This window comes from Hevea brasiliensis, chromosome 10, assembly GCF_030052815.1.
Source record: "Hevea brasiliensis isolate MT/VB/25A 57/8 chromosome 10, ASM3005281v1, whole genome shotgun sequence".
NCBI lineage: Eukaryota > Viridiplantae > Streptophyta > Magnoliopsida > Malpighiales > Euphorbiaceae > Hevea > Hevea brasiliensis.
The window spans coordinates 3,221,506-3,288,774 of NC_079502.1; the positions used below are offsets into that span (position 1 = coordinate 3,221,506).

The 67,269-nt window shown below is 33.9% G+C and overlaps 4 protein-coding genes across 5 annotated transcripts; 3 read left to right on the forward strand and 1 right to left on the reverse strand.

Annotated features, from left to right (window-relative positions):
- Positions 1-20,073: 20,073 nt before the first annotated feature.
- Positions 20,074-21,808, reverse strand: LOC110660131 (stemmadenine O-acetyltransferase-like). 2 transcript variants are annotated; one of them, XM_058128693.1, is made up of 3 exons: positions 21,347-21,808; positions 20,906-21,268; positions 20,074-20,785 (listed from the first exon to the last, which is right to left on the reverse strand). In XM_058128693.1, exons 1-3 carry the CDS (start codon positions 21,763-21,765, stop codon positions 20,320-20,322), a joined length of 1,248 nt encoding a protein of 415 aa, XP_057984676.1. In that variant the 5' UTR covers positions 21,766-21,808; the 3' UTR covers positions 20,074-20,319. The 2 variants fall into 2 exon arrangements, with proteins under 2 accessions (XP_057984676.1, XP_057984675.1); XM_058128692.1 differs by having other exon boundaries at positions 20,906-21,808.
- Positions 21,809-23,203: 1,395 nt separating this feature from the next.
- Positions 23,204-25,816, forward strand: LOC110660190 (probable carboxylesterase 16). The gene is made up of 2 exons (XM_021818396.2): positions 23,204-24,019; positions 25,003-25,816. The coding sequence occupies exons 1-2, from the start codon at positions 23,385-23,387 to the stop codon at positions 25,538-25,540; spliced, it is 1,173 nt and encodes a 390-aa protein (XP_021674088.2). The 5' UTR covers positions 23,204-23,384; the 3' UTR covers positions 25,541-25,816.
- A 1,010-nt stretch (positions 25,817-26,826) lies between these two features.
- Positions 26,827-28,383, forward strand: LOC110660130 (GRAS family protein RAD1-like). Its single transcript, XM_021818318.2, has one exon. The coding sequence runs from the start codon at positions 26,827-26,829 to the stop codon at positions 28,381-28,383; it is 1,557 nt and encodes a 518-aa protein (XP_021674010.2).
- Positions 28,384-43,371: 14,988 nt separating this feature from the next.
- Positions 43,372-44,494, forward strand: LOC110646037 (myb-related protein 315-like). Its single transcript, XM_021799337.2, has 3 exons — positions 43,372-43,560; positions 43,661-43,790; positions 43,869-44,494. Exons 1-3 carry the CDS (start codon positions 43,428-43,430, stop codon positions 44,374-44,376), a joined length of 771 nt encoding a protein of 256 aa, XP_021655029.2. The 5' UTR covers positions 43,372-43,427; the 3' UTR covers positions 44,377-44,494.
- Positions 44,495-67,269: the final 22,775 nt, after the last annotated feature.

Consider the following 67,269-nt stretch of genomic DNA (forward strand, 5'->3'; position numbering starts at 1 on the left):
AGCCCATATTGAGCTCAATTTCAAGAAATCAATCAGACATAATCTGGCTATAAAAGGGACTATCTAATGGGGAGTTTTATATATATATATAAGTGATGCATGAACATGCCAGAAGCATAATAATATTGAAATTGTACATAAAATAAATATCTACTCACATAGAGGATGACTCGACTGCAGCTAGTCCGACTGGATAGAAGAAAATTGGCCAGCATTGTTCACCTATACATATACACTGACATCTATCAATTAACTGACAGAATTAACTAATTAATTTAATCTATAAAAGCAAGAATAAATCCTAATTTCCCTTGTAACTAGACCTAACCCCCTGCATGAAAATTCAACAAAACGCAACACAAAGGACCTCAGGCCCACAATAGCAACAACATCATATGACCCCTCCTAGGCCCACCAAACCAGATAATACTTAAGTGACTACACAAAATAATTATTTAAAAATTTAAGGTATTATATTCTTCCCCCTTACAGAAAATTCGTCCTTGAATTTTATACAAGGCAATAGAACTTTAACTATGGGAATCTACTTTGACCGAAACTGCCTCAGCTGATAGTCCACTATAGCTATTCGCTGCTCCTTAAAAGTCAAATTCTCATCTAACTCCACTGTGTCTAATTGCAACACATGAGAAGGGTCGGAAATATACTTCCTAAGCATGGAAATGTGGAATACTGAGTGGACATGAGAAAGGCTTAATGGCAACTCTAACCGATAAGCAACTGCTCCCACTCTATCTGTGATCTCAAAAGGTCCTATGTAACGGGATGCGAACTTGCCTTTCTTTTCAAATCTTATAATCCCTTTCATAGGAGAGACCGTTAAGTGACTACACAAAATAATTATTTAAAATTTTAAGGTATTATATTCTTCCCCTTACAGAAAATTCGTCCTCGAATTTTATACAAGGCAATAGAACTTTAACTATGGGAATCTACTTTGACCGAAACTGCCTCAGCTGATAGTCCACTATAGCTATTCGCTGCTCCTTAAAAGTCAAATTCTCATCTAACTCCACTGTGTCTAATTGCAACACATGAGAAGGGTCGAAAATATATTTCCTAAGCATGGAAATGTGGAATACTGAGTGGACATGAGAAAGGCTTAATGGCAACTCTAACCGATAAGCAACTGCTCCCACTCTATCTGTGATCTCAAAAGGTCCTATGTAACGGGGTGCGAACTTGTCTTTCTTTTCAAATCTTATAATCCCTTTCATAGGAGAGACCTTTAAGAACACATAATCACCCACTACAAATTCTACATCTTTTTCTCCTTGGATCTGCATAACTCTTTTGTCTGCTGAAAGCTATCTTTAAATGTTCCCTGATCAAAAGAACCATCTCTGAAGTGTACTACATCAGATCTAAGTCATGTACTCTCACCTCTCCAACTTCTGTCTAACACAGAGGGGACCTACACTTTCTGCCATATAGTGCCTCATAAGGTGCCATTCCAATACTGGAATGATAACTGTTATTGTACGCAAACTCCACTAATGGCAGTTGATCATCCCACTAACCTCCAAATTCTAGGACACATATGCAAAGTATGTCTTCTAATGTCTAAATAGTTCTTTCAGACTGCCGGTCTGTCTAAGGGCGAAAGTTTATACTAAATGTCAACACCATATTTTGGCCGATCTCCGAAGTCAAGGGACTTTAAAATCGACTTTATCATCCGCTCTCAACCGATGTCCTCCAATCACAAATGACTTTTTCGAACTCACCGATTGCTCGACCATGGAATAAATCGATCCCATACTTAGTTAATTGTTTTCCGATCTCTTATCAGATGGGTTCGAATCAATGTTGGGTCTCTGGACCATCCTGTCTTACCTCCGATCTCTCTTTACAAATATTGTGGAACTTTATTTCACTAATGTTATGATTAGGCTTCTCACTTGAAAGCCCCAGATATTCCCTAAAATGAAGTTAAGGTTTCTATCTGGTCTAATGATGATCCCGATCTTAAGAATCCAAATCAATGTCAAGTCTTTCCAATTCTAAGGTTCTAAAGTTTTACCCGGTGTTTGGTCATGACTTAGCCCGATCTCATGCTTACGTGTAATGTTTTTTCGATCTCTTATAATTGGGTTAATGGTTGCTTTCAAGTTTAATGTTCCAATACGTTCAAACAACTAAGTAACTCATACAATTTGGACGCTTGCCGATCTCATCAAGAAATTAAACAAAAAGATTTCCATTCATTTCAAAGAAAAATAATATACAAGTCACTCAGCAGGTGGGTCACCCCCAGCCCACTCCCCAGGTACATCCTCCACTCTCTGATTCTCTCCCTCTCTCTCTCTCTCTCTGGCTCCTCGTCGCTCTCCTCTTCGGCCTCTGGGGCGAGCTCATTCATCCAAGAGAAGTCTTCTTCAGGATACCGCTTCCTCAGCTCGCCCAGAAGGTCATTATGGGCGTTCACATAAGCCCCGGCCTCTTTTGTGGTGCTCTCCTCTTCCTTAGCTTGGAGCTCCTTATCCTTGGCTCGGAGCTCCTCCTCCTTGGCTAGGAGCTCCTCCTCCTTCGCTCGAAGGTCTTCAGCAAAACGAGTGAGATCTATAGATCGACCAGCCCGGGAGTCTTCAAGTTCCCACTCTACCTCCACTATCCTCTCCTCATAATGCTTCATCCGATCTTCCATTCAGGCGATGTAGTCATTAGCAGAGGAGAGTTTAGCTTGTGTAGCTGAGGTGTCCTGGACCGCCTTAAGGATCTCCCTCCTTAAGGCGTGGGCCTTCTCTCTGATTACGTGTTGATTTGCGATGGCCTCCAAGCCCAAGCTCATTGTCTGAGTTAAGATATCATCAATGCTCTCCTCTGCCAACCTGTTCTGATCTTCTTGGAAGCAGATGGAAGCTCCCATGACTTTGGCCAGGCCAGGATTCCCTCTTGTAGAGCGATTCCTTTCCAGCGATTAGATCAGGAGTTGAGCGCCCTGGGAAAGCGTCCTAACAGTAGGACCCGAGGACTCCCCTTCCACATTGGAAGAGATCAGAGGAGGCGGGGGAGGCGAAAGTTTGATTTGCTAAGGAGCAGGAGCGACGACCTCTACCTCTGGGATCGGTTGCTCCTGAGGTCGGAGAGGAGAGCTCAGCACCTCTACCAATTCGCGACGAGGGGTCTGAGCATCAGCAATGGTGGCCCCCTTCATCGCCCGCACTTTTAGGGAGACCTCCCTCTTTCGCTTGCGGCTGTCCTTGGAAGTGTCACCGCCCGCCATACCTACACAGAAAAGAAGTCAGTGAGTTCGCTAAGATTCAGAGGCCAGAGATATGGATAGTACCAGGGCCAAGGTCAGAGAGCTAAAGCTCGTAGTCTTCGTCAGTGATCAACCGCATCATCTAATACTTCAGTTCGGCCATCACCATGTCTAAGCAAGAGAATTTCTGGGTGGACGCCTGAGACTTTAACTCTTTCACCATGGCATTTTCGTCCTTATTTAAGGTGATCTTCTTCGGGATCGGAGCGACCAGGTGTTGCCAACTCCGTGGGATACCCTCAAAGCCGTTCGAAATCTTGATCCTCAATATAAAAAAGCGATCCATCCCATTCTTCAATGAAGAAGGGAGATCGGTAAAGAGTGAGCAGTTCGACTTAGCCTGAAAGAACCAAAACTCGTCATCCTTCCTTCGGGCAAGCCTATGTAGCTCGGCAAAGACTTTAGCCATAGGTTCCAGTCCCTTAGCTCGGCAGAGGCCCCGGAAAGCTAGTAAAGTCCGCCAAGAGTTTGGATGCACTTGAGCTACTGAGACGTGGTGGAACTTTAGGACGGCCTTGTAAAACTCGTTCAAGGGAAAATGGAGTCCGGCCTTCAGCTATTCTTCGTATACTATGAGGAGATCACCTTCATTAAAGAAGTGATTGGCTAGATGGTCGCCATGGCACTTGATCAGTTTGAAGGAGTCGATCTGCAGGTTGTACTCCTGACTTATGGACTGGAGATCGGTTTCCCTCAGAACGAACGGCAGCTCATCAACTGGTAGGTTTTCCCTCCTCAAAGTGGTTCCTCGCTTCGGTTTGGTAGCCAGACCAGTAACCAGAATGATGGTCGTGCTGGTTTGACCGCCTAATCTAATCACATTGCCCTCTTTTGAGGTCCACGAAACATGGACGAAAGGCGAGCTCGCAGCTCTCTGACCCTCGGCGCCTCTCATTTTCAGGAAAACAAAAGAAATTAACCGAGAAAAGAATCAAAATCCTTACCGAAATGTGATCGGTGCTGGAAAAACTTGAGAAAACGAGAGAAAATGCTGGGATTGCTAGAGAGGTTCTGAAAATGACATAAGGAAATGACTGACTCACCTCGCCTCTATTTATACCCGTCTGAGCATTAAATGCTCGCGAAGTCCCAAGCGACGCATCGGTTAGGGGAACCGGCCACTTTCTCGTCACGTCGCAAGAAGGTTCTAGAAACATAATGAAAATCGAATAAATGAGATCGGTTAGCCGAGGTCTTCGGATCGAACAAACTTCCGAAATCATGGATCGGTTAATGATCAGATCGGACATGCATATCAAAGATCAAAAAAATAACTAATGCAATAATAAAATAAAAACCTTCAAATAAAATTTCATTTCATTTCCAAAAGATTGGATTACATCATCTGGGCGATCTCAAGAGATCGGATTACATCATTGGGGAAATCTTTAAAGATCGGATTACATCATCTGGGCGATCTCAAGAGATCGGATTACATCATTGGGCAAATATTTAAATATCAGATTACATCATTTGGGGGATATCTAAAGATTAGCACTACATCTTACCTAATAATGGCCTATGTCAAAACCTAGTCTTGTGGCTGAATCAAAAGATGTGTTTGATCAGAAAGCTAGCCACAAGTATTGGATAGATGTGCAGCTCATATAGGGTGACTATGACTCTCATGATATTGAGCGGAGTCATCGCCAATGTCATCGACTAGAACCGAGCTGCATTCGGGACTCCCGATGTGGTGAGGGGCCAAATGAACTTCAAAAGGCGGTCACTGACATTAAGATTGAAATTAGCAGTCCTCTTGCCTAAGATCGGTCCACCGATTATACCAGTAGACCGATTCGAGATTGGCACGTTCATCACTTTCGATCTTGATCGGTAAATTAGTCCAGTTTCATCACTGACATCAGATAACGTCCTGATGGTTCTCCGATCGCCGGAGTCATAAACTTTCAGGCGAAGAGCGAAGAAAACAGTAGGGAAAAGATCCAAGGCAGCTATAAATCAGAATCTTTACCAGAGAAGTTTGAATTGGAGAAAAAGAGCATTGAAAAAAAACTGAAGGAGAAAAGTGAAGTGTGAAGGGGATTTCCCCGTTAGTGCATATATAGGGCCTGGGCATTTATTGCATACAGAAACCGAAGCGGATGCATCGGTAATTGAAGAATTAATTGCGATTGACCAAAGCAAGTTGGATAAAGAAGAAAAATCTAGAAGGGGTGAGATCGGGAAATGAGAGAAGACCCAATACGAGAGGGATCAGAGAAGAAAAGGGTCATAATAGGGAGATCGGAAGAAATAGAGATCGGAGAGATTAAATGACTTTCAATCAACTCTCTTCATAATCAGAGCTGAGTTAGTTAAAGCATTGCAAGCGTGATCAAATCTTCACCACACGCCTCATGTGCAGAAACGCCTACCTAGCTGACAGACGCCAAAACAGTTATGGCAGTCCTGTATATTTCGATCTCCACTGATGATCACAATTGTAAAGATGGACCCGGAGCCCTTGGATCAAAAAGCAGACGATAAGTTCGGCACTTTTTATTCCCAGCCTTCGGATTCATCTTGTAAGGCAATACCCTGAGCCGTTGGATTAAAAGAAGAAAGGATGAATATTCTGGATAGATTCTCAACCCTCCATTTTGATTCTCTTTAATTTTCAGACATCGGATGATGTCCTTTTAAATCTAAACCCTCCGTCTCCCCTGATGAGATCCTGACCCTCCATGATGAGCACCCATTCCCTATAAATACCTGCATGCAATACTATAGAGATGACGGACAAACAAGGTGGTGGTGATTATAGTGGAAAGACTCTGAAATTTGATTCAGTCTTGCTGCTTGGCCATTCTGAGCTTTTGAGAAACTTTAGAAATCAGTTTTCTTAAGTACCTGCATTGAAGGAGTTCTGAACCCTGAAATTTTCATTTTCAGTGCCTGTTCATTGCTCTGTAAGGCCATTTTCTTTGTTCAGTTTCATTCTCACCGCCCTAAGATCGGTACATTACTCTCCAAAGCTCAACTTCATTCCGACCTGGTTCACGCTATTTCGAGTGAGCACTAGTCTTTTGGCCGTCGGCTCTTACCTCTACAAGATTTGTGGACACCGGAATTAGCTCATTAGTCTCCTCAACTTCTCACAGGTAAGTGTCTAGACTGTCATTTTGTCGAATACTCATGCTTTATTTTCTCTGTTTTTATTCTTAAAATTTCTTTTATATTCAGTCGCGCTAAAATCTCAAAATAGATTGTCCAAGCCAATAGTTATTTCCTATGTCTTCTATCTCATTTGCAAATTTCATTTATTGTCATTTAGTTTTCATTTCCTTTAAGAGTCAACTCACAGGTAACTTATAAATACTCAAAAGACGTAGGCAGTGGTATTTTGATATGAGAGTTTACAATAAAAAAAAATGACAAAAGGATAGGTGTAACAAAGGGTTGAATAGTAGGTCAAACAAATAAGTTATGAGGTCGGGCTACGAAACGAGCCCAGGTGATAACATAATAAAGCGGGAATCGAGATAGGATTGAATCCCTGACTAAGTGATTAAAAGAGATCGGATATCGCCAATCAAAGAATTCTGATAAGGCGATCACATAGAAGATCGGTGAGAAGCTCGGTATTGCATCCACTCTCTAGTTATAAGGCTCAGTGGGTCAGGAAAAGTTTGGCAGGTTTTTTTTTGTGCCATCGGTCACCAGAATCTTTAGTTCATAGTTCTTATAAAATGCGATTCCGACAAACAGCTTAAGAGTTCAGGGAAGAGTTCTTGCCCGAACTCAATCTAAATTTTTAACAGGATACTTTAAGAGATCGGGGGAGAGTTCTTACCTGATTCTCAACCATAATCTTAATAAAACGTGTGGAGATCGGAGGAGAGTTCTTATCCGAGATCCTTACTTAAATTTCAAACCAAACACTTTAAGAGATCGGGGGAGAGTTCTTACCTGATTCTCAACCTTAATCTTAATAAAACGTGTGGAGATCAGAGAAGAGTTCTTATCCGAGATCCTTCACTAAAATTTCAAACCGAACACTTTAAGAGATCGGGGGAGAGTTCTTACCTGATTCTCAACCATAATCTTAATAAAATGTGTGGAGATCGGAGGAGAGTTCTTACCCGATTCTCAACCAAAATCTTAATAAAATATGTGGAGATCGGAGGAGAGTTCTTATCCAAGATCCTTCACTTAAAACTTCAAACGGAATACTTTAAGAGATCGGGGGAGAGTTCTTACCCGATTCTCAGCCAAAATTTAAAATACGTGGAGATCGGAGGAGAGTTCTTATCCGAGATCCTTCACTTACAGCTTTAAACCGAATACTTTAAGAGATTAGGGGAGAGTTCTTACCCGATTCTCAGCCAAAATTTAAAATACGTGGAGATCGGAGGAGAGTTCTTATCCGAGATCCTTCACTTACAACTTTAAACCGAATACTTTAAGAGATCGGGGGAGAGTTCTTACCCGATTCTCAGCCAAAATCTTAATAAAATATGTAGAGATCGGAGGAGAGTTCTTATCCGAAATCTCCCACTCAAACTCTTAACAAAATACATCAAGAAATCGGGAGAAATTTCTTACCCAAATTCTCTTAACTAAAATCAACATAAAACTATCACAACTTCAATACACAAAGTAACCCCTAAACAAAAATCCGCTACACGACATCTACTCGCTAAGGGTCATCTCATGCACTCATGTTCTTGGGCAGCCCTGAACAGTGAAATATCAAATATTCCTTTTATTCATACGAAGGATTAACATCGTCACTCCAACCCCCCTAATTACCAGTTTCAAGTTATGAAGAGCACAATGTTAAATCTGCTTACCCTCGTGGAGGGACGAGATGGGGTGCCTAACACCTTCCCCACCAGTACACGAACCCCGAACCTAGAATCTCTGTTTTTAAAGTGGTTTCTTTTTAATTTACCTTTTACAAATAGTTTTCTTTAATTTTCCTCAAAATTAAAGTGGCGACTCCTCACTTTTCCCACTTCGGTGAGAGCTCGTCCTGGCGACCGCAAAAACCTTTGTGACACTAAAGTTTAACTGTGTGCCAAGTGCCTCCTGTAACTTTCTCCAGAACTGAGAAGTAAACTGGGGCCCCCTGTCAGATATTATGGATGCAGAAACTCTATATAATCTGACAATTTCACGAATATAGAACCTGGTGTATTGGGCAATGGAATAGGTGGTTCGCTTAGGTAAGAAGTGAGTCGACTTAGACGATCCACAATTACCCATATAGAATCATGTCCTTGTGTGTTACAAGGCAACCCAATTATGAAATCCATAGTAATCATTTCTCACTTTCACTTCAGAATGGGAATCTCCTGCAACTTCTCTTACGACCTCTGATGTTCAAATTTCGCTTTCTGACAAGTCAAGCACTTGGACATAAAATCTACTATGTCTCTCTTCATGCCATTCCACTAGTACCATTTTTTTCACATCATGATACATCTTGGCGGATCCTGAATGAACACTATAGGGTATATAGTGTGCCTCTTGTATGATCTCATTCCTAAGGTTGTCCACATCTGGCACACATATCCTGGAGCCTTGTATAAGGGCATCATCTACATCAAATCCAAATTCATAATTTTTCCCTACTATACTCTTTTTATAATCCACATCAATTATGGGTCTCTGTGCCGAGAAACCCTAATCCTGTCCCATAGATCTGACCTTACTCTAAAATGTGCTAAAAGTGCACCCGAATCTGTTATGGCAAAGATCAAACCTGATCCATCAACTCATGCAACTCTCAAATCAATGGTCTCCTTTCCGCTGATATATGTGCCAAGCTGCCAGAAGATTTCCTGCTCAAGACATTTGCCACTACATTCACCTTATCGAGGTGGTACTGGATGGTACAGTCATAATCTTTTAGAAGCTCCATCCATCTCCTTTACCTTAAATTTAAGTCTCTCTGTTGGAAAATGTTCTTTAAGCTTTTATGATCGGTGTATATCTCGCACACCTCACCATACAAATAGTATCTCTAAATCTTTAATGCCAAAACTACAGCTGCTATCTCCAAATCATGAGTAAGTTAGTTTTGCTCGTGCCTCTTTAATTGCCTTGAAGCAGCCACTACTTTACTGTGCTACATTAAACACACCCTAACCCACAATACACTGTATACGCTTTTCCACTCACCACAAGGTTAACACTAAAGCTGTAGTCAAACATTCCTTAAACTTTTGAAAGTTCTCCTCACACTCGTCTGACCAGAAAAACGAGACATTCTTTCGAGTCAATCAGGTCAGAGGAGCTGCTATTCTGAAAAAATTCTGCACAAAACACCTGTAGTAGCCTACTATGCTTAGAAAACTTCGTACCTCAGTAACTGTGGTAGACCTAAGCCAATCAGTTATTGCTTTCATTTCCTTGAGATCCACCTGAATACCTTCACTAGAGGCCACATATCCCAATAATGAAATACTCTCCAACTAAAGCTCACACTTTAAAAATTTAGCATATAGCTGATGCTCCCTCAAGTCTACATAGATGATTGATAGCACTTTACTTATATCTGCCCTTGCTGCAGCATACTAAATACAATCCAATTATCAAATATTCTTTACACCATCTATAGACATCAAAAAGTAAACTAGGTTTCTCTCTTGACTTGATAAAAGTTTAAGTATTTTCAAGCCACCTAGTCAACACCACTTATCATATCTTACTCCTTTCCTAAAAAAGGAATTTCTTGACTTCTGCTTAAAACTTCTTACTATCTAACTTACTTTCTAACACACTGGCACTTGAATCAAAGCTCCACCACTTCGTCAACCTGCCAATTTACCATAACTCATTCTAAACATCCCTTAGTGTTCCTCTCATACCATTTCTTTTGTCTTTCATCACCTTATGCATTTTCCTTTGAAGATATACATCCCATCAATGTTAACTTTAACCTTTTTATTGATTCATAATTCTAGCTTGATTTGCTAATTCCATTACTTCTAAAATTCTAACCTTACAATTGACTTTTACCAGCACATCCTTCACATTATGTATCACTCATAATTGACCACAGAAAATTCTCCTTCTATTTCCTTTTCCAACTTGACCATCAGAATATTATCATTCCCTATTATCCTTCATAGGAAATTGCTTATCAAAGTTAGATAAAAGCCCTAGAAATTATAAGTTCCATATGAACTAACATGGCTGTGGAAAATATGTGCTATGCCTTAACTCTAGACTAGATACTTTATGTGTTCATTCTCCTTAATATAAACACATATATTGCCCATAGTTTTTCAAATTTCAGCCTCAAATTTACCCATCAGCAGCAATTTTATTCACTAAAACTTATCCACAAATAATACTTCCTCTAGCTTATAGTTCAAAAGGGTTGCAAGCCCTGGTAACTAACTCGATTTAACTCCTGTTGCTACTCTGATCATCCTTTCATACTTAACTTTAGGTATACACTTAATGTCATCTTCTTTTAAGGAGATTGTGCATGAACTAGTGCTTACAACTTCTTAAACGCTAGCTAGGTCACCTTAACACAATTTCCCTTGCGTATGTAGTTTTCTAGAGTTAAAAGCATGAGCTAAACTTGAAATCTCTTCCTACCACCATTAGCACATTGTTGTCTGTAGAAAAATGTTCAACCCATGTCCCTTGGGCTTCTTCTTGAAGTTTCATCATCTCTTCCTATAAGATATCAACTGCAATAATCATTATATTGTACTACTGATTTACCTGACATATCATCTTTCTCTCTCTCTCCATGGTCAATGAAGCTTTCAACCAACATCCATGGCTGAAAGACGATGGCCGAAAATGTTGGAGCAACTGTGGGACATCTCCGCATTGCTTGTTGGTAGGAGAAGAAAAAAAAGGGAGAGGGTGGTTGGGTGATGAGGAAGAACGAAGGGGGCTGTTATGCATTTTTTTTTTAAATTAATTTTTTTATACTTTTAATTTCAGTTTAAGCCCCTCATCTTTTATAGGTTATGCAATTTAGTCCCTTTTCATTCTTCAAATAGGTCCAATTTATTTTAACTCCTTTGAATAAAGATTTAATTAAAACAAATAATAATAATAATAATAATAATAATAATAATAATAATAATAATAATAATAATAATAATAATTACATCAACAATATTTTAGCAATAAAATTCTTTTCTAAATTAATAACAACAAATAAAATGGTATTGTAATAAATTTATATATTAAATACGTTTAAAAAGTAAATTAAATTAGAATTAAAATAATATTAAAGTAATGTTAATATTTATAGAATTTATATTTTGGAAAAAAAAAATCAAGGTGTTACAATCCTTCACCCTTAATAAAATTTGTCCTTAAATTTTGAACAAACAAGGGATATCAAAAACTATATGATTAGAACAAGGGTGAACACTTGTCCTTCAAAACCATACCTTGGCACCACTTTGGTATCTACTTTACTTTTATTGCATACTAATGTGTGTACTTGTGACTCTTGCCCTCATTCTTCATGCATTCATATTATATAGGCATTTAAGAACAACATTTGTTGCATTTTCATTCATATTTAACTAGTTAATAGTACAGTTTTAAGCATTTTTAATTATATTTTAGAAAACCCATTAATCCAATCCAATCCTTTGATTTTTTATATTATATTAGGCACGTTGATGAATCCTAGAAAAACGGATGGTCTAGAAGAGAACCTGAGGCTGAAAGTCAAGTTTTGAAGACAAAAGAAATTGCATTGGGCATGTAATCACCCTACACGACCCATGTAGCATGATACAATAGGCCATTGAAGTGCATGGCCCATGAAAAGTTACTCATGCAACTTTATGTAACCCGTGTAACATTCTGTGCAAAGAAAATCAAAGGACCAAGAGGAACAGACCATTACATGGCCTAGACCCATGCAAAAGAGAGATATTACATGGGATGTGTAGTGACTCTAGACAGGAATTTTAATTCGACTTTTCTTCCTTCTTACTCATTCTGGGAGGAATTATAAGGCTTTTATTTCTACTTATACTCCATTTTTACCTTATATGCCTACCCTCGCTCTTTTGCATATCTACATCTGATTGTACTCTAGAAGGTATCTCACATTAACAAACTCTTCTAGAATTTATTCCAATCATACTTACTGCCATAACTCTTATCCTTGTATTTCTCAGTGACTTGTGACTACCACTCATATGTATCTCTTCCTGCTCTTATCTCCTACCATTGTTTTGTAACTTATTTTCATTCATGTTTCCTTACAAAGTGATCCTAATGGTTATACTGAAAATGCTTACCTAACCCTTGATCACAGATCCCATGATTGCTATTCTGCCATCTCTACTCATGACCTAAGCCTATGTGCCATTTTCCGCTATCCCTTTTGCTCATCATGCTTATTTGAACCATTAGGTTTAATTTTTATTTAACTTACCACTTATTAATTCACTCCTTTGCCTGATAGGACAGTTCAAGAAACTATTGCACATTCTATTACTTTTTCCTACTCTGGTTGCATCCCTCAACTAACTTTCCTCACACTGTTAGAAGTTTAAATGGATCTTATTCCAATACTACCTGCTTCATCTTGGTAACAGGAATAGATAGAGTTTGATCCATATCTTGCAACTCTGAACTCCATGCTTTGGCTCCTGACACTGCCGAACTATGACCTACTTTAAGTCCTACACTTCTGGATCCTATATCTTGACAACTATCCTCACTCATGTAATCTCGTTGTGGGCTTTCTAATATTACTTTTCAGTTCATCCTATTTACCTTGCCTAAGATGACACTTTATGTACTTTATATTTTACTTTGATCTTCCTAATCTTGTCCTATTCTTGGCTATTCGATTTGCTCTTTAATTCATTTCTTTTATCTTACCCAAAATAGAATCTTGATTACTTTATTCCCTAGTTCGATTCTTCTTCTTAACCTAACAACTATGCTAGATAATTGCACTTTTCAGTGTGTCTGCTAGGTCGTCTTCACCTTTATACTACTCAGATTTGGTCTTTTAACCACTCTGATTAGCACTTCCACTAGCATTCGTGTTATTTCTCTACTACATCCAAATCAACTATTTAATTTTTTTTTCATTTCTATAATTTCTTTTATCTATTGACATTCAATGACTTATTCTTGTTGACTTGCAATCATTGTCCTTTCCTCTGTTTAGCTACAAACTACCCTCTAATACATCAAGGAGGGAATCTACAGGATCCCCTTTTTCCCTTACTACTCCAATGCTTTGCATCTATCATGATCTGATCCCTTATGATCCTTGCAATGAAAATCGTACTCTCCCTAAGAGGGGTACCTGAGCCAACTATTCTCTATCACACTATAGTCCCATTTAGGACATCATTCCATAGATTATTATATTAATGGTACTCTTTTATCTCTCCTGAGAAGACATTTCCATACTTTGTAACATAACAAACTGCAAGAGAGGTACTACATCTACCACATTACCACAACTATATATAAGGTTGTCAGCTCTCTTTTTATATTATAAACTTTTCTAGAATGCCATTTCGTAGGCTACGAATATTATTCATAACCTTTAGTCTCCTTTAGGGAGTAGAGCCGTACTTATGCTCCACTGTCACACAAAGGAGGTGCTATCTTTATTAACTTTAGGCAATACGTCCACTGTAACACCAATACTGCCAAAGATCTCATATCGGAAACCAGATGATCTCACTAAGTAGGTGTCATCATTATACTACAACCATACTAAAAACCTCTAGCCTCGTGTCACTTATGCTATAATTCTGCTCTCAAGTTAGGATAACTGAGTCATCAACTATAGTTACCGCCCAACTGTGACCTTCGATATTCTAGCTCAAGGGTTTTAAACTACTAACTAAGAGTTCCAAACTCTTCTGCAAAAATAGAACTCTGTTCTAGCATAGCTATACCAAAACAGAGACAGTCTGCAAACACCCTCACCCTGGTGCACCACGGGAAAGCACGCAGCTCTATACAATAATCCCATGTCAATACTGTAATCTATAGCTTATAACATAAAAATTGAGAATATTGCATAGTTATTACGGTACGTCCCAAAAGACCAGTTTCCCAATCTTTTATCTCTCTCTGATTTACTGATACTATAACTTTCTCTGCTTGGGCTATCCACTGATGACTGCCAACAGTAATACCCTCACTCTCATCTAGGGCAGTTATACTGCCAAAAGTCACCTTTATGTTCTCATGCCTTGCACTAGATGGGCACGCCACTTAAACCCATACCGACTGAAACATAGCATTTCTTGGAGTACGCATTCCCATTACAGATCTTAATACATCTGCTAGCCCTAATTCACATCACCATGTACTCCATGAAAACTGAAATACTAAACTAGAGTATTCTTACACTACCCAAGGAAAAAGGCAGAATCTAGAAATAAGGAATTACATAAAAAGACGAAATAGGATCCTATACTTCGCATATGACCTCCTAACAAGACTCCCTTTACACTCTCAATTATACTCTTTCCCATAGATCTAAAGCCTAAGCTCTGATATCAATCTTGTCACAACCCAAATTATGGGCTAGACTGGCACTAGAACCTGGGTCAACATAATGCCCCTAAAGCCCGTAGTAAGCCCAACTAAACCCTAACCCATCAGTAAGCCCATATTGAGCCTAATTTCAAGAAATCAACCGGACAGAGTCTGACTATAAAAGGGACTATCCAACGATGAGTTATTAACTCACCCGACCTATAATCTCAATAAAAATACATTTGGGGAGCTCAGCTCACCCATTAATCCTCCATAATCCAAAATAAAATCAATGGGAGCTCAACTCCTTCATCCATCTTAAGTCTCCAACCACATAATTATACATACCTAAAGTTTATATATTACAATCTCAAATTGATAAATGTTACAGTCCCAAACTAAATGATATGTTTCTACACATGCAGAGAACTAGAATTTATATTAAACAGTACAAAACATAAAATTAATAGCAAGTAGACCTGCGAAGAATGAAAGCAGATTAAACTCAAAGAAGAGCTCTCCTTTAACCTAAAAAAATAGTGAACAGGAGTGAGAGTTTGACTCAAAGAGTAAATATTTATTCACATACAATTTCTATAACTATCTAATTTTAATGCATCCTTAGAGATGAAATGCATCGTCTTCATACAAGTCATATTAATCACATAAAATCACATCAAAGATAATCTGGAGCACTCACGCACCCTTGTCAACCCATACTCACACATACATATATGGGGAGCTGATCCCTCCTACCTAGCTCTCTTAATCCAAAGCCTGTGAGCGATATCAAATCGAGCTAGACTTTCGCTTAATAATCCATATGCGGGAGTCAACGAGATCAACTCAAAGTCGTACTCACCCCGACTTCCTCAAAAATAAAAAAGGATCGAGCCCTATGCGAGACTAGCTCAAGTTGATTTGCCCGTCCTACCCATATCCATCACACCACACCACACCACACGCACACCGACACACTCACACAGCTCCAGATTATCAAAACACAATAATTAAAACAGTATTCATCAAATACAAATGCATTACGGGGGGATGCCTAATATTTAACTATATATATATATATATATATATATAAATAGATAAGTGGTGCATGACCATGTCAGAAGCATAATAATATTGAAATTGTACATAAAATAAATATTTAATCACATAGAGGATGACCCGACTGCAACTAGTTCGACTGGATAGAAGAAAATTGGCTGACATTATTCACCTATACATATACATTGACCTCTATTAATTAACTGACAGAATTAGCCAATTAATTTAATCTATAAAAGCAAGAATAAATCATAAGGTATTGCCGAAATTTTGACAAAATTTTCTTTGTAACTAGACCTAACCCTTGCATGAAAATTCAACAAAACGCAATACAGAAGGCCTCAGGCCCACAATAGCAACAATATCATACGGCCCCTTCTAGGCCCACTAAACCAGATAATACTCAAGTGACTACACAGAATAATTATTTAAAAAATCAAAGTGTTACATTTTGATACTTTTTCCTTCTTGAGTTAGCTTTGATAGTACAGTGAAGTAAGCACGCCCCATTTTCTTAGAAATAACTTTTCTTTTATTTTGAATAAATTATTATAAGTCTTTGAGCCTTAGCATTATTTATTCTTAATGTTATGACAATTAAGAATAAAATTAAAATTATAAAATTTTTTCTCATTAGATTGTCTTTTTAAAGTGGTGATTATAGATTAAATTAATAAAAATTAGATAGAGAAATCTAATAATTGATGAAAGCGAAGGACTAAATAAGCTATTTTTTTTTTTAAATATGCAAACAAAGTGATAATTAATGCCAGAATTCATGGAAATAGTATACCCTTTCCTTTTTATCTATATAGTCTAAATTAATCATTATTTTTATTTATTATTTTTTAATTTGAAATATTTTATTAATAAAATAGTCTTTATACTAAAATTTTATAATTAAATAATTATTTATTTAAATAATTATTTAAATATAAAATTTATATATAAGAATTATATATTTTATTAATAAAATAAAACTTAAGCAATTAAATTATTTTAAATTGCAAAAAAAGTTAATAACATGAAGTAATTTGATTAGTAATGAAATTTAAATTTAAAGATATCGTTATTAAAAACAAACCAAAGATTAGTATATAGATTTTATCGTAACTCAAAGACTTAATTATAAATTATCATAAAAAATATATATATATGGCAGTAGATTGTATTGCTTATAACATGTTAAGAGATATTAATGTCTAAACTTGTAAGATGCCTTCTTCAAGAAAATTTATCAGTATTTTCAAGATGGAATCAATTAACGTACTTCTGCATAAAAAATCAAAGAAGAGTAAAATAAAAAGTCGCCTAACCTGACATGCTATAGTGACTAAATATATATTATCCACATATGTTAAATTTGAGTCTCCACTCTCAATTTTATATATATATTAAAAAAAAAAAAATTTAGTATTTGACTTATTAGGTTTTTGTCTATTAATTTTGAAAACCCAAATATAAAACCTTATACTTCTAAATTAATTGATGACGAAACTAATGAAGAGGGAAGTTTATCCTCAATTTAGAATAAAATTTTATGGGAGTTCAATTTAATTGATTTAATTTTTTTTATCAGTTTTTAGGTTATAAATGAAATTTTAATTATTTTTAATTTAAAATAAACTATTTTTAAAGAAATAAAAAATCAAATATAATTATATGAGAATTTAATTAAATTTTTTTAAATAATTTATTCTAAAGAAAACTTTAATGAGATTTGAATTTGAGAAATTTTCCATTCACTATTTTTTAAAGGTAGATAAAGATGAATTAAATTACATTAATTAGCAAATTAAACGAGGCTTTGGTGATATAATTGAATAAATTTTTATTTTTGACCATCGATGTCTCTCTAGTGTGAAATATGAGAATGAAAGTGATCATATCTTTTTTTATATATATATAATATTAATTATTAAGTGAATGAGATGAATGTGTTGCCCTATGATAAAGTCTACAAGTTAATAAATTTTTCAAGAAAGAAAAATTGATGATGCTGACACTCCACCTTGCCTGCTCTAATGGTATACATGATTAAACAAAATAACAAGCAGCTATTTTATTTTAATTTTTTTAAGGTAATAAGATCAAAAAACTACCCAAGACCATAGCATTGATTAATCCAAGCTACTATTTATTTACTAATAAATTGGAGTTAATAACTATGATTTAGTCAAAATAATTCCTTTTAGTATATTGAGAGTTGTTAATTAATTAGTTTAATAGTAATTAATTATATATTATTCTGGTTTTATTGTTTATATAATTAAAATAATACTCTTAAAATTTGACTTCTTGTCTCTTATATTTCCATATTAATTAGGATTTATTTAATATTTTTATTTGGAAGCAAATACTTGTGTGGATTGCCTCACTTCAATGAAAATATTATTTTTTATTAATTTAATTTTTAAGTAAAAAATTAAATCAATTAAAACAAATAAATTTCTAATTAAATCATCAAACCAAAAACATAATTTTTCCAATAATTCGTATCCAATGACTTCGTTTATTTTACAGTTTATTTAACCGAAAATGACTTATATGTAAAAAATATTTTTCATAAAAAATGTTATCTAAAAAAATATTTTCTATGGAAATATTTTTCATTATTTAGTTGTAATATTAAACTAATAATATATATTTATATCATGTATATATAAGTATTTTCATATTTAATTCTAATAAGATTATCAAAGTCTACAAAATAAAAAATGACTTTTTTTAGTTATTTTCTTTAAAAATAATTTAGTTTTCCCTTTATTAGAAAAATATTTTCTATTAACTTATTTTTTTAACTACTCAAAACACTAAAAAAATATTTTTAAAAATTTAAAAATATATTTTCTATAAAACAAATAGATTTTTTCAATATTATAGAGAGTTGTTAATTAATTGTACCATGATTTCTCCTTAATTAGTCTTCCTATGCTCATATATACATATACTATTATGATATTTTTATAATTAAAGTTTTAAAATTTTAACTTTTAATCTCTTATATTACAAATCATTTGAATCGGATAAATTTAAATTGAATTAAAGGATAAAATCAAAGTTTACCCCTTCTTTTGTAAACGAATATTGGTCTAAATTGAAGAAATTTTGGATTTACAATTTAAAAATAATATTTTATTGGAATTAATTGTTCCAAATTGCGTAATTGCTTAAAACGTTAATGTCTCTCCAAAAATACCTTGTGGAATAATTTCTATCCGGCCTATATTTAATTCATAATTGCGATCAATAATGAAGCTTATAATAATAATAATAATAATAATAGAATTTGCACAAAGTTCAAGATTCAAGAAGCTATTAGCCTTTTTAATTTATTTTTCTTAAATGTGTGTGTGTGGATGATGCTACACGGGCAAAGCCAATAGATAATATTTTTGTGAACACAAGTTTACTAATTAATTAAAATTTAAAAGTAGATTTAGTGACTATTCGACATTGTTTATTATACTAAGAACTGAGCACAAAATACAAAACATTGTTTAACCAAATTAAAGTCATATTTTTTAATATATATATATATATAAAATGTTGAGTGCCAAAATTTAAGATTATATAATTATTATAATTAATGAAAATTTATAAATTACACTTTTATTAAATAATATAATTTATACTTATATTTTTAACAAATCATATATTTTATTTATTATAAATGTTTTTCAAATTTATGAATATATATATATATAATTTTTTTATTAATATGTAAATATAAGTAATATAAATTTTAACAAATATCCAAACAGCTAATTTAAAAAAATATATATATTTAAGTAAAATAAATTTAATAATATTTATATAAATAGACCATTAAGAAAGTCTTCTGTTAACCACCTTCTAAATTCATTAGTACACATACCTTAAATTAAAAAGTTTTTCAATATAATCATTTGAATATTAAATTGATTATATTTTATCGATCAATACTCTATTATACATTATATAAACAAATATTGTCGATTAATCTATTATAAATTGAAGCATATAAAAATATAAATTTATTGAGGTATTTTATCAAACTTGTTGAAGATGAAAATAAAAAAAATAAAACAATAAAAAATATAAATGTAGTATTTAAACAATAACAATGTAACTATTTAATGAAATAATCAAAGTCCAAAATTATGAAATATTTAAATTTAATTAAAATGACTAAATTTTTTTTATTTAATTATTTAAAATTATAAATCCTAAACTATAGGAATCGAGATTTGAGATATGGATATAAAGCAAATCAAATAAATAGAGATAAAAAAAAACGACAAATAATTTAATTATTTAATTATGTCAAAATTAAGGATACAATATGTATTATTTTGAACTTCACTCAAGGTCTTCCTGTATTGTATTACAATACACACAGTTCAAACTTCCAAGAAATTAAGAACTTATTAAAAGAAAAAGAAATATATATATATATATATATATATATATATATATATATATATATACTTGACGCATATATATATTAAAAAATATATATATTCAGATTTGGTTCATAATCGTGACCGAGCATCCAATTCCAGGGCCGGAAACATAAACTCACTATTCTCTTTTGGAGTTGAGGAAACATGTGCAAGAAGTTCTTTGTCAATCTCAAACTTAGCCATGTCTGCTTCCTTCAAGTTAATCCAGGCCTCTATGCCTTGCCCTTCTTTATTGTCTAGGAAAATAACTAGATTCTTGAAAATCAAGCGAGCTGAGGCTACCCAAACAGGCTTTCCCCATCCAAAATCAGCTTCATATACAGGAAATTTGCACAAACTTGTGAAGCTAAAAGAAACCACCTCGCCTTTAGCCACACTCTTTGACCTCTCCTTCAAGAAATTCAAGTGCCCATCGCTTGCCTTGAGCTTCTTCACATACTCCACGTTCACGTTTCTTATGGCTTCTCTTATCCGCCTCACAATTCCATAACACTCATCGTCTTTAGCTTCCATATCAGCCTCTGCTATTGCTATCCTGCATTATCGAATTAAAATTTAACAGATAATTGAACATAATGGAATTAAAATATTTGGTTCAATTATTTTTTTTTTTTTTCATTTTTTTTAGTTATAATCAAATATTGCACATTCCTACCTGCAAATGTTCCCAAAGTGCAGTTCTGAGAGGGGAGGTTCCATTCTTGGCCGCAGATTCACCGCATGAAGCATCATATGGAGTTTATTATCCTTTTCTTTTGTATGAGTGGCTGCCATGAACCGGCTCCATATGAAATTGGCCAAGGCCTCCACCCGTGAAGGGCTGATGCCGTTTTCAGTATATTTAGCCCTGAGAGCTGCTAGGGTCGTAAGATCGAACACAAACCTCTTTGTGACAATATTATCCTTCATAATCGCCATCCTGGGCTCAAACCCTGATACGTTCTTGGGTGGAAAAAGAGTGGCAGAGCCAAAGGGAGGGATCTTTATATCAGTTATTCCACGAGCAATAGCAGCCCAGCTGTTGAGGAATATAAATTGTGATAAGGCATCACCAAGCTTATGTGACATAGAGAATGAAATGGCTAATCCACCACACCTGAAGAAAGTAATCTGGAAAAAAGCAGCTAAATCTTTGGCTTCATCAGGTTGAAGAGGAAGGAACTTGTTGTTGTCGCTTGGATTACGGTTTTGAAGAATTTCTGAGAGTTGGCAATTTGCTTGTGCTTCCACGAAGAGGGCACCTTCATCGTTGCAATCAATATAGGAGTTGCCCTTAACACGTCCGGCGAGAGGGTAGAAAATGGTTAAAGCCTCCGATAAGGATTTCTTTGCTTGGTTGCATCTTGCTAAGTTGTTCTTGGTGGTTTCATTTTTAGTGTAGAAAAGGACAAAAGGCATAGCAACTGGGACTTGGATTTGATCAAGAAAGGAAAGTTGGAGATGGCGAAGGTGGTTAGGTGTAGGAGACGATGGTTTGATTAGTTCTCTTGAGATCAGCTTTACTTCAATCTCCATTTCTCTGGAGTTAAACAAGAAGATCAGAAGCTGCTCCTACGAAGCAGTTATAGGCATACAAAGGATAATACATTTATAGGGCAGATAGTCAATGAGCTCATTGTCTGTATGCAATTAGTCTTTTTCCTTTTTTTTTTTTTTTGTTTGACTCTCGCCCTTGTTTAAATTAGAGACTTCGTAATGGGAGCCAATATATATTTTAAGATTAAATTTTTTATTTTTTTATTTAAACTCAAAAATTAAAAAAATTCAATTTTTTAATTCTCTTAATTTTTAAATTAAATTAAATAAAAAATAAAAATAAATAAATTAAACTTATTATGAAGGCTTTCTTCTACGAGATTTTCTATATGATGAAATTAATTAATAAATGCGTAACAACAAGATGCTCTTAATACACCAACCAAGACTATTATTATAATATAATGCTGCAAAAGCTCATCAAGTTGGTGTAATTCGAGTCTCATCAATTGTTTTATTATTATTTTTTTAAATATCTTGAATAGTTGATCCATTATTAAAGCGTGAATTAAAGATCATCTAATTCAAAACTACTGAGACAATTATCTAACTATAAAATTAATGTATTTATAATAATTTTATTATAATCATTGTATGTACATTGGCAAGTTTTATAGTAGTTTTTTTGTTTGCAATGCTATTTATAATTAATATCTTTAAAATGAGTTTGAATTCATAAATTTAGATATAAATTTTAAATATTAAAACTGAAATTTAGAATTTAAAATGATATTTTATTTGAGTAATAAAAAATTTTAATTTTTAAATTTAAAGTGAAAGTGAATATTCAATTCAAAAAATTGATAAGTTAAATTATAGTTTCAAATAACATTATTAATATTTTTTTAAATTCTTATTTTTTAAATCTCTATATTATTTTTATATTTGATTAAAATTAAAATTCACAATTTTTATTTTTTATTTTTGGTCAATTGCATATGATGAGAAAACCCATGATGTATTATAAACTTTTTCTATTATACAATGTGAAATTTTTACAATTAGTTTTTTCAGTTGAAAATAAAAGTTGAACTTTTGTTAATGCATTGTTTATTTCATGTAGGAATTTTTAATTTATTTAAATGAAAACAAGAATGGAGAGAAGAAAACCACTTGGTTTGAATTTGTTGGCACCAATTCGAGTTCTTTTTCTTGTAGGCGAAAATGTACAAGACAAGTAACACAAAAAATAAATATATAAATGATCAAATAATTAATTATTTAGATATTATTTGATCAAATATATATAGGCCACGCTTTCCCACGAACAGGGCGGCGGATCCTAGTCAGCATTGGCTGATCCCCAGCTTGGCGTTTGGAAGTTATACTCTGCATCCATAAACAGCAATTCAACTATCTCTCTGCTTCTCCGAATGTGAACATAATTACTATTTTGTCCAAACGTACAGCCTTCCAAATATCTGCTAAGAAGCTTCTTCTCTGACCCCTCCACTTCAAAGTTTTGAATTGAACTCGTCTCTTTTTTCCTCTCTAACATCATCAATGGCGTCTCCTTAAACATCAAAAATGGAAAAAGATTCAATCTTTACCCACGTGAAATCAAATTATCTTCTCTCCCTCTCTTGCTCTCTAAACAAATGCCAAGCGTAATTGCCAAACTCTATAGCGTTTTCTTCAAATATCACCAAAAGCACCTTCTGCAGAGCCTGTCACAACCTTCTTTCAGCGATAAAGCGGGCCCTTTTGGCTTAACCTCTCGGCCCCATGAATCTATTGCCCCCAGCAATCCTTTATTCACTGACGGTGTCGCCACCAAGGACATCCACGTCGACCCCTTTTCTTCTCTCTCTCTCCGCATCTTCCTCCCTGAAACTGCTCTCGCTTCCCCATTGGCTACTCGCCGTGATTACTATGTACCCACTTATGGAGGGTATTCGCCGCCGGCGGGTAAGTTCAACAGGAAGTTGCCTGTGATGTTGCAGTTTCACGGAGGTGGGTTTGTGAGTGGGAGCAATGAGTCGGTGGCAAACGATGCGTTTTGCAGGAGGATAGCCAAGTTGTGCGACGTAATTGTTGTTGCTGTTGGGTATAGATTGGCACCTGAGAGTAAGTACCCGGCTGCTTTTGAAGATGGCCTCACGGTTTTGAATTGGTTGGCCAAGCAGGCAAATTTGGCTTCTTGTAGGAGATTGAGTCTTCAAAGCCGTATTTTTGATAGCTTTGGCGCTTCCATGCTTGAGCCTTGGCTTGCAGCTCATGGAGACCCTTCCAGGTAATCATTTGGTTCTTTAAATTTGAGTTTACTTGAGATTTTTCAGTAGACAGTGCAGACCCAGCTCTGTATTGAAACAGGGGACTTGTGTGTAATTGTTCATTTGTCTAATGATTTCAAGCTCATTGTTGGAATTAAAACTGGAATTGGTGGATAGTTCTACTAGTCCTGTTATTCTCTTATACCTACATAAATTTTGTCATAGTAACTTTTCTAATCAGCATGATTGTCCAAGGTTGTATATTCCAAAAGAAAATGGTGATTGTAGAGTGCTTTTGATTGAATTATGATTTTGAACTATAGGAAAAGCCTAGATTATAATTCCACATTTCATTTACAACTTAAAAGCACATCGTTATGAACATGTTGATTATTCTTTACTGCCTAATACTTCAGTTGTAAAGAATGGTCTTATGCCCTCCTTTTTTGAATTTTACGGCTCCGAATGTCGTTGACATAGCTTTAGGGTCAAATATTGTGGCATGGAAAAATGCATAAAGGACAAATTATATGACATTAGATGTTAATTGATTGGATGACTAGACATTTTCATTTATGAAGAGTTTATGTATGAACTCTCATAAAGCTCGAATAGGTTTTGATATGATGTCAAAAAACCTCACTATCTAAAAGTTCAAGCTTGTGGGTGAGAGGCAAGAATTGGTTTTAATCTCCAACTGTCCAAAAGTTTCAGACCTTCATTTCAGTTTTCTCACCATTTTTGCCTGTTCGAGCTTCTCAATGGATATAGGGTCTTTGAAGGCAATATTTTGTGTAGTTAATTAGCTGTTATTTATCAGCTTTAATTAATTTTATTCCTATTGGAAATTCATTGGTTTGCTAGGTGGAATCACTAGCTATAGATAACGATTAAATTGGCAGCAGAAATATAGTTACTAGTTATGCTTTGCTTGTTGTCAATGACTTTCTTTTCCTTAGATGTCATAGAGTTCTTCACTGACTTGGTCCTGTTACCAAAGCAGGTGTGTATTACTTGGGGTGAGCTCTGGTGCAAATATAGCAGATTATGTGGCACGAAAGTCTGTAGAGGCAGGCAAGCTATTGGATCCTGTTAAGGTTGTGGCCCAAGTACTGATGTACCCTTTCTTCATTGGAAGCACCCCCACACGTTCTGAAGTTAAGCTGGCAAACTCATACTTCTATGACAAGGCTATGTGCAAACTGGCATGGAAACTCTTCCTACCTGAAGAAGAATTCAACCTAGATCATCCAGCTGCCAACCCTCTCCTCCATTGGAGACAACCACCTCTTAAGTACATGCCGCCATCGCTAATAGTTGTGGCAGAACATGACTTTATGAGAGACCGGGCCATTGCTTACTCAGAAGAACTACGGAAAGTTAATGTGGATGCGCCTCTTCTTGATTACAAGGATGCAGTGCATGAATTTGCTACACTTGATGTGCTTCTCCAGACACCACAGGCCAAAGCATGTGCAGAGGATATCTCTATATGGGTGAAGAAATATGTATCTCTTAGAGGCCATGAGTTCTCTTACTGAATGAATACGAAAGGTAAAAACAGATTATGAAGGGAAAAGATTTGCTTTGTTGGCATAGAAGCACGGTTGCCCCTTTGTCATTTATGATGTTGGAGAGGAGCAGCATTCTTGTAAATATGCTGGGGATAATAGCTTCCAGCCAGTTTTCCATTAGTTACTACTTATGTGAGGATTTGTTTCCTTTCTTGTAAAGAATATACTGTTTATCAGAACTTGGGATTTTCTGGAATTTTAGATTGTTGTTCCCTATATATACTACAAACATTCTTTTTTCAACTCTTCATTTCATTGTTTAGTTGTATCGGGTAATAAAACAAAAGACATGCCAACAAAAGATATGCCATTCTCCTTGTGTTCTTTCTGATCATTCAAAGTTTCATAATTGAATTCAGCAACCATTTTATACGAGCTCACTTGTGTGCTTATGAGGATTCTGATGTTACCTTGCTGGTGTCAAGCGTGTGTCTATGCTCTGTTGCTGACAGAAAGGTTGTTTAATATATTAAAAAGGGAGAACAAGATAGTATATCCTGCACAAATTTTCCAAGAACAATGCATATGCAATTTATAAATATATTCTACAGTGAATAAACTAATTCTGCAAAATCATTGTTCTTGAATTGGCCGGCTAAATAGTGTAAATTCATTACCACCTATATAAGACAGGAAGCTACAGTGTGCTCTCCCTTCCATTGCTCACCTCGACACCCAGAAAATAGTAAACAAGAACTAGATAGATGCAAATAAAATTGAAGATATATCAGTTTGTTCTCTCTCTCTCTCTCTCTCTCTCTCTCTCTCTTATTTTATTTGTGCATTGCCAATGAGGTTTTCCCTTGAGCCAGCCACCTGGAGAGGTAGCAGAAGGAAACAAAACAATTAAAAAGGAAAAAGCCACTAGAAAAAACACGAGAATAGTATAAATGAAAGCAGGACAATCACGAATGGATAAATTTCCTGAGCTGGAAAGAATTGATATGCCAAAAGAGACAATACCTCCTTAACTCTAGGGATTCTATGTGAATGTAAAAGAAAGAATGCAGCTTGATTGCTCTATGCTCACCTTGCTCCATGCCTACAAGAAGCAAGGCAATATTCTATGCTCATTCTCTCTCTCTCTCTCTCTCTCTCTTTCTCTTTTTTTATTTTTTTTCCGAGTACTTTTCACAACATGAAAAATAAAACATTATGACTTTGTAATTATCACCACTCCAACAAGGGAATTCATCAAATTATAAATATCCCATCCCAGAAACTTGGTCTTTCAAGATTCAGTTATTGCATAAATGCTTTATACACTTGAAGAAGAGATCATGTCGTCTGCTCGTTGCGTGCAATCTGAATTCTGCAGTGAAAGAAGTTATGAGAATACTGGTCTAGATCTCAATTTCTGCTACTCCATGCCACAATTTTCTGCATTGGAGAATGATCTTCCTGCCTGGTTTGATCCAGATGAAACGAGAAGCCACAAGAGAGTGAAACAGGGACCCAGTGCCACTGAATCCATTGGAAATGGTGCTGGATTATATGTTACTAGCTGTAATAGCAAGACCAATACAAACAGCTTGAATAGCGTGCCAAGACTTCACTTCAGGGATTACATATGGGCTTACACGGAAAGGTATTTGGCAATCGAGGCTATGGAAGAAGCAGCAGCAGCCATGATGGTTGGAGAAAGAAATGAAGTCAAGGAAGAAGAAGGCAGTGATGGGATGAAACTAGTACAACAACTCATTGCTTGTGCTGAAGCTGTGGCTTGTCGCGACAAGACACATGCTTCTGCATTATTATCAGAGCTGAGAGCCAAGGCCCTTGTATTTGGAACATCATTTCAAAGGGTTGCTTCGTGCTTTGTCCAGGGGCTCTCCGACCGGCTTGTGCTGCTTCAACCACTTGGAGCAGTGGGAGTTTTAGGCCCCCCAGCAAAAACAGTCAATACTTTTGAAGCAGAGAAGGATGAGGCCTTGAGCCTTGTTTATGATATTTGTCCACAGATCCAATTTGGTCATTTTGTAGCAAATGCATCCATATTGGAAGCCTTTGAGGGAGAGAGTTATGTTCATATTGTTGACTTGGGTATGACCCTTGGCTTGCACCATGGTCAACAATGGCGCAATCTAATACACAGCCTGGCAAACCATCCTGGCCAACCACCTCGGCGCCTTCGAATAACAGGTGTAGGAAACTCGGGTGAGCGCCTCCGAGCAATAGGGGATGAGTTGGATTCCTATGCACGAAGCTTGGGATTGAACTTTGAATTTTTGTGGGTCGAAAGCTGCCTAGAAAACCTGAAGCCAAAACACTTCAAACTCCATGATGGTGAAGTCGTAATCATCAATGGCATTCTGCACTTGCATTGTGTAGTGAAAGAGAGCCGAGGAGCACTAAACTCAGTTCTGCAGATACTGCATGAGCTATCACCGAAGCTTCTCATTCTAGTAGAGCAGGATTCAAGCCATAACGGACCATTCTTTCTAGGGAGGTTCATGGAGGCATTACATTACTATTCAGCTATTTTTGATTCACTAGATGCAATGCTGCCCAAGTACGACACGAGGCGAGCCAAGATAGAGCAGTTCTTTTTCGCCGAGGAAATCAAGAACATTATCAGCTGTGAAGGACCAGCAAGAGTGGAAAGGCACGAAAGGGTAGACCAATGGCGCAGGAGGCTGAGCAGGGCTGGATTTCAGCCTGCACCAATAAAGATGATAATGCAGGCGAAGCAATGGCTAGGAAAGGCCAAGGTTTGTGATGGTTATACGGTTACAGAAGAGAAAGCATGCTTGGTTCTTGGGTGGAAATCAAAGCCTATAATAGCAGTTTCCTGCTGGAAGTGCTCCTAATAACAAAATCCAAAATGCACACTTAACAGCAATAACACTAAGCACTCAGCAGCAGTTGCAGAGAGGGCTGAAGATTGAAAAATAAGACAAGTGTGTGAACCTTCGATGTTGGATGCTGATCAACAGTTCAATAATTAAGAACTCTTTGTTGTTTCTCTTTGTTTCCCTCTGAAGTGTCAAAGAATTCTGAAAATTGTTTTATTCTTTTGTTAATATCATCAAACTCAGACTTAACATTTGCCAGCCTTGAAAAACGACATTAGCATCTCTCCAAGTCACCATAAATACCAATTTTGTCAATGAAAATTCTCTCTTCAATATTGAGTAGTGTTGATTGATATTTGATAACTTCCACAATATTCATGTAAAATTATAAATTTGTTCTATAATTTGCATTAACATCATAAAGAAGAGTGGATCATCACAAACAATTGTCGAGGCTACAAGAAAATGGATGGCGTGGATCATTACAAGGCTATGTTGGTAAAGAAAGAAATAAAAATAAAATATTGAAAGATGAGCAAAAGACTTGTAGTGCTGATTTTTTATTTTCTATTTTAAAAAAAGAAACACAGTACAGCACTTTAAATAATCTCAAGAGAACAATAGAAAAAACTAAAAAATAGGAACATAAATCCATGACCTGATTTAGTGCCAAATGTATCTGACCACTAACATGTTGACTAACAGATAAAAAATCATTCTAAGACCCCCTAACAAAAAACAAAAAAAACATCAAAAAACACATGCTTCAAAAAATCAACCATCAACATTTTGAATCATTCTTTCAACACTTCCCCTTGATTCGAAATCACGTACTCCCAACTGTGATCTGAAGAACTGATGCTTGGCCTGGGAAAGTGATTTTGTAAAAACATCAGCTATTTGCTCATTAGTACTACGAAATTTCAGCACTATTTTACCATCAGTTACCATGTAACACCCCTAAGTTCGGTAGTGCGTTCTACTGTTCACCAGTGTTGTCCGGACAGCTAGGATGCCTAGAACTACACTTCGATATGAATGAGGAGACATAAAATAATGAAATACAAGAAAAACAAAGGAAAAATAATAGCAAAGAAATGTAACCAAGGTAAGCGAGCCGAGAACCCTAGCGATGGGTGATCGCACCAGGAAGTCGCGGCGTGAACCGTTGACTAGCCCTGGACCGCGAGAAATCCTGGAAAATATTTTTAAGACTTAAATAGACCCCTATTGAAGTATAAATACCATTAGAAATATCAAAAAAAATTAATTAATTAGTACAAAGAAAAGTGAGAAATCGAAAAATGGACAAAACCCGGTGTTACCGAAAAATCGGGAATGCAACCCGAACAAGGGCATTGTGGTCATTTGATACCCTGAGTTGTCTTTTGACCTAAATGTCCATTAAAAATAAGTAGTATTAAATTTTTTAAAATGCCATGGAAATAAGAAATTTTACAAGTAATGTAATTAGAGGACTTAAGGGGGATTAATTGAAATGTTAATAAGATTTTATTATTATAATATTAATTATACTTAATGGACAATTAGTGGACCACTAAGTGGGACTATAAAATGCCAAAATTCTGCCCACTTTCACCTTCATCTTCCTCATTTCTTGATTTTTGCCGAATTCATTTTCTCTCCAATGTCCTCCATGGCCGGCCACCCATGCAAAGCTCCAATCTTCACTTTCAAGCCATAATTTCTTGTAAGTCTCTCCATTAAAAGTGATCCTTACACAATGGGCAGTAGATAGGCAGCAAGAAGACCAAGTTTTGAAGAGGTTTTGAAAAATTTCCAAAGTGGTAAGTTTGTGTTTTTGGTTATTGCTTCATTAAAGTTTGTGAGGAGGTTATGGGTACTTGAATTGTGGAAAGAATTTTGAGGTTTGATGTTTAAAGGGAGAGCTGTATTTTTGGCAGCCATGAAAACTCCTTGAGGACAGTTTATTCTTGCTTGTAAATGGTAGATTAAAAGGTTGATTAAATGTTTATGTGTGTAGGAATTAATTTGGGTGATGCATACTTAGTATATGTGAATGTGTATTTGAAATTGGAAGCTTGAAAATTAATGGAGTGTAATGTATGAATCGGCAGCTTGGTTTGGTGAACCATAAAGATGTTATTTCATTTTTGGTTTATGGAATATTAATGTTAAATTGTGATAGTTGTTATGGCAGCTTGGGTATATGTATGATGGTGTAAGGTTGGACATGTAAATGAGCTAGGTTAAGTGATTGAATTGTAAAAAAGGTTGAAAAATTCTGTGCTAAATGGTGCATATTGAGGGTGATTGTAAGCTGTCAAAATGACCAACAATATGTTGTGAATTATGTTTAGGTTATGGTACAAACCAGAATTGGCATGAATATGTAGTTTGGTAAGTGTTAAAAGTGTCCTTTGATGAGTAATGAACAAAATGCAATAGGGCAGTTTATGTTTTGGACCTAGAACCTTAAGTGTGTGGCTCCAATTGGTATGAAACCAATTGGAGGTGAAACTAGGCACAAAATGTGCCAACTTTTATGAAGGAAGCTTACCAAAATTCTGCTTGTAAGGTAATTTGAAAAGTGACCAAATCCAGATTAGTGCATTTAAGGCCTGAAAATTGACCATTTGGGCAGCAGTTAGTATTTTAGCCATAACTCACTCAAAACAGGTCCAATTGACCTGAAATTTTGACCATGAATAGTTAAGACATATATCTACAAGTCTTATGAGGACACCAAAGCCCAGAAATGACCATAAGTAAGTCAAAAAGTTTGCACAAGTTCGGGTCCAAAAACTGGCCGAACCTAAAATGACCTAAAGTGATCAATTTTGATGCATTTTGACCAGCAATAGTAAAATGACCATAACTTGGTCTACATAACTCAGAATGACCTGAAATTTTGCCCCGCATGCAATAAGACATAGATCTATAAGTTTGTAGTTTCAACCAAAACCCGAAAACTGAGGGAACTAGGTCGTCCGGCTAGGTCAAACTAGTATCCCGGAATCCAGCAAATTACAATAAAATGCAAAATACATGGAAATGAATTGGGTAACATGTACCAACCCTAAAAGGCTAAAAATGTGACATATTAGTAACATTAAAACCTAATTTACCTAGAATGCGTCGAGGGTCGATATATTGGGTTGACTAAGCAAATAATAGAATTCAGTGAATTAATTATCAAGCATTATCGTTAGAGACAATTTAAATGAGTACTGAAACACTTCAAATTGTGTTTCTCAGTTAGCAAAGACTCAGGGAAGGGGAAGGCAACACTGAGTCAGAGCCAAGAGACAGTTATCAGAGGTTTGTGCATAACTAGTTTTTAACTGATTTTGTTTTGAATAGTTTATATGATTAAATGACATATTTTTCTTATGTATTATGTTTAACAAGCATTGGATTTAATTCAATGATTATTGAAATTGTTATAGTATGTATGAATTTAGCTTTGTGAAATGGTATTACCACAAGTATTAAGCATTGTTATGGATTGAATAAATTATGTTTTGGAAAATTGTGATAGAATATGTTTTGAATTGTGACGGTAATTTTCATGGAAAAATGCAAATTTATAATTTGAATTGTGATGAGCATAAAAATTATTGGATATTGGAATTGAATTTGAATCGAATTATACTGTGATTTATGCTCACTAAAAGGATTGTGATATTGTTTTATATCTCACTATAAATGCTTGACTAGGTTATTACCCGTCTCTCTCATTTATTGAGAAGACAATGGAGTTAGTTGTGTTTTGATTACCATGGTACATGCACAGGCTTAGATTTTCCTCTGATTTGAGGTTAGATCTAAGTTTTTTTATCGTTATGGCCCTTACGGAAGATTCATTATTGTGATGTGTACTGTGCACGATGATTCGACCTCCCCGACCATAGAGAGTTAGAATCTGATTCGACCTCCCCGACTATAGGGAGTTAGAATCACTTCGAATATGGCCCTTTCGGATTAGTCTTGTATAGTTAGTGAGATAAAAAATGATTTTTGAGATACAGCATGATTTTTGAGATATAGCATGATTTTTGAAATACGGCATGGTTTTTGAGATACAACATGGTTTTTGAGACACAGAATGTTTTTGAATAGTAAAGAATTGTGATTTCAGTTATGATTTATGAATAATTGATTTTGTTGGAACTACCTTAAATGGTTAGTCATGATTTGATAAATTGAATTTCGTGATCAAAGTCATTTCATACAAATGATTTACATTATTGGCAATGAATATTTTGAGTTTTGGAATTTGATGAGTATTCAGATTTCCAAATTATTTGCTGTAAATTTTGTCAATGTATATTGTACTATGTTTTAAACTATAGTTGTGCACCACTGAGTTCACCACTCAGCGATAGCTTTGTATGCTGTCACAGGTAAGAAGAGCAAAGAGCAGTGAGTAAGTTTCTTTGAAGACACATTCAGATCAGCTCCAGGCATATCATAGATATACCCATGTACATAAGTTTTGATGTATGCATATAATAATATGTATGTAAATTATTTGAGCAGTTGTATAAAAACTCTTGTAAAATATTTTGGTATGTAATTAAATGTAAATTATTGTAAATGTAAATTTGGGATTTCATTTATCTGAATGGTTTTGTAATATTAATTTTGACTCTTGTAATCAATGAAATGTTTCTTTTATGAGGAGATTGATTTGATTATTGAGATTTGAATTATCGGTTCAAATGAAGTTATTGAAGTTGTATTTGAGAAAACATATTGGGAGTGTGTTTTTTTCAGGTTTTGAAGAACTATTTTCTCAAATTATAACCGGCACTTTGCCGAAATTTTGAAAAAATTTTATAACACCAGATTTTAAACGATGATTTAAATTTCATGAAAATTGTTTTAAAATCCCTTGTAGTATATTTAATGGATTATCGATAGGCGAAGTACGGTAATTCATTAGGTGTACTACGGGATCATGTTGCATCTTACAGGGGAGTAGGGTGTGACATACCAGCTTTCGAGTGAAGTGATGATGTACATCAATATGCTTAGTTCTGCCATGAAAAGCAGGATTCTTTGCCATTGCAATAGTGGATTGATTATCACAGAATATTTCAGTAGCTTCCTTTTGCTCAAGACTAAAATCTTCAAGAAGTTTTCTGAGCCATAATGCGTGCTGCTGAAGTTGCTGCTGCATACTCTGCTTCAGATGATGACAGAGCTACTGTTTCTTGCTTCTTTGAACTACATGTTACTGCTCCAGAACCAAAGCTGAAAATGTTACCGGAAGTGCTTTTCCGATCATCTAAACATCCTGCCCAGTCGCTGTAAGTGAAACCAATTAATCTGAAATTTGGCACTTTACAATACCAAATACCATAATTCAGAGTTCCTGCAACATAACAAAGAATTCTTTTTACTGCTCCAAAGTGTTGTTTCGTAGGGCTATGCATAAATCTGGACAACACTCACTGAGAAAGCAATGTCAGGTCTAGTGTGTGTCAAGTAGTTTAAACCACCAACTAAGCTTCTGAACAGCGTTTGATTTGCTTTCTCTATCCCATCTTCACATTGTAGTTTTTCATTGATGTTCATTGGTGTGGCTGCCACTTCACAATTTTCCATATTAAATTTCTTCAAAAGATCTGCAGCATATTTCTTTCGGCATACAAAATATCCATCATCACTTTGCATGACCTCTAATTCCAAAAAATACTGCAACATGTCCAAATCTGTCATCTCAAAATTTCTCCACATACAACACTTAAAATCATCAATTAAGGACTTTGAGGAACCCATATAAATCATATCATCCACATAAAGGCAAACCACCAAAAAATCTCCATTACCTTGCTTCTTCAAGTAAAGAGTGGGTTCATTTTCACTTTTAATGAATCCCTTATCATGGAAAAATGAATTAATCTTACTATACCAGGCTCGAGGAGCTTGTTTTAGTCCGTAGAGAGCTTTTCTTAACCTGTAGACTTTGTCTTCATTACCACTGATAACAAAGCCTGGAGGTTGTGAAACATACACTTCCTCTTCTAACTCACCATTTAAAAAAGCGAACTTCACATCAAATTGATACACTGGTAATTGCAATTGAGCAGCCAATGCCAAAATAATTCTCACAGTTTCAAAATGAGCAACAGGAGAAAAAATTTCTTCAAAATCTATGCCTTGTTATTGTGAGTATCCTTTCGCCACGAGCTGAGCTTTGTGCTTTTGGATGCTTCCGTCAGCATTATACTTTGTTCAGAACACCCACTTCAGCCCTACAACATTCTTTCCTTCTGGAATATCAACCAGCTCCCATGTTGAATTTTTTTCAATGGCTTGCATCTCCTCTGTCATAGCAATCTGCCAGGTAGGTTGTTCAGCCACTTCTTCAAAAGAAGTTGGGTCAGTGACTAAAAAGGCAAAATCACATGACTCATAAATTTCTCTAAGAGATCTGAATTTTCTTGGTGATGTTTCACTGCTGTTGGTGGAGGGACTGGATGCTAGAGAATCTAAACTAGTAGAATTTGTAGCGTTGTTATCACCGGGTGAGGAAGGAGCTGAACTTGTGGGTGATGAAGGCGCTGAACTTGCTGGTTGTTCTACTTCAAAATCTCCTAGCACTTGATTTTTTATGCCTTTTTTGTCAGAATTCCACTTCAAAACTACTTCTTCATTAAACACTACATCCCTGCTAATTATCACTTTGCCATTTATAGGATTATATAGACGATATGCTTTGGAATGAGGACTATAGCCAATGAAAATGCATTTCTCATATTTTTCATCAAGCTTAGAACGAAAATTAACCAAAGCATATGCTACACAACCGAAGACTTTTAAGTGGCTTACCTGAGGCTTCTTACCCATCCAAGCTTCATAAGGTGTTTGATTCAGAACTGTCTTTGTTGGTGAGATGTTTAGGAGATATACTGCTATTGCAACTGCTTCTCCCCAAAACTGGTCTGGAAGTTCTTTTGCTTTCAACAAGCTTCTGGCCACTTCTACCACCGTCCGATTTTTTCGCTTCGCGATACCATTATGTTTTGGTGTGTATGGTGCTGTTAGTTCCCTGCGAATGCCATTTTCATCACAAAAAATAGTGAAATCATTAGATAAGAATTCATCGCCACGATCAGTTCGAAGTGCTTTTATGCTTCTCCCACTTTGCTTTTCCACCAATGCCTTAAATTTCTTGAAATTCTCAAAAGTTTCATATTTGAATTTCAAGAAATAAACCCAGCTCATATGACTGTAATCATCTGTAAACAACAGAAAACAGCAACTTCCACCAAGTGACTCTGTTTTCATAGGCCCACACAAATCAGCATGCACAAGTTCAAGACAATCAGATGCCCTCCATGATTTTCCAATAAGAAATGACCTCCTATTCTGCTTTCCATAAACACATCCTTCACAGAAAATAATTTCACCAATTTTTGGTAAGCCAACAACCATTTCTTTCTGACTCAGAAGTTTCAAACCATTCAAATGCAAATGCCCATAACATAAATGCCACAAATTAGCCTCATTATCTCTCTTAACAACTAAGGCATTACCCACTACGTTTGAAACATCAAGAGGAAACATCCTATTTTGTGTAATATGGACAGTTGCTATGGTCTGACCAGATTTTTTGTCATGAATAATACATGAATCACCATCAAATACAATAGAATATTCACTAGTCATCAATTGTCCAACACTCAATAAGTTATGAGCTAAACTAGGCACAAATTGTACATCATAGAGGAGTTTAACATCACCTTGCACAGATTTAATGGCAATTGTACCTTTCCCTTCAACTTTCATCTGCTTGTCATCTCCAAGTCGAACCTCACCCTTTTGTGACTCATCAAGCTCTTTGAACAATGATTTGGTTCCAGACATGTGGTTGGAGCATCCACTGTCTAAAAACCATACATCTTTACTGTTGGCATCATTATGAATTGGTGAATAAGCCATGAACAACCTGCTCTCCTCTTCAATCTTCTCTGTAAAATTTGCTTGCTTTTGTTCTTCTCTCTGTTTGGTCCAACAATTAGCTTCTTTGTGGCCCGGTTTGTTGCAATACCTGCATTGAATTGAGCTTTTGTATTGGCATGGTTCTCCAAATTGGCCTCTACCTCTGCTGCTACCACGACCTCGTCCACGAAATCCATTTCGCTCGCCACGAATCTATGAGTTTTCTATTTTTCCCTTAGAAGACTCCCTCTTCACCTGAAAGGCCTTTTCCTCAGACTTTTCATGGGACCTGCCAAGTCTAGCTTCATGTGCTAACAAAGAACTCATCATTTCATCAAAAGTATAAGTGGACAGGTCCTTAGTCTCTTCAATTGCAGCAACAATATAATCAAATTTTGAGCTCAGACTCCTTAACACCTTACTCACAACAATTTCATTACTTAAATTTTCACCATAAGACTTCATTTGATTGACAATCCCAGACACCCTAGATAAGAATTCTTGCACATATTCTTTTTCTTTCATAATTAAAGTCTCAAAATCACGATGAAGAGTTTGTAATTTTACAGTAATTACCTTCTTGTCACCCAAATATTCTTGCTTCAAAATCTCCCATGCCTTTTTGGAGGTAGAAGCTACTGAAATTTGAGGAAATATTTCATCCTCCAATGCTGATTGGATGAGCAGTAAGGCCATTGCATCCTTCTTGTGATTTTCTCTCAATCGCTGGTCAGGTTCAACAGGTGCTGGATTCGGTTCTTCATACTCGTTCTCCACCAAGTCCCATAGCTCTTGAGACTTGAACAATGTCTTCATTTTGAGACTCCAAAGATGATATTTTTCACCTTTGAAGATTGGAATTAGGGGCTGTGCTGCTGAGCTGGTTCCGTTGCTTGCCATGGCTTCCTCTCAATTTTGGGTTTTCTTCACCTCTCTGCTGGTTCGTGTCTCTCACCACTCAAATCCCCCTTTTTTTTTTAACTTTACTCTTTCCCGTGCTTGAGAAAAAAGAGAGGACCGAAACCTGGTCACTTTTGGGGCTTTCTTTCTTTGTTTTAGCTCTGATACCACAACTGTTGGTAAAGAAAGAAATAAAAATAAAATATTGAAAGATGAGCAAAACACTTGTGGTGCTAATTTTTTATTTTTTATTTTAAAAAAGAAACACAGTACAGGACTTTAAATAATCTCAAGAGAACAACAGAAAAAACTAAAAAATAGGAATATAAACCCATGACCTGATTTAGTGCCAAATATATCTGACCACTAACATGTTGACTAACAGATAAAAAATCATTCTAAGACCACCTAACAAAAAAAAAAAATCAAAAAACACATGCTCTAAAAAATCAGCCATCAACATTTTGAATCATTTTTTCAACAGGCTACCCATGGTTTTAAATGGCAGTCGTAGATAACAGAAACCAATGTAGGATATTAACATTGTGCAACTTCATTTTTGAGGGATTTCAGGCTATTTTGTTTATGTATGAGTTTAAGTTGATTAATTAACTAGCACAAATTTCACATTTTTGCTTTTTGTTGCCAGGTGTATGGGTTCTTATGCTTTCTTCAAGAATCTCGGATGCTTTGCTAGCTCTGTCGATGTCCATTGTCGATGATGTATCAATTCCAGCAACAAACATGTCCGGTTGCCATGTAAGCTGAAGATGATTAGCTCTGTGGTTCAATGAAGGTGTTGTATGGTTTAAGGGGAAGGGGAAATTCAAATTAGTGTCTAATCTCTATTTTAGGAGGCCAGAATTCGAATTCATTAAAAAATATACACGATAAAACAAGTATTCTACTATGAAAATACAAAGATTGTATATATTAGTTAGAGTTTATAATATAAATGAATGTTTTGTTGAGCCATCAACAAAGCATTCATTTGTATTATAAACTCTCTCTCTCTCTATATATGTATATATTTTGGCTTATCAAAACATTCATTTATATATATAAATTTTTTTGGCTCTACCCTCCAAAGAAATCTCTTTTACTCAAATTTTTCCATTTCAACTATGGTAAACATCTCATTATTTAGGAAAATAATTTGAGAATCATACTATCTATTGAGAATTAGTTTCTTTTTTCAGCATGTAGAAATTTGTAAGAATTCAATTCAATGATTCATTTTTATCAAATTATTTTAAAATTTAATTTTATCTATAAGATTGTTGTTATTTTATGTGACTTAAATTTTAAATATATTTTCAAGAATTCTAATCATGATACACTAAAAAATGCGATCCGATTGAAATAAAAATTAAGATTTATAGTTGTATAAACCAGTATTAATATTATATTTTTCACCATTTGTGATAAATTTAAAAGATATTTGAGAGCCACGTAAATTTTTATTATCCTTCTTCTCTTTTTTATATTACATAATTATATAATTACGTATACTTTAAATTTACGTGCCTATTATAACAATCGTAAATGAATCCAATTGAATTTTGAAGCATTTCAGCTAATTTCATCAAATTTTCATCGATTTCAATATGAGCTTGGTTTGTTTAAATTTTATTAAGTTTTAAGTTCGGCTTTCATTTAACTCATTTATTAAGTTAATGAGTTCAACTCACATTTAACTTATTTATTATGCTCACAATTCAACTTTTTTTTATCAAGTTTGAGTTTGGGCTCGCCTTGTCAATCTTGAATAGCTAAATTCTTAGAAATATATTTTACACTTATATGTTATAAAATGTACGTAAATTTCAGGTACACACACAATCGTATAATATCACATAATAAAAAAAATAACATAAGATTTATGTGATTTGACCGTAAAGTTTACGTTCAAGAGCAAAATGAGAGAAAAAATTTTCATTATGATGAAATAAAGCAAAATACAATCACTCAGAACTCTCAAATGCTAACCCCATTATATTTTCCGAATACCTCACAAATCTTTTGTAAAACAGAATATTACAATATTTATACTAGTCCATACCATAAGATACGTTGCTCCCTGCACCCCCCAACAAGATCAGCGGTAGGCTATGGGCCCGGATCTATTGGCTCATGCTCTCTGTTATCACTACAAACTTCACTTTTTATTCCAATGAGGTCGTAGCACGAAAAAACCTTCGGGTCGAGTTACAATTTAGATCCGTGAAAACATATTCAAAATTCAAACCCCGTAACAATAACATTATATTCATATAACAATTTAATTTAATTATATTTTCAATTTAGAATTATATTATTTATAACGTAATTACCATATAATTGTTTAGTAAAAATATATATAAAGTTATTAGAAAATAATATAAACAAATTAATATATAAAGAAATTATTCCCAAGCTTATAAACAATACAACTAAATAAGTTATTAATGAATCAACTAATAAGCTTAACCGAGCAAATATTAATAAATTTAAACTTAATTATTAAATGAAGATAAAAATCATACTCAATTTCAATTAATCAAATATTGACTGTTTATATATACACATACAATTTTAATTACTTTACACTTTGTTTGGTTCAATTCTATGATAAAATTTATTTGATTTGTAAATGAATTCCATGATAGAATTCATTTACGAATAAATTTTTTTGTTTTGTATATTTTATATTAAATATGAAATTTATTTCAAATGAAATGAATTTTGTATTTAGAATAAAGAAAATTAAAAAAAATAATATATAATAAGAGAATAATTTTGTCACTTAAAATATATGTTATTTTAAGTTTGAAATTTATTTGTAAATTTTATCAATTTTGATGAAATTTGATTTAATTATAATAAATTTCATGGAATTGATTATTAAGAATTCTAAATGAATTTCATTTAAATCAAATACTAAAATCTTAGATTTATAAATGAATTTCACAAAATTTTACAAAATTTATTTATACCAAACACTACCTTAGAGTAAATTTAAAAAGTTAAATTGGGACGAACTTAATCTTAAATTTAAAAAAGTTAAATTGGGACAAACTTAATCTTTTAGTTGAATTTATTATTATTATTATAAATGAGAAGAGTCAATTGGGTAAGATTATTTTAGAGATAATTTTAAAAATAAAGTGAAAATGAATTTAAATTTTATTGGAGTAAAATATTATTAAAATAATATATATAAAAATATAAATATTGGCGCAAATAATTAGCATAATTAACATTATGGTTAATGAAATCATATGGTGATATATCTCTCTCAATTGCTTTATTTTATTATTATTATTTTTTTATGACTAGTCAATTGTACACTTCAACCCCAAAAAAATTAGCATGAGCTGCACATTTGTTTTTGTTTTATTCAATATCTATATTAGTAATATGCATGGCTAATGAAATCTTAGCACAACATTTGAAGAATTTGCTCATTTATATATAATATAATTAATTTTCTTATCAAAGACTCTCAACAACATTAGACTTTTAACTAAATACCAATTACTTTATTCATTTAGTTTAAGTTTAAAAATTAAATTGGGACAAACATCAAATTTTAGTTGAACTAATTATTGTTAAAATAAATATTTAAATAAATGAGTATAGTCAATGGGGCAAGATTATTTTAGAGATAAATTTAAAAGAAAATTTTAAAATCTTAGTGGTGCAAAATATTATCAAAGTGAAATATTTTAAAAAGAAAATTTATAATTTGGTTTTGGATTTTGTCCTATATTTCAGTTTAGTCTTTGAATTTTGAAAAATTAATTATTTAGCTTCTAAATTTTATATTATATTATACTTTAGTCTCTAACTTTAAAAAAATGAATTTAATTTTAATATATAAAATAATTTAGTCCTGTAATTTTAATATTTACAATAATTTTAACTATTAACAAAAAGACTAAATTATTCTATATTTTAAAATTATAAGAATTCAAGTGTGATGTAATACAAAATTTAAGGACTAAATAATTAATTTTTAAAAATGTAAGGACTAAAGTATAATATAATGTAAAACTGAAAAACTAAATAATTAATTTCTCAAAATTTAAAAATTAAAATATAACATAAAACAAAATTCAGATATCAAATTATAAATTTTTCTTTAAAAATAATAGTGTCAGTAATCTAAAATTTTAATGGAGTATATTATGGAGTTTAAGTAAAGCGTCTACGTTTATGACTAACTTACATGCTTTTATTATAATTATAAATTGGTCGCATGAATCAATTTATATATTTTATCAATACTATCTAAATTTTTAAGATTTTTATATTATTTTTCATATAAATAATTAATTTTATTTATGTAAAAATATATATTAATTTATAATATTTTTTATTTTATTTTTAATTAATGATAATTTTTTTATAAAATAAATTTTAATGGAGTAAAATATTATTAAAATCATATATCTAAAGAAAATAAATGGTGAGGGAAATAATTAGTATGATTAACAATATGATTAATGAAATCATATGGTGATATATCTCTCTCAAATTTATTTTATTTTATTTTTTTAATGACTAGTCGATTGGACACTTCAAACCCAAAAAATTTAGCAGGATCTTCACGTTTGTTTTTGTTTTATTCAATATCTGTATTAACAATATGGTTAATGAAATCTTAATCAGCACAACATTTGAATAATTTACTAATTTAAATATCATGTAATTAATTTTCATATCTAAGGCTTCATTTGTTTAACAAAAAATATTTTTCACATTTTTTAATGTTTAGAGTACTCAAGTAAATAAAAAAAATTAAATTATTTTTAAGTAAAATAATTTCTTATTTTTAAAATAAAAAACATTTTCTAAATTTTGATAAATCGTATGAATGTATAATATAAATATATATTATTAATTTAATATTATAATTAAATAATAAAAAATATTTTTATTAAAAATAAATTTTTACAAAATAAATTTTATAAAAAACATTTTTCTTATATAAATTATTTTCTACGAAATAAGCTTTAGACTCGCAATAACATTAGACTTATACCCAACAAAACCCATTACTTTATTCATCTAGAGTTGATATCAATGAACTGTATACAGTACTATATATTAATTGATTTCAAAATTTTAATATCCATTAAAGTCAAAAATAAGGTTTTTCATTATTTATTTATTTGAGATATAGAGTAAGAAAAGAATGTTAAGTTGAACCCTTATATTTTAATGATATCATATAATGAATACTTTCTTTTTTAATTATAGAATAATTACATACTCAACTATATACCAATAAAAAAATTTCAAATATATATAATAATGAATATGACTACAAGATTGATTATTCCTATACTTAAAGGAGAAGAAAGCTAAACTTAATTTAATGTTAAATAATAATTTTTAATTTGATCCACTAAACCAGGCAATATTTTTTAAAATAAAAAAGAAAATAAAAAGAAGATATGCAAGTAAACACAAAAATCCCAATTGTGGAAAACATGATGGGTGAAAAAGGATAGTGCATAGAAAATTAATTAGTGGAAGACATGCTCTCAAGTCTAAGTAGACAAAAAGGAAGGGTTGCCTCCCATAGGTGAAGCTGCCCAGATGAAAAGCACACCATTGATTTTTTTTTTGGTCATTTTTAAAAATAAAAAATATCAAGTGCGTTAATTATCGTTTAGTTGGTAAGATTTAATCAGCACTCCTACTAAGCTGAAAGTTCGAATTTTATTTAATCTATAAATTTCACTGTTCTTTCACTAAAATCAATGATAGGTTCAAACCCTAAACTAAATGGGAATTCCACATCAACCACCAAATATTATTGTGACAAATTATATTTAAGATTTTACGGAGATCAAACCTTGACATGAGATCTTGCAATAATCTGCTTTCTTTATCAGAATTTCAACAAGTAGCTAGTAAAGGGTTTATGTCTCAACAGAAAGTTGCAAAAAATGACCATATATGACATTGACTCACGTCTTTTTCTTCCATTTATTTCACTTGACTTGAAGAAACTTAATTACTATTATTGTAATCACTCTAATAGTTGTTAATTATGCTTGCTAATCATTGGTTTCTCTTAATCTTTTAGCCAGCTCATGAACTGGCATATGGAATCTTGGCTTGACTTTATATTTCTTTTTAATGATCAAAAGCAGCACGCTCGCTCTTTTATCATTTTCTTGTGGAATGTGGACTAGTGTTTGCACGTTCTTGTAGAATTAAAAGTTTCTGCAATGGGAAGAAAACCTTGCTGTGAGAAAGTTGGATTGAAGAGAGGTCCATGGGCTATTGAAGAAGATCAAAAGCTCATGAATTTCATCCTCAACAATGGGATTCAATGCTGGCGACTTGTCCCTAAATTAGCAGGTATATATATATATATTCTATACAGAGCAACAGAAGAAAAAGAAAAGCTAAAAAAACTTGGCATTTGATTGTTTATGTCAATTATTTCTTGTTTGTGTAGGCTTGTTAAGGTGTGGAAAGAGTTGCAGATTGAGATGGATGAATTATCTGAGGCCTGATCTCAAGAGGGGAGCATTGACAGAAGCTGAAGAAGATCAAATAATCGAACTTCATTCCCGTTTGGGTAACAGGTAGTTCTCTGAAAATGATTCATAAGAGAAAAATATATATTCCATGTTCTCTTCAACACTTTATATATCATTCTGCAGGTGGTCCAAGATTGCTGCACATTTCCCAGGTCGTACAGACAATGAGATTAAAAACCAATGGAATACCAGAATCAAGAAGAAACTAAAGCTCCGTGGTATGGACCCCAAAAACCACAAGCCTGTTGAGAAAGATAAGGATTTTGCATCAGAAGAAGGCAGTCTGCAACCTGCAGAACCCTCCAAGGAAGAGTTGAAATTGCAGGATAATAATCCAGGCTCCAAGGGTAATAATCAGATGGAAAATGATCAGGTGGACAATTGTTGCTCTTCAGGACAGGATTCCAACTTAGTCCAAACAAATGCAACTTCGAGCAAAGACTTGGATGCTGCAGGATCTATTTTGACCCCACGTACCGATCAATCTGAATCATTTTCTTCAAGAATTGACGAATCTATCCTGCAAGAAGATTCTTATCAACATTGGATTGATAATGTGGAGGACTTTTTGCTTTCATGGGATGGGTTTAGTAATCTGGAAGAGATTTTTCATTTGGACAGTCATCAATAATATATTGGATTTTTATCAATGGAAATGTTGTTATACATGTATTTTCCAGTGCTTACTGATGATTTAATTGGAGGCATGTCAAGTCTCACAAATAAAGGGAAATAATGGACGCACATTATTAATGGTATGTATATCTTCCTCTTTTGCCCCCTCTTACTGTGATGGAAATGAAGTTTTTTTTTTTTTTTCAAGAAAAATTTCAGATTTTCAATCCAAACATAACATTAAATTACTTATTTATTTAGGATACCAATTAAGTTGCTATGCAGGAAAAAAAAAATTGAGTTAATTGCAAATTATTCCAGATAAAAATATTAATATTTGAGTTAATTTAAATGAGTCAATTTTGAATTAAATCATTAGAATCATCAGTTTAACTATTAATTGAAATTTTTATTTTACAGGTCTAAATTCTTTTAAATTCATAAAGTTAAAATAAATTGCATACTACTTTAAATTAGGTTGATTTAAATCAAATTAAATAAAAGGAGTAAAATTCACTAGATCGTGCATACCCTTCTCTGCCGCAGAGCTAAAAATAGACAACTAGTACCAGGCAGCCCCGTCAAAAGACGTTGGATGTGCTCATCTGCTGCGGATAAAAAGTTAAAAGAAAATAAAGATTATTTTCAATAAAATTAAAAAGATATTGTTAATAATTCTTATTATATTTTTTAGATTTTTTGTTATATTTTTTAATTTTAAATTTATAATCTTTAATAGATTTTAGCAAGCAATATCATTATATAAATGTAAATTCAATCAATAAAGAGTGTCACAAATTGAAGACCATTTTTAGTCTCATTTATGCTTCTATATCCTTCTTTCAAAAAACCAAGAGTGATATCAGAGTCGAAAAAAAAAAACCATCATGCCAAGCTTGGAGAAGAAGAAGGACTTCTCCAAAAATAATAAATCCAAACCAACAGCAAAGCTATGCCAAGTTAAGTCAAGCCAGAAGAGCAAGAAGGATTTCTCCAAAATTAACAGAACCAAACATAAAACCAATCCAAGACGAGCTAGTAGCCAAGCACCTTCAACAAAACAAAATCAAGGAGTGGCAAAATGTCAAGGAACCTAAATATGTCCATAAACTGTAAAATAAATAAATAAATAAATAAAACTAACGTATTTTAAAATTGAAGGAGCGGAAGCATGAAAAACACAAGTTTATATCATTGAATTCAAAATTTTTCACCTAGGGTCACATGCATCATGCAAGATTCATTCTTATCTATTTGATTTCAATGATAAACAACATATTAAAACTCTTTTAATATGTCTTTGGATCTGTATTTGTCATTTAAGATTTTAGAATTAATCAGATTAATTTTAGAACCCTAGATTAAATTAAGAACAAGTGCATTAACCTCTTGATGCATCGCAGTGTGTTTGACACCTTTGGGATGCGTCTTTAGGACACCAGATATTGTCCCTCTAGCTTATCCACACCAAGATCACTTATGGTAGCCCTTGAACAACTTCTAAAGCTTTTTTCTATTAATTAGAAAATCAAGTTTTTCCTTTTAAGAGATTAAAGATGTAAACAGGACACTAGAAATAATTTCTAGTATTTTTAATTCAAGAGATTGTTTGCTAATATCTTGGAATTGATGAGAGATGAAGAAGAAGAGAGAATGGGAGCCTCAAGGGTAGCGGCACAAAGAGAGGCAGTAGCTGGTTATTATTTTTCTTTTCATAACAACACTTATATAGCTAGGTCACTACTTAAAACCCTTGCCATATGTCACCTTCTGATTGGCTTTAGGTTTAATTGACCCAATCACATTGTGCCAAATGTCAAACATATATTTAATCTTAATTTTAATCATCTTACATGATTAAAAGACATTTGGCAAGCTTATGTGTAGTGCCATGTGTCACCATCTCATGGTGCCACATGTCACCCTGTGAAATGACCAAAATGCCCCTGTGTCTTAATTTTGAGTTCTCAACCCAAAATAATTATTTCTCTTCTTCTAATCAATTTATATCAAATATAAATCAATTAATTAATCTTTATTAATTAATTTCTCATTAATTAAATTTATATTTAAATACTTTAAATATAAATTTAACTTATATTATACATCCAATAATTTAGATTTGGTTTCAAGTCATGCTAGGGACTTTGCAGTCTAATTGCAAACCAAACCTATTTAATTACTCTTTAATTAATTAGTTAAATCATATTTAATTTGGTGATTACTTGTGTATGTGTGTGACTTACTAGGCTCATCACTAATTAGTAATAAGATATGATATCAACTCTTAATATCATCATAACTCTTTCTTACCATAAATGATTTTTCTAAACCATTTTATGCACCTCATAGACCATGGTCAATACCTAGCATAGCATGCCATGGCCACCCAATCAGTAATAAGGTTTACCTTAAATGAACCTATAATCATATGTTACCATGCACTAGAATCTCTCCATTACAAAATCCCAATTCGAGCTGGAGTCATGGTTTATGTCAAACCCCATTTGCTATGAATATTATGTTCTCTTTTAATTCCAGTTCTTGATTAAAAAGATTTTCTCATCAGAAACTCTTTTCTGAATAAGTCTCTCTGTCCTGGCCAGGAACTTGAAACATCAAGAACAATTAAATGAACATAGGATTTTATCCCTATTTAGTTAGAGGAATAGATTCCATCTTGATCAACACCTACCTCTATATATAACTAGTAGGAGCCAACACATGCCCATGTACCCATACACAGTACAAGTATGAAAGCAGTATCAAACTTAAACCACCTGTATACAAGATAACTGTGCTATCTCAGGTCTAAAGATTATATGCACTGATATGATTTATGACAATATATTGACAAGAGTAAACTCCATTTGCTTGTCATAAATGTCACTGGTTCGGCCTACTTATCATGTATAAGTGCCTATCATGTTTGTTATATGGCATGAGACTCATCATTCCATCTTATTTACATCTCATATAAATAACTTGGGAACTAACATGATTACAATCTTTCTGGATAAGTCATGTCCTTATTGTGAAGTATCATCGATTGTGAATCTATTTATGATACCTTATGCTAGAAATACTGTCACTCATATTCTTAACAACTTAAGAATAATATTTCTAACAAAATATCAATGGACCTTTTCTATTACACATAAATATATTATGTAAATGAAAAAGTGAAAATGCATTTTATTAATAAAACATGTACAAGATACATACTAAATAATATGCTCTAGGGCATACTACTAACAAAAACTGCAATAAAGAGTGTCACAATTTGAAGATCATCTTTAATCTCATATATGTTGAAGTCAAGACTAATTTAATTTCAAGATTTAATCACATGGTTAAAATCTTTCAATATCTTTGAATTAGATCTTTGTTTTAGACAATCTTGGATTTTTATTTGTTAACATAATTATAGCAATTAGCATGATTATAGGAGATTTGTGTAGCATAATTACAGCAATTATTATTCTTGTCTAAATTAGCTCATATTCTCATATATAAATAGATGTAATATCTCTGTAAATAAGACACAAACAAATACACAATCCTTTTCTTCATTACTTGTATTCTTTCTTCTAACATGGTATCAGAGCCGTAAAGCTTTTATTTCTAGTTTCTGGGGTCTCTCTTCTCTCTCTACAACCTGTTCTGGTTCATTCTTTCATTCCTGTTATTATATCATTTTTTTTCTCCTTATCTTGTTATCAATGGAGAAATCTGATATTTCAAAACCTATTGCAACAGTTCTGACTGATTCCAACTATAATCTTTGGGTTCAAAGAATGAAAAGTTTTTTGATAGGTCGCAAGCTTTAGCGTATTGTTACTGGAAATATTACTACACCAACAAGAGAGAACAATAAAACTAGTGCAAAATTTGTTGACCGTCTTGAGGATTGGGATAGTAAAAATCATCAGATCATCACCTGGTTTCGCAATACCTCTGTCTCGTCCATCCACATCCAATTTGCTAATTATGACTCTACAAAAGAAATATGAGATTTTTTGGCTAATCGATATCAGACCACTGGACTTGCCCACTATCATCAGTTGTGGACTACTCTTCATAATCTGAAACAAGAAGCAGGTCAATTTGTGAATGATTTTCTTGCCCAGGTCCAACCCATTTGGAATCAAATATACAACTCAACTCAACTCAACTAAGCCTTTGTCCCAAAAATTTGGGGTCGGCTATATGGATTCGCTTTCTCCACTCTAAATGATTTTGGGTTAAATCCTCAGAAATTTGTAATGCTTCTAGGTCATGTTGTACTACTCTCCTCCAAGTCAATTTAGGTCTATCCCTTTTTTTCTTTCTATCCTCTAACCTAATGTGCTCTACTTGTCTAACTGGAGCCTCCGTATGTCTACGCTTCACATGACCAAACCACCTCAATCTCTCTTCTGTCAACTTATCCTCAATTGGTACCACTCCTACCTTTTCTCTAATACTCTTATTACAGACTTTATCTAGTCTAGTATGGCCACTCATCCACCTTAACATTCTCATCTCTGCAACTCTTATCTTAGACGCATATGACTCCTTCAATGGCCAACACTCACTACCATATAACATAGCCAGTCGTATGGCTATACGGTAAAATTTTCCTTTCAACTTACTGGGAATCTTGCGATCACATAAAACTCCCATGGCACGTCTCCACTTCAACCATCCGGCTTTAATCCTATGACTAACATCCTCCTCACATCCCCCATCTACTTGAAGGACTGAGCCAAGATATTTAAAGTGATTACTTTGGGACAGTACCACTCCATCCAAACTAACTCCTTCCCTATCACCAGTTTGGCCTTCACTGAACTTGCAATGCATGTATTCTGTCTTTGTTCTACTTAACTTAAAGCCCTTTGACTCTAGAGTATTTCTCCAAAGCTCTAGCTTTCTATTGACTCCTTTTCGCGTCTCATCTATCAGAACAATATCATCCGCAAACATCATGCACCAAGGAATACTCTCTTGTATATGTTTCGTCAATTCATCTAAAACTAATGTAAAAAGGTAAGGGCTTATAGCTGATTCTTGGTGTAATCTAATTGAGATCGGAAAATCTCTTGTGTCCCCTTCCACTGTACGCACAATAGTAGTTGCTCCTTCATACATATCTTTCAACACTTGTATATACCTAATAGATACCCTCTTTTGTTCTAACACACTCCATAGGACATCTCTTGGAACACTATCATAAGCCTTCTCCAAATCAATAAAAACTATGTGTAGATTTTTCTTCACATCTCTATATTTCTCCATCAAGCTTCTAATGAGAACGATCACTTCCATAGTTAAACGACCGGGCATGAAGCCAAATTGATTGAGAGAGATAAAAGTATCATGACATAGTCGATGCTCCACAACTCTCTCCCACAACTTCATAGTATGGCTCATGAGTTTAATTCTCCTATAGTTCGAGTAACTCTGTATGTCTTCTTTACTTTTAAAAATAGGTACTAAAATAGTCCTCCTCCATTCATCAGGCATTTTCTTTTAGTTTAGAATCTTATTAAATAATTTAGTTAACCATGCCACTCCCATATCTCCCAAACACTTCCACAATTCAATTGGTATTTCATCGGGTCCACAGGCTTTATTCACTTTTATTATCTTAAGTGCTTCCTTTACTTCTAAAGATCTAATCCTTCTAGTAAAATTCACATTCTTTTCTATTGTTCTATAATCTATATTCACGCTATTACCATTTTGACTATTATTAAAGACATCATTACAATAATTTCTCCATCTTTCTTTAATGTCTTCATCTTTTATCAATACTTTTCCTTCTTTATCCTTAATGCACCTAACTTGATTGAGATCTTGACATTTCCTTTCTCTCCTCTTTGCTAATCTATAAATATCTTTCTCCCCTTGTTTAGTTCTAAGTTTCTCATATAACTTTTTAAAGGCCTGTGCTCTTGCTTGACTAACTGCCTTTTTTGCCTCTTTCTTTGCTATCTTGTACTGTTCATATGCCTCATTATTATCACATTTAGGTAATTTCTTATACCATTTCCTTTTTCTCCTCACTGCCTTTTGTACTTCCTCATTCTACTACCATCTCTCTTTTGAGGGTGGTCCATGTCCTTTAGACTCTCCAAGTACTTTTCTAGCTACTTTTCTTATCTTTGATGCCATTTGTATCCACATATCATTGGCCTCCATATTCAGCTTCCATGCTTCAAACTCAAGAAGCTCATTTTTGAACTTCACTTGCTTTACTCCTTTGAACTCTCACCACTTTGTTCGAGCTACACTATTTCTTCCGACCTTACTTAAATTGTTCCTAAACTTGACATCCAAGACCACTAACCGATGTTGACTTGTTAAAGCCTCTCCTGGAATGACCTTACAATCCTTGCATAGAGCTCTATTTATCTTCCTGGTTAAGAGGAAGTCGATTTGTGTAACACCCCTATTTGTATAGCCTGGTATATTTCACTATTCCGGTGATCAGTGTTGGTCCGGACAATTAAGGAGATTAGAACCACACTTAAGACAACTAGAGAAGCCATAAATACAAATAATTAGTAATTGCCAATTAGTTAAGTATAAATAAAAAAAAACAGAACATAAGAAGTTAAACGAGCCGAGAGTCACAGCGATGGGTGACCGTCTCGGGAACGACTGCGAAGCCATTTTAAACTCAACTTTCGAACCGTAAAATATGACGCTGCGATCCTTAGGACCATTACGAACATAGTGGAAAAGAGAAAATCACGAAAAAGAACTGTTAAACCAGTCAAATAATTAGGTCAGGGAGCCGGAAGAAATACTAAATTATTTGCAAACCGGGATGAATCGGCGAGGGACAATTTGGTCAATTGACCCCGAGAGCTGACTCCTGACCTAACTGTTAAATAAAATCGGAGAAAAGAAAATTTCGAAATCGAGAATTAAATTAAAGAACTAATAGAAAAATTAAAAAAAAAGAAAAGAAAATGGAAAATGGAAAATGGAAAAGTCAAAAGGTAATGACATCATGCATGACCTCATGCATGATGCCATAAAGAATATAATTAATTTATTTATTTATTTACATTTTTGGTCTTCCATAAGACTTAAAAATTCATAAAAAAAGAAATAAAATCATTTCTTCTTCTTTAAAAAATGTCCTCATCTCTCTCTCACTTTTCTCTCCCAAGGTTCCTCTATTAACAAGCTTTTAAAGCTTGAACAACTTAGTTCTTCCCCGCAAATTTCAACCCTAAACCCTAAAAAGCTTCTAAGTTACCCTAGAAAAGAAGATTAAAGAAGAATAGGAGGGAAGAAAGTGGAAGAATTGAAGCTTTGGGAATACTTCCTTAAAGGTTAGTGAAGAATCCTCTCAATTCTCCTTATATTCATGAATTTGCACTTGAAATGAACTAGAATTTATGAAAATAAAATAAAAACAACATATTTAGGAATATAATGAAATTCAGCCAGCTTAGAGGTAACTTGAAATTGATGAATTTTGATATAATTAAAAGGGTAGGCAAGCTTGATTGAAGGTGTAGTTGAGGTTTATATAGTTTAATTACATGAAATGACCTTAACATGGAAATTAGGGTTTTGGACATTAGGGTTTAGAGACCAAAAATGTGAAGAAGTGATAAATGATGTCTTTGACATAGTTTAAGGAAAGAAATGGCCATTTGTGACATAATTAAGTGTGTTAGAAGTGTTTGAATCAAAGCCAAATTCGGATTGGGTATGCACTATGACCAAAAGTCAACTTTGAGGGACCAAAAATAGAATTTTACAAGTCCAATGGATATGGGACCAATTGGGGATGAAAATAGGCACTAAATGACACAATTTTTATTTAGGAAGCATGCCCAAAAAGTGACTAAAACCTAGTGAACAAATTGACTAAAGTTGAAAAATTGCAGTCAAGATTAAACCGACCAAATGAGCAAAGATTTGTTCATTTGGTTATAACTGGAGCTAGACAGATCAAAATGACCTGAAATTTTACTAGTGGTTATGTGGAATATAGACCTAAAACTTTCATGAGGAACACTAACCCAAATTATGCCATTAACCTAATCAAATTACTGAGCAAAGTTGGTGACCTGAACCTGCAGTGCAAATTACCATATGAACAGTAAAGTTTCAATGGCTATAACTCTCTCTAGAAAACTCTGATTTAGGTGATTCTTGAACCGATGGAAACCTAAGACATATTAGAATATTTCATATGAAGAAAATTAGACCAAATTATGGACCTAACTTGATCGAATTACTGAACGAAATTGGAATCAATAATCTGCTAAAACAAAATTTTGCAGCATGAACAGTAAACGTAATTTGCATATAACTTGAGCTACAAAACTCCAATTAGAGTGATTCAAAAAGAAGAATAAACTTAAGATAATAAGGAACATTTTCTATGAAGGAAGTTTTACCAAATTCTAACAGTAAAATGACCAATGGAACAGTGCAACCGAGACACCAAAAACTGAAAATTGACAATTTTGCCTAAAAGACTTAAGTGTTGAGAAAATGACCAAAACCAACAAGTTTGGTGACCAAAATGTGGTATGTGGTTGGAATTCCCATACCTATTAAGCCTTAGAAAGTCAACAATTTGACTTGAATAGTATAGTGAATAGTAATCCAAAACACAAAAATTTTGAGAACGTCGAATTTAGCACGTTAGAGTTAGGTAAAAGTGAAGTTAAATTTATTTTTAGATTTATGCTAAGTTATGGTACTGAAACACTGTGAAACTGTGTGTTTCCGCTGAAAAAAGACTTGGAAGCTCTGAGAGACTGAGTCAAGGCCTAGAGGCGACTCGCGTCAGGTTTGTGCACAGTAATTTTTGTTTAAATATATAATTCCTGAAAATTTGATTTTTTTTTAGTTAATTATGAATTGTGTTACCATTTATGATTGTGAATATGACTTTGAAAATTGACCAGATTTCTCATAAATTATTTGAATAAATTGTTTTAAACTGATTTTGTGTTCACACTTAGCATGACAGTATCACATTATTTCTCCTCCATTTATGGGGTTGAGATCGTTCATTTTCCTCCCTCTCTGGCTTACCGGTTGAGGTCGAGATCGGATGAGTACTCATTAGCTAGCTAGCCACCTCCCTCATTGATGTTGATTAGTGAGGTTGTAGATTGCTTTGTCGTGGTGTACAACACAACATTGATAGGAAATTTTGTGTCATGGCTTAAGTTGTGTATGAATTGGCAACACTGTGTTTCTTAAATTATTTGACTAAATTGTGTTATTATGAGCTTTGATAATTTGTGAAATGTGATTAAGAAATATTTAAACTGTGTTTTGACAATGAATGTTTTATGTACTGCATTTCAAATTTTTATTGTGCACCACTGAGTATTTTTATACTCAGCGATAGCTTATTTTGCTATCGCAGATAAGAGCAAAGAGAAAGCAACAGAATGAGCTGCGGGATTGATAAGAACTCTTGATCACTTTTGTACGCGTATTGTTTTATACCCTTATAATTATTTTGATGTAAATACTATAATGTCATAAGTATCAATGTAAAGTAAGTAGTTGTGTAATAAATTGTAATAATTTTATTTTTGGATTGTATATCTGTAAATTTAATTTGTGCATACAATATTGATGGAATGATATGAAATAGTTTGTTTTGAGAATTTTGAGATGAAAAATTTTGGATTAAATTATGGAATTGATTTGAGATGTGTTGACTTGAAATTATTTGATGGTTGGGAGTTGTGAAAAATTTTTGGAAGTGTTTTTTACAGGTTTTTGAAGAACTGTTTTCTCAAAATATAAACGGAACTCTGTCAAAATTTTTATAAAATTTGTGGTAAAATTAAAATGGATAAAAAATTTTACTAGTTTATAAGCTTTGAATAAATGATTTTAATTCCTACCAAAATGCTCACCCCTTCCAAAATGCAAGAAAATAGTTTTAAAATCCCTTGTAGTGTACTTAATGAATTATCGGTAGGTGAAGTTCGGTAGTTCATTAAGTATTCTACGGGATCATGTTATGCCTTACAGAGAGGTAAAGTGTGACAATTTGGCTTCTATGTTACCCATTTTTGAAAGTCACTAAATGTGATAAAGTAGGTTGTCACACCCTACTCCCCTGTAAGATGCAACATGATCCCGTAGTACACCTAATGAATTACCGTACTTCGCCTACCGATAACCCATTAGATATACTACAAGGGATTTTAAAACAATTTTCATGAAATTTAAATCATCGGTTAAAATCTGGTGTTATAAATTTTTTTTTTTGTTTTTTTTTCAGAATTTCAGCAAAGTGCCGGCTGTATTTTGAGAAAACAGTTCTTCAATCCTGTAAAAGAAAATGCTCCCAATATGTTTTCTCAAATACAACTTCAATACCTTCATTTCAATTCACATTTCAATTCTCAATAAACAATCAATTCATTTTCAAACTACTCTCATCATAAAGAAACATTTCATTGATTACAAGACTCAAAATTTATAATACAAAACTATTCAAGAAAATGAAATCTCAACTTTATATTTACAATAATTTACATTTAATTACATACCAAAATATTTTACAAGATTTTTATACAACTGCTCAAATAATTTACATACATATTATTACATGCATACATCAAAACCTATGTACATGGGTATACCTATGATATACCTGGAGCTGATGTGAATATGTCTTCAAAGAAACTTATTCACTGCTCTATGCTCTTTTACTGTGACGACATACAAAGCTATCGCTGAGTGGTGAACTCAGTAGTGCACAACTATAATTTAAAACATAGTACAATATACATTAACAAAATTTACAGTAAATAATTTAGAAATCTGAATACTCATCAAATTTCAAAACTCAAAATATTCATTTCCAATAATGTAAATCATTTGTATAAATGACTTTGATCACAAAATTCAATTTATCAAATCATGACTAACCATTTAAGTAATTCCAACAAAATCAATTATACATAAACCATAATTGAAATCACAATTCTTTACCATTCAAAAGCCATTTTGTATCTCAAAAATCATTATGTATCTCAAAAATCAATCTTTATCTCACTAACTATGCAAGACTAATCCGAAAGGGCCATATTCGATGTGATTCTAACTCCCTATGGTCGGGGAGGTCGAATCAGATTCTAACTCTCTATGGTCGGGGAGGTCGAATCATCGTGCACAGTACCATCACAATAATGAATCTTCCGCAAGGGCCATAACGATAAAATAAACTTAGATCTAACCTCAAATCAGAGGAAAATCTAAGCCTGTGCACGTACCATGGTAATCAAAACACAACTAACTCCATTGTCTTCTCAACAAATGAGAGAGACGGGTAATAACCTAGTCAAGCATCTATAGTGAGATATAAAACAATATCACAATCCTTTTAGTGAGCATAAATCACAATATAATTCAATTCAAAGTCAATTCCAATATCCAATAATTTTTATGCTCATCACAATTCAAATCATAAATTTGTATTTTTCTATGAAAATTACCATCACAATTCAAAACATGTTCTATCACAATTTTCCAAAACATAATTTATTCAATCCATAATAATGCTTAATACTTGTGGAAATACCATTTCACAAAGCTAAATTCATACATACTATAACAATTTCAATAATCATTGAATTAAATCCAATGCTTATTAAACATAATACATAAGAAAAGTATGTCATTTAATCATATGAAATATTCAAACAAAATCAGTTAAAAACTAGTTGTGCACAAACCTCTGATAACTGTCTCTTGGTCTTGACTCAGTGTTTCCTTCCCTCTCTCTGAATCTATGCTAACTGAGAAACACAATTTGAAGTGTTTAAGTACTTAATTAAACTGTTTCTAATGATAATGTTTGATAAATAATTCACTGAATGCTATTATTTGCTTAATCAACTTAATATATTGACCCTCGATGCGTTTTAGGTAATTTAGGTTTTAACGTTACTAATATGTCATATTCGATAGTCTTTTAAGGTTGGTACATGTTACCAAGTTCATTTCCGTGTATACTGCATTTTCTTGCAATTTACTGGATTCCGGGATACTAGTTTGACCTAGCCGGACGACCTAGTTCCCTCGGTTTTCGGGTTTCGGTAAAAACTACAAACTTGTAGATCTATGTCTTATGGAACGCGGGGCAAAATTTCAGGTCATTCTGAATTATGTAGACCAAGTTATGGTCATTTTACTATTGCTGGTCAAATTGCACCAAAATTGGTCATTTTAGGTCACTTTAGGTCATTTTAGGTTCGGCCAGTTTTTAGACCCGAACTTGTGCAAGCTGTTTGACTTGCTTATGGTCATTTCTAGGCTTTGGTGTCTTCGTAAGACTTGTAGATATGGGTCTTAACTATTCATGGTTAAAATTTCAGGTCAATTGGACCTGTTTTGAGTGAGTTATGGCCTAAACATTAACTGCTGCCCAAATGGTCAGTTTTCAGGTCTCAATTGCACTTAATCCAGATTTGGTCATTTTTCAAGCTACCTTGCAAGCAGAATTTTGGCAAGCTTCTTTCATGAAAATTGGCACATTTTGTGCCTAGTTTCACCTCCAATTGGTATGAGACCAATTGGAGCCACACAATTAAAGTTCTAGGCCTAAAACTCAAACTGCCTTATTGAAATTCTTGCATACACATCAAGCATCACTTTTAACACTCACCAAACTTAACATTTAAACCAATTTTGGTTGTACCACAACCTAAACATAATTTACAACATTTTATAGGTCATTTTGGCAGCTTACAATTACATTCAATGTGCACCAACAAGTGCAGAATTTGTCCAACTCAATTTACAATAATTCAATCACCAATTCATGCTCATTTACATGTCAAACTTCACACCATCATTCATGCATTCAAACTGCCATAATCACCAACACATTTTAACATCATTATTCCATAAACCAAGCATGAATTCCAGCATTCTTCAAGAGCTAACAAACTGCCACAATGGTACATTTACATTCCATTAATTTCCAAGCTTTAAATTTCATTTCACATTTATATATTCTAAATATACATCACCCAAATGATTACCCATACACATAAATAATTAATCAACCTTCTAATCCACCATTTACAAGCAAGACTAAACTATCTTCAAGGTGTTTCCATGGCTGCCAAAAGTACACATTCCCATTCAACCTCAAAATTTTCTTCATAAATCAAACACCCATAACACCCTTACAAACTTTAACAAAGCAACAATCAAAAACTCAAACTTACCTATGGATGAGACTTCTCAAATCTTCACCAAAACTTCTTGAAATTGCTATCAAACTCTTCCTTGTGATGTGGGGATAAACTTTAATGAAGCAACCTAGGTGTTTGGAGGTGAAATAAAGGAGAGGATGAAGCTTGAATTACATGCGGCAATGGAGGTTTTGGGAGCTTTTCATCTACGGCAATGGTGATCTTCAAATGTTGAAGATGAAGTTTTAGTGGAGCAATCTGCCCACTTAATGCATTTTATAGTCCTTAGTGGTCCACTCACATAAAATCAATTATATTATATGTTTAAATGTCATAATTAGTCAATTTGCCCTCTATTTTTACTATTTACATTAGGTACCCCTAAATTAATTTTTCATTATATTTTCCAAGTGTAATATTATTTATTTTTATTGGACATTTAGATCAAAAGACAACTCGGGGTATCAAATGACCACAATGCCCCTGTTCGGGTTGCATTCTCGATTTTTCGGTAACACCGGGTTTTGTCTATTTTTCGATTTCTCACTTTTTTTTGTACTAATTATTTAATTTTTCTTTGATATTTCTAATGATATTTATATTTCAATAAATATTTATTTGAGTCCTAAAAGTATTTTCCAGGGTTTCGGTTCGGTTTGGTTTTACATTATAAAAATTTTGATTATTTCGGTTCGATTCGATTTTGAAGAGAAAAAAATCGGTTAAACTGAATCAAACCGAATAGTAATTTATATAGTCAAATCAAACTAAATCGAACCGAATCGATTTTTGAATTAATTTATTTTTATGAAAAATTTATGAATTATATTTAATTTTATATATATTAATTAATTAATTAATGGTTATTACGTTCAAACCAAAGTTAAAATTAGATCAAATAACTTGAAAATCAAGTTTAAATTAAAAAATCAATCAAAAATCAAATCGATCGATTTAAACCGAACCAAACCTAAATAAAGTGGTTCGGTTCGATTCGATTTTTCACCCATTTTGGTTCAGTTCGATTTTTAAAATTTACGTTTTGATTTTTATAATTTAATTTGGTTTGGTTCGATTCGAACCGAATGCTCACCCCTAATTTTGACTACCAAAACCAAAACCTCCATGAACATTCTCTTAGCCTTGCCTATCACTTCCTACATGCCCATTCAAATCTCCACCAATGAAAATATTCTCTTCATTCGGTATGCTTTGCATTAAATCATCCATATCTTCTCAAAACTTTTGTTTACTCTCACTATCTAGTCCTATTTGTAGGACATAAGCACTAACTACATTTATTATTTTTCCTTCTAGTACTAGCTTTACTAGTATAATTCTATCTCCTACTCTTTTCATAGCTATACAGCGTCTTTCAATATTCTTATTTCTCTCCTTTCCGGTAAACCACAGTTTGTACCCTGAATTACCCACTTCCTTGCTTTTCTCTCCTACCCATTTAGTCTCCTGAATGCAATCAATATTCACCCTTCTTCTTTCCAAGGTATCCACAAGCTCCATTAATTTTCCTGTAAGTGATCCAACATTCCAAGTACCAACCCTGATCCTCCTCCTTTCCTGTTCCTTCCTAATTTGTCTCTTTTTATGATATCCTCTATTGTTTTCTATGTCTATCTTGTGTTATATTCCACTATCTGTTCTACTATCTATCCTATGGACTAACTTCTTTACCCACACTCATCCATGATGTGGGAACCCTTGCTCACTTAACACTACACTCGGGAGCCGATATGGCGCTTCACTTTCGGTGAACACCCTACACCCTTGCATATTTCTCACTACACTCGGGCTCCGACGTAGCGCGTTGTTAGTAGAGGACGCCCCAACGTTTATATCATTTGAATCCATATTATAAGGTGTGACGAAATTTTTACGCTGGTTGTTACCTACCGCAACCCTCCTCCTTTATCTGGGCTTAGGACCGGCTAAGCGCAAACTACTTAGGCGGAGTTATTTGGAATCAAATATCTCAGGCCAAAATCAGTAAAGATCATCTTCATCTCATTCAAGTTATAATGGCTCTTTGATCAGAATATGTGTGACACCCCTTACCCGTGTACAGTATACCCGAGTAAGTAATGCCACACGGTGTACCGGCATATTCTAATATACCTTAATTAATTTATACCATGCTTGTGAATATAATTTATGAAATATAATTTATTTTAGCCATTTATCAAAAGTATTATTTATTTGAGGTTCCGAAGATTTTAAAGAAAATCCGGCGGAGTATCCACCAAAAGGACAAAACCGTGAGGCTTATGGCCAAAGCGGACAATTCCTCTAGTGGCTGGTTCTCGATCGTTACAATATGAGGCCGTTCGAGCGTCACTGCTACATCGAAATCCACTCCCATCATTGGATACTGCTATTCAAGAGATTATTTTTGAAGAGACTCGTCTCAGTTTAGATAAAACTCCTCAATTTGAAACTGCTCTTGCAACTACTCGATCCTCACATCAGAAATCTGGCAATCAACTCTGTAAGAATTATAATCAAATTGATCATGCTTTTGCATATTGTCGTACTATAGAATGCAGATATTGTCATGGTTACGGTCATATTCTTGAACATTGTCCCACACACCCTCTAAGACCAAAAGGAGGGCATTCTAAATTCAAGAATGTCTCAAAGCCTGGATCTTCCTCTGTCACTGCTGTTGCTGCTACTGAGGGTTCTACTGCCATCACCATAAGTGATCTTGAGGCACTATTCAAATAGGTTATTTCTTCTAATTCTCCTGCTGCCATGTCTGCCACTCTAGGTAATTCTTATTGGCTTTTTGACTCTGCATATTGTAATCATATGACCACTAATCTGAAATTCTTATCTTCTGCAAAACCTATATCTTTCTTACCACCAATCTATACTGCAAATGGTACTAAAATGAATATCACACATACTGGTCATATGTCTACCTCAAATCTTCATCTCCCTGACACCTATTATATCCCTAATTTGGCACTCAATCTTATTTCTGTTGGTCAGTTGTATGAAAAAGGACTAAATGTTATTTTTTCTCCTCATGGTGTCCAGGTGCAGGATCCACAAACGGGACAAATTCTTGGGGAGGGTCACAAAGTGGGTCGATTATTTGAGCTTACATCTTTACATCTTCCTCAGAGATTTGTGTTTGCAGCTACAATCCCTAATTCCTCCATTCACCAATGACATCTTCATCTTGGTCATGCTTCTGTCAGTAAAATTCAACCTTTAATTTCTCATGAATTATTAGGATCTACTAAGTTTGAGTCATTTAATTGTTTAAATTGTCAGCTTGCAAAACAACCTGCATTATCTTTTTCTCATAATAATACTACATCAGACACTCCTTTTGGTTTAATTCATTATGACATTTGGGGTCCTTCTCCTATTTCTTCAATAAATGGTTTTCGTTATTTTGTGATATTTATTAATGATTATTCTCGGTTTACTTGGCTATATTTTTTGAAACATCGATCTGAGTTATCACAAATTTACATCACATTTACAAAAATGATTAAAACTCAGATCTCTTGTGACATTAAAGTTCTCCGAAACAGACAATGCCATGGAATATCGGGATTCTTCTTTACTTCAGTTTCTTAGTCAACAAGGCACCGTTGTTCAACTCTCTTGTCCTCACACCTCTCAATAGAATGGGCGAGCCGAATGCAACCATCGCCATATTCTTGATTCTGTATGTACTCTTCTTCTTTTTACCTCATGTCCAGAAAAATTTTGGGGAGAAGCAGCTCTTCATGCTATTTATATTATTAACCATCTTCCTACCTTGGTTCTTCATAATTTATCTCCTTTTGAAAAGTTGTTTGGACAACCTTCTAACTATTCCATCCTTAAACCTTTTGGATGTGTTTCTTTTGTTCTTTTACAACCTCATAAACATACCAAATTAGAACCTCGTGCTCGTCTATGTTGTTTTCTTGGTTATGGCATTGAACACAAAGGGTATTGTTGTTGGGATCCTATTTCTAATAAGTTATGCATCTCTCGTCATGTTACCTTTTGGGACAATACTATGTTCTCTTCTCTTTCCAAATTTCATCACTCTGTCAATACTGACTCTCTATTTTTCACTGACTCCTCCAAAGAGCTGTTTACAAGTCCTAATCCAGGTGATTGTGATGTACTCAATATTAGCCCAACTACACCTGCCCCTGTTGAATCTGCACCAGTTGTTGATCCAATACCTGCGCCTACATCTCCTCCTAGTTCTACTCTTCGTCATTCTACCTGTGTAAGAGAAACTCCTCATTATCTTTCTGATTTTCACTGTTACTCTACTTTTGCAACCCTTCATGAGCCTCGTTCTTATCGTGAGGCAAGTACTGACCCTCTTTGGCTGTAAGTTATGACTGACGAACTTCATGCTTTAGAGAAAACTCATACTTGGGATTTAGTTGATCTTCCACCAAACAAGACCCCTATTGGTTGCAAATGGATTTACAAAATCAAGACCCGTTCTGATGGAACTATTAAATGCTACAAAGCTCGCTTAGTAGCCAAAGGGTACACTCAAGAGTGTGGTATTGACTATGAAGAAACTTTTGCTCCAGTGGCCCAATTAACATATATTCACAGTCTCTTAGCTATTGCTGCAGTTCGTAAATAGAAACTTTTCCATATGGATGTCAAAAATGCTTTTCTTCATGGTGATTTAACAGAAGAGGTTTATATGCATCCTCCTCCTGGTTATCATTCTCCTCATAAGGTTTGCAAACTTCATTAAGCCTTATATGGATTAAAACAAGCTCCCAGGGCCTGGTTTGCTAAATTTAGTTCCACTCTTGCTCAACTTGGTTTTCTCTCTAGTCCACATGATTCTGCATTATTCACTCGTAACCGGCGGTGGTATTGTTCTTCTGTTGCTTTATGTTGATGATATGATAATAACAGGAGATGATTCATCTGGTATTTCAGAGTTACAATATTATCTCAATCAGCATTTTGAAATAAAAGACCTGGGTTCTCTCAGCTATTTTTTGGGTCTTGAAGTTTCTCAAAATTCTGATGGCTATTATCTATCTCAAGCCAAGTATGCATCTGACTTACTTTCTCGAGCAGGCATCACTGATAGCAAAACAATATCAACCCCATTAGAGCTCAATTGCAAACTTACACCTCTTGATGGCACTCCTCTTGATGATTCTACTTTATATCGACAGCTTGTCGGGAGTCTTATTTATCTCACAGTTACTCGACCTGATATTTCATATGCTGTTCATCTAGTCAGCCAGTTTATGTCTGCTCCTCGATCAACTTATTTCTCTGTAGTACTTCGAATCCTTCGTTATATCAAAGGCACTCTTTTTCATGGTTTGCACTTTTCTGCTACCTCCTCCCTAGTATTATCTAGCTACTCTGATGCTGATTAGGCTGGTGATCTGACAGATTGTCACTCTATAACTAGTTATTATTTATTCTTGGGTAATTCTCTTATCTCTTAGCGTAGCAAAAATTCTCTTATCTCTTAGCGTAGCAAAAAGCAAACTGTTGTTGCACGTTCTAGCACAGAATCTGAATATCGTGCTCTTGCTGATGCTACATCTGAATTACTTTGGTTACGGTGGTTATTAATTGATTTGGGTGCCACTAATTCTTCTGTCATAATGCTTCATTGCGATAATAGAAGTGTCATACAGATTTCTCATAATGATGTATTTCATGAGCGTACCAAACACATCAAAATTGATTGTCATTTTGTACGTCATCATGTTGCTCATAGCACCATATGTTTAATTCCTGTCTCCTCTGTCAGCCAAACTGCTGATATATTCACCAAAATGCATCCTCCCACTCTCTTTCAAGATCTCTTAAGCAAACTCAAGTTGGCACCTATACTACCACCTTGAGTTTGAGGGGGGTGTTAGCATAATTATAGCAATTACCATGATTATAGGAGATTTGTGTAGCATAATTACAGCAATTAGCATGATTATAGGAGATTTGTGTAGCATAATTACAACAATTATTATTCTTGTCTAAATTAGCTCATATTCTCATGTATAAATAGATGTAATATCTCTATAAATAAGACACAGACAAATACACAATCCTTTCCTTCATTACTTGTATTCTTTCTTCTAACATTAAATACAATGGGACCTTTATGTGCTTATAAATAGCCAAGCTCCTTCAAGGTTTTGGGTATGGGAAGTGAAGTGAGATGAGAGATAGAATTCCCATCCAAATGAGAGCAAAGAAAATAGTAGAGTGTAAGAGTGTTGTAATCAAGGCATTAGTATAATTCAAAGTATGCTCTGTACTTGCCACGTTGATGGATCTTGTACATCAGAAATGATCATACTTTTACTATTATCTTGTTAAAATTAATAAAAGTTTATTTAGAGTGTGTATTTTTTTGTCCAAAAAATCTGTCCAAATTTCCTAACAAGTGGTATCAAAGCAGAAGGTCAGGGACCAGTATATGCCAGAAGAAAGTGTGCAGTCCGGGATTGTGAAGTTGGTGTCAGGGCCAAAACTTAATTGGCTTGTTGAGTATAGTTTATATGATAAATTGTGCTATCAATTGCATGTTTAGGAAAATTATGTCTAAGGAGATTAGAATTTAAGTGGACCATTGTGACTCTTTAATCTTTCCTAGGAAATTTCCTGGTGTAATTTTTTAGTATAATTGTTCATATGCAATTTTCGACACTGCCAAGTCACTATGGCATATCTAGCTAGTTCATCTAGTTCGATTGAGAAGCTCAACCACAGTGACTATAGTACATGGAGTATTCGCATGTAGTACTATTTGTTGGGGCAAGATTTTTGGAGTATCATTAAGGGAAGTGATACTATGTAACGATCGGGTTCCAACCACTAGATGAATTGTTCGCTTTTGCCATAAGCCTCATGGTTTTGTCCCATTGGTGGAATGAAAAACTTTCCAAGAGGTCACCCATCCTAGGATTTCTCTCAAGCGAGCATGCTTAATCCTGGAGTTCTTCCAACTCTCCAAGCCATTCCACCAAAAGTGCCTCTAGTGATCAATTCCCCCATTTTATATATCATTACTTTTTGAACCCAAGATCATCTCTGTGGTTTATCGATGTGGGATTTGCCTAAGGGACCTTCTCCCCCCCCCCCCTTTCGGGACTCAGCGTCCTCGCTGAGGTTTGCCCCACCATTGCCCAAGAGGACACGCGAGTGGCTCTGATACCAATTATAACAGTCGGGCTCCAACCACTAGAGGAATTGTCTACTTTGGCCATAAGCCTCACGGTTTTGTCCCATAGGGGGAATGAATAACTTACCAGGAGATCACCCATCCTAGAATTTCTTTCAAGCGAACACGCTTAACCCTGGAGTTCTTCCAACTCTCCAAGTCATTCCACCAAAAGCGCCTCTAGTGATTAGTTCCCCCATTTTATATATCATTACTTTTTTAACCCAAGACCATCTCCGTGCTTTGTCGATGTGGGATTTGCCTAAGGGACCTTTCCTAAAATATGTCACGCCCTACCCCTCCATAAGATGTGACATGATCCCGTAGTATACCTAATAAATTATCGTACTTCGCCTATAGATAATCTATTAAATATACTACAAAGGATTTTGGCAAAATGATTCCATTTAATAATCTGGCGTGGAGATAAAAATTTAAACTAAGTGTTTTCAAATCAACTATATGTCATAAATCTTATTTAGGAATAATTAAACATTTTCAAAATTTTGTGGAAAATTCGCGTGGTTACGACTAAAATTATATAAAAATAGTTCTTCATAACCTATTGAAAAAAAATTTTTACAAAAATATATCATGTCCAATTGGAACTCAATCAACTCATTCTCAATAAATCTCATTATAAAGAAAATAATTCATTATTTACAATACTCAGGAAGAAATTTAAATGTTTGCATTTATTGAAATAACAAAATTAATATTACAAAAATTTACATGTAAATAAAATCTCAAAATACTATTACAATAATTTCAATCTCAAATTTTTATTACAAACTTTCTGTACAACTGCTCGAATGTAATTACATACAAATAGCTACATGATTACATCAAAATCTAATGTACAAAGGTATACCTATGATATACCCGAAGATAGTCCCAATATGTCTTCAAGTGATCTCACTCAGCTGCTCTATATTTTCTTTCATCTGCGACAGCATACAAAGTTATCGCTAAGCGGTGAACTCAGTGGTACGCAAACTAATAATTTAAAACTTAATACAAATTATGCTTTGATAAATCATAACAAAAAGAAAAGATTGAATCTTTAAATTCTTCAAAATTCATAACTTCTAAAATCAATATTTTCAACCATGCAAATCATTCGTTTGAATGACATTTTGATCAAATAATAACAATTTATCCACATTTCTCTTGAACCATAAAACAATATAATATTTTTCAATCACTAACAAATATTTATTTCGATCACATTTTATCAAAGTATGTATAAATTAAGGGTGTTGCCAACAATTCACACAGTTGGACCCATAACACAAAATTTCATAATCAATGCCTTGTTGTACACCACGACAAAGTAAACTCTCCCAATAAACGAGGCTAGAGGGAGGAACAAAGACTAGCTAGTATATATGAGTACTCATCCAAACTCTTCCTCAACTAGCAAGCTAGAGAGGAAGGAACTCAACCCCAATAAGTGGAAGAGATATCTCACTAGACAAGCTAATAAGAAACACGAAGCATACTGCCATGTCAATTGTGGTTTCAAAATATATTTAAAGAAATTTCATTCGCAAAATACATTTATAAAATCAATAAACATATTCAAGTATAGTAAATTCATGCACAAGGTTGGCAACACATCAAGTTCGCAAAACACTTGTAAAGACATTCAAATACCAGCCCACTCCCTTACTATAATGAAACCAAGGGCCAACATCTGCCTTTCCATAATATAAAGTCATTTCATAATTCACCATTTTTGAAATGATGTAAATAATTCTTTAAATGCATAGGAAAAATCATATTTGGTTCATACAAATTTTACTTAGCAATTTAAAGCTCTCAAAAACTAAGAATCATAAAACATTTATATAAACTTATTCAAATCCATTTCAAAGTGAAAAACAATTAAAAGAGTTAGTTTTGCACAAACTTTATTTGACTTCTCTATTCTTGACTTAATCCTTCCCTTCTTTGGGAGGCTCTTTTCTAACTGAAACACATAATTAAAGTGTTTTAATATCCATACAAATCGTTTCTACTAATTAATCCAACAATTAAATTTTTACATACTTAATTTACTCATAAAAACTTATAAGGTTTGAGTTCTTTACATCTGGTGCATTTGTGGTTACTATTTACTTTACTATTTATGTAAAATGTTGACTTTTTCATAATTAATAGGTATACCATTTCTAAATGCCTGGTCATATCACATTTTGAGTCACAATTTTGTTGGCATTGGTTGCCAATTGCAATTCAAGGCTTTTTAGGAGAAATTTTAAATTTTCAATTTTTGTCTTCAATGTTTACTGTTCCATTAGACAAATCTACAATGTAAATTTAGCTAAACTTTCTTCATCAAAGTTGTTCCTTAATTTGTCTACTTTAATTATCTTTTTGAATCACTCTATTTGGAGTTTTGTAGCTCAAGTTATGACATTTTTACCATAACTTGACGGATTGGTCTATTTCCAAATTTCTAGGCAAATTTAGTTCTGGCAGCTTTGATAACCTAAATTTGGTTTGCAATTTAAATAGG

Excerpts from the sequence above, each read along its gene's own strand:
- LOC110660131 (XM_058128692.1), bottom strand. The coding sequence starts at position 21,765 with ATGGAGATTGAAGTAAAGCTGATCTCAAGAGAACTAATCAAACCATCG. Across the intron at positions 20,786-20,905 it reads CACTTTGGGAACATTTGCAG|GATAGCAATAGCAGAGGCTG; the intron begins GTAGGAATGTGC and ends TCGATAATGCAG.
- LOC110660190 (XM_021818396.2), top strand. The coding sequence starts at position 23,385 with ATGCCAAGCGTAATTGCCAAACTCTATAGCGTTTTCTTCAAATATCAC. Across the intron at positions 24,020-25,002 it reads GCTCATGGAGACCCTTCCAG|GTGTGTATTACTTGGGGTGA; the intron begins GTAATCATTTGG and ends TTACCAAAGCAG.
- LOC110646037 (XM_021799337.2), top strand. The coding sequence starts at position 43,428 with ATGGGAAGAAAACCTTGCTGTGAGAAAGTTGGATTGAAGAGAGGTCCA. Across the intron at positions 43,561-43,660 it reads ACTTGTCCCTAAATTAGCAG|GCTTGTTAAGGTGTGGAAAG; the intron begins GTATATATATAT and ends TTGTTTGTGTAG. Across the intron at positions 43,791-43,868 it reads CATTCCCGTTTGGGTAACAG|GTGGTCCAAGATTGCTGCAC; the intron begins GTAGTTCTCTGA and ends ATCATTCTGCAG.
- LOC110660130 (XM_021818318.2), top strand. The coding sequence starts at position 26,827 with ATGCTTTATACACTTGAAGAAGAGATCATGTCGTCTGCTCGTTGCGTG.